The 72089-nt window shown below is 36.8% G+C and overlaps 4 protein-coding genes across 4 annotated transcripts; all 4 read left to right on the forward strand.

Moving 5' to 3' along the window:
- The first annotated feature begins 731 nt into the window (after nucleotides 1-731).
- On the forward strand, nucleotides 732-1997 carry LOC141587686 (F-box/kelch-repeat protein At3g06240-like). The gene has a single exon (XM_074409159.1). The coding sequence runs from the start codon at nucleotides 732-734 to the stop codon at nucleotides 1995-1997; it is 1266 nt and encodes a 421-aa protein (XP_074265260.1).
- Nucleotides 1998-9555: 7558 nt separating this feature from the next.
- On the forward strand, nucleotides 9556-10506 carry LOC141587687 (F-box/kelch-repeat protein At3g06240-like). The gene has a single exon (XM_074409160.1). It carries the CDS (start codon nucleotides 9556-9558, stop codon nucleotides 10504-10506), a length of 951 nt encoding a protein of 316 aa, XP_074265261.1.
- A 32718-nt stretch (nucleotides 10507-43224) lies between these two features.
- LOC141587688 (F-box/kelch-repeat protein At3g23880-like) lies at nucleotides 43225-44475 on the forward strand. The gene has a single exon (XM_074409161.1). It carries the CDS (start codon nucleotides 43225-43227, stop codon nucleotides 44473-44475), a length of 1251 nt encoding a protein of 416 aa, XP_074265262.1.
- Nucleotides 44476-59569: 15094 nt separating this feature from the next.
- Nucleotides 59570-60454, forward strand: LOC141587689 (heat shock cognate 70 kDa protein 1-like). The gene is made up of 2 exons (XM_074409163.1): nucleotides 59570-59630; nucleotides 60015-60454. Exons 1-2 carry the CDS (start codon nucleotides 59570-59572, stop codon nucleotides 60452-60454), a joined length of 501 nt encoding a protein of 166 aa, XP_074265264.1.
- Nucleotides 60455-72089: the final 11635 nt, after the last annotated feature.

Genomic DNA, 72089 nt, shown 5'->3' on the forward strand with positions numbered 1-72089 from the left:
AAAACAGTGTCGTAAGTAAAATGAATCCATTGACAATAATAAGGAGCTCAAAGCAAATAGGTAACTGAAAATTAATTAAATACAGTTTTCTTTTTGTCTCAAAAGAATGCTTTACTATTAAAAAAAAAAAAATAGAGAAATGGGATTACTTGAAACTAAAAACCAAAAATAGATCCACATAAGATCGGTTTGTTAAGCAGCTAATTTGCTAAGCGGTATCCGTCAAAAGTCATCGACCTTGCTATAATACCCTTTCATTTTACTAATACTAGTTTTAAACTTGTGTGTAGAATTAAGCAAAGCAGTTGAATCATTTATATATACAATATAAAGTAAAAGTGGTACAATAGGTAATAAACAGGTACAAATCAAAGTTGAATATAAAATAGGTACAAATATTTTAACAATAGGTTTTAACGTTTAAGTTCCTTGAAAATCAACGGTTTAAAAAAAAAAAAAAAAAAAAAAAAAAAAAAAAAACGAGTAAAATAAGTCAAACTGGGTTAAAGAAAAATATAATAGTCCGGTTATGGGCTAGCCTCATGGCAATTGACCCGTTTATATGATTGGAACAAGTTCGAATTTGGGCCGGTAATAATGAATCGTTTAAAATTGAGACGGGAACGAATCCAAGTTCCGGATATATTTACTGCAACCCCTTCTTTCAATCCCAGTGATCGCATATCAACAAATTCCTGCCGTTGACTCCAAAACTAAGTGTTGTGGAAACGATGAAGAGAAGGAAGAAGCGCAAAACTTCAACAAATTTGCGGCCTATACCAAAAACATCGTCGGAGATTCACGAAAATATGGCTCATATACCCGAATCCAAGCACTTACCACCCGAAGTTTGGACTCAGATTTTGGCAAAGTTGCCTGCTAAAACTGTATTAAGATTCAGGTGCGTATGTAAATCTTGGTGCTCCATTATTGATAGCCCTAATTTCGTTAACATACATCTTCAACTTTGCGAAATTAATGTTAACAATAAATTATTGCTAGCCCTAGAGGGGTTGCGAGGCGTTAGAGATAATGGCTGCTTTGTGACAGTTCGTGAGGCTGAAACTCTCCGAATTACCGGTCGCATTTTTAGGAAATCTGATTTTTGCTCGTACCATATTATAGGCAGCTGTAATGGGTTGTTCCTCGTTAATCGAAAGGATGGTCCTCCTCTACACCAGGAAGAATTGAGATTGTGGAATCCTTGTATTTGGAAATCATTGATACTTCTCGCTTGTCCGCTATCTCCTTCCTTGCTCAAGGATTCTGTATATTTGTTTGGGTTCGACCTTGTTAGTAAGGATTATAAAGTGGTTGCCATTGCATTCAAAGACATTCCCTCTGAAAAGACTCCTGAAGAGACTACAAAGACGCACGTTGCTGTTTATACACTCAGTGATCAAAAGTGGACCGTCAGAAAAGATTGCCTCAATATTAGATATCCGTATAGAACGGGTAGGCTTGGGCCATTTTATTCAATATCAACTTCTGTTTTCTTTCGAGGGTCCGCATACTGGCTTGGACAAATTGATATACATCGGAATGATTTAACTCATCTCGGTTGCTTCGACTTTGATAGTGAAAAAATCACCTTCTTGAAACTGCCATTTACTCACAGTGGCTCATTGCGATTCCTGTTTCTTCTTGGGGGGTCACTAGCGGTTTTCAGTATTTCTTTGGTAACTTCGAGCATATGGGTGCTACAACAAGACAACCAAAAATTAGGGCCATGGACTTTGTGGTTTTCGGGGAAATCAAGTTGGAATGGTTATCACGAATTATTCAAGATCTACCATAAACGTTCAAAGAAAAAGGTGTTCTATTGTGAGAGTGATGGCGGCTATTTCGTTTGGGGGAAAAAGTCGTATAATATAGTTACTTGCAATGTGGGGGCGTTCAAAAGATCTTTGAGCCCCTATATAGAGCTGCAAAGGTATTCAGAGAACTTGGTGTTGTTAAAAGGATACGGAGCCCGTGATTTGAGGTATTTTCCATGACACAAAGCCCCTACTTTGTTTGTCTTACACTCTTACAAATGGTTTTGGGAAGAACCTCTGGCTATTATTCAAACTACCATAGTTATGTCAATTGCTACTCATTCCTGTTGTTGTTTGATCAGCAAGAATTCGCATAGCATCAAATCATTAATCTACTCGTAACTATTAGTTGAAAGAATAACCCCCTCTGTTTTGTTTTAATATTTGTTGGAACATAAAGCAATAAAAAATGGTAACGTAAATGGAGCGCTCTATAATGGGTGATGCGAGTACGGACACGACCCGAAAAGAGCTATTACACGGTCCTTTGCAAGGTGCTACACGGTCCATCATTACAAATATTTTTATCTTATTTACTTGCTAATAATATGTTTAATTTATTTACCTAAAATTTGGTTGTGTAGTCAATAAACTCATTAGTGTTAGACCTTTTATTTTTATTTGCTTTTATGGTTGTAATTAGTGAAGGATTGATGGCAACCCTTCACTAGACTAGGAGTTTCAGTTATGGCTGCCTATATAAGGCCATGAGTTTTCATAATAATGATAATCAACCAGAAATATATGAAAGATTAAGAAAAGAAAACACTTTTGTTTTTGTTATTTTTGAGTATGTAGTTTACATGCCAAAAATCGTTAGAGTTTGACGCGATCAAGCTTTAACCCGAGTAATATTCAATAGGTCTTGAGTATTCTCACCCATTACTCGTGTTATAGGTCTAGCACCGAGTAAATATCCCATTGACTTGAATTTTACCCATGAATTCAAGGCAAATATCCATTTTCTTTTATTTTTCTGTTATTCCGCTTCCGCAAATCGCATCAATAGGCCTTCTAGATTTGTAGTATAAGGCGGTCTCATTTTAGAACTACACCTAATACTGAATAACAAATAGCAAGTGCAAGGAGTAGCATTGTTATTCATGGGAAAGATGTCAAATCCTTGGCACCGTATCCTCCGCACAACACCAAGTCTCGGAATATACTTCCAAATCCAAACAAAGTCTCATTTCTCTACCAATTACCTCGGCTTGACCACTATCGATGTTATACAATAACTTTTTAATGAGTAGACATCTACCAATATCGCTCTCATTATAGAACACTGGTTTGTTGCCACCGAATAAATGAAAAACTTTCTTACATGAAAGTCGGGAAAACCATTGAATCCACACGCCCTTTCCGCTCTCCTGTTTCATCACCCATATACTCGCATTTTCAGAACAAATGCTGAAAATCGCAAGTGAATCCTCAAGACAAAACACAAATCTCGATACCCATTCTTCCTCTAAACCAAAGGAAAATTGAAAGTAGTTGAATTTTTCCAAATCAAAGTCGAAAGAAAAGAGATGAGTCGGTTTATAGCCATAAGGATCATGTGGATCCGTTCCAACCCACTGTGCTGCCCCTCGAAAAGTTAAAGCTTGAGTTAACCTTCTTTGAAGATAACTTATCAGCAACCTATGAGTGAAGTAACAACAACTCATATTCATATCATGATTATCTCTGACACTCCATTGTTGGTCATTAAGTGTATAAACTGCAACACGCATATTTTGAACTGGCTTAATATCCCTGGCTCGATCTTGTATTGTGAATGATATAGCGATAATTTTGTAATCCTGACTGCAATTCGCGAATCCAAATAGATACCTAACAAGACGAGACCTGGAACTAGACAACGGGCAACGGGGAATTGCCTGTGACTTTCTAATAGAAGGATTCCACAGTCTCAATTGTTTGGAACGCTGCATTAAAAGCAGACCATTACACTCTCCTAAAAGATATGAACAGATTCTTCAAGTGTGTTACCCTCACGAACTGTTAACTGAAGGGACCGCGGTACATTACATGTAGCAGCGGAAGACGGAAAGCGCGGTCCTTCTAAGACCTATTGCATTTAAAAACTTGTAAAACTGAGTAAAGGGACACATACTTTATGTGTAGACAATAAATTGGTCTAACCCCGAAAATACGGAGTCTCTAGTGTATCCACACCGGTAGATAGACTAACGTTCTCAACCCTTGAGACGACCTCGGAATATAGAGAAATACTTTCTCACTTTTGTATTTATACGAGAGACTACGAGAGACAAGTTTCACAAACTTGTTTTGTATTTTCATCTTAGAAAAAACTCGTGGACTACCTTGCTATTTATAGCCAAAAAATTGCTTGTCCAACAAGGCACTTAAAGCTAATCTTACATAATGTATCCTTAACCATTAAGGAATAAACATGCAAAAAGAGGCACGTAACTTTTTAAGATAAACATGCCATGATTCATGCATATCAAACATATGTAACGCTTTATCATTTGACTTGTTTTGGTCCGATCTCTCGTACAAACGTTTTTCCGATATTAACTATATTTCCATGTTAGCGGACAATATAAAAATATGTCGTCGAGATTATTTAATTAATTATCTCATAATAAATTAAATAACCGTAAACGTTAAATATCACACCGTAAGTGTGTGACCACATAGGTTCATCGCTAAACCGGTAACAATTAATCTCATTAACTATTAATCGAGGTTGGCGTCTAACAACACTCCCCGACGGCCGGATAGCATGAATACCAATATTCACTGTACTTGAACCCGGTAAAGGATACTGTATTTATTTCCCTCCGTCGTTCCAACTCCGGATCGTCCTAGGGTATGGTTTGACTGTCAAACCCCACTAGACGACCTCTATGTTACATGTCTATCATTATTGGTCGGAAATGACTTTAAGAAACTCCTTTCTTAAATCATTCGTCTACCCTGGCCAAGGTTTTGATATGACCAATAAGATTAATGACAACATAGAGTTCAAACTCATTACCTTGAGCTGACGGATTTCATCTTGACTCACCACTAATTACATAGGTACTTAATTATACCCAATGACCATTCAACTACCATTTTTACACACTAGGTGTCCGGTATCTAAGTACAATAAGTAGTCTATTAACTACAATGATGATCTCAGGTCAAAGGATAAAATATACGACTACTCCTTAAGAGAATTTCCACATTGACAGTGCATAGGTAATAATAACCATTTGGAAAATCTCACTGTTGATCACGTTCAATAATCATATCTCCATATGCATTATCTATATTATAACTTAATGAATGAGATCCATTAATACTCATCTTATGAGTACCGTTATCAATATATTGGTCTATCCGGATTTTCATAATCCCGTTCTGATAATCTCACGACCAAGAACATTTTTAGACTAAACTCTATAATACTCGACTCTCATTATCATAATCTCCATTATGATGTCAAGTATACCAGTTTAATCAAGGATTTATCATCGAATTAACACCTTAATAAGATAATAAGAAAAATGCCATCTAATTATTAATTTCTATTAATAATTACACTGTATGAAATTTGTTCAAAACGTTTCATAACGATTGCTCTGGGGCATAGTTCCAACAATCTCCCACTTGACCTAGAGGCAATCGGTCATGAACCTTGATCCTTGATCCCACTTGCGCTTGTCAAACTCCTTTGATAAAAGCGCCTTAGTGAAAGGATCTGCATCATTTCTTTCCCTTACACCTGATTAATTTGAACATCTCCATGTTCGAACATTTCTCTTATCAGGTGAAATTTCCGAAGAGCATGTTTAGATCGTTGGTGGTCCACTTAGCTTTTTAGCTTGTACAATAACTCCTTATTGACACACAATAGAGGAATACCTTCCTCCACTGAAGGAACAACACCAAGTTCAGTTAAGAACTTTCTTATCCAAACGACTTCCTTAACAGCATCACATACGGCTAAGTACTTTACTTCGGTTAGTGAGTCAGCTACTTTAGCTTTTATGGAACTCTTCCAACTCACTGCTCACCATTTAAGGTGAAAGCATAACTAGAGGTAGACTTGCTATCATCCTTATCCAATGCGAAACTTGCATTAGTACAGCTAAACACTTTTAGCTTACAATCTCCAAAAATGAGGAATTGGTCCTTAGTCCTTCTCAAGTACTCAAGGATGGTTTTCACCACTTTCCAATATCCCTCAACCGGATTGCCTGATGCCTACTCGCTACTCCTAGCGGGTAAGCCACATCAGGCCTTGTACAACATCACAGCTGAGTGTACAAAGATTGGGAGTGCCCTAGCAGCTTCCTGAATCTATCTCCATAGATTCTTATTCCAAGAATATAAGCCGCTTCTCCCATATCCTTTATGGAGAACTGTTCAGATAGCCAAATCTTTGTCTCTTTCATGGCTAGCACATCATTTCCTATAGCAATATGTTAGCCACATATAGCACTAAGAAAATTACTGTACTCCCACTAGCCTCCTTTGAGAAATATTAATCGGAAATAAAACAATCCAATAAGAACATAATCATACATCATCATGATATGGACTTCCTCATAATGATATATAAGAATTTTAAAACATGCATGAGCCCCCTGGTTGTCAGGTCGTTTCCCATCATTATTAAAATTCATCTGATTTTATCTTATAAAATCATTTCAGGCTCTACACTACATAGTCCCCTGGTTGTCAGGTCGTACCTATCAGTGTAGTTGAGTTTATCCACTCTAGTGACAGAAAATTAATAAATGTCATACCCTCTGGGTTGTCCAGACTAAAAGTACAAGATTAGTTAACTTTTCTTCACCCCTGTATCAAATACAATAGACAATATTATTATATCTCCGAACTACAAGCTCCCTGGTTGTCAGGTCGTATCTTGTAAACGGAAATAAAATAATTTTATTGTCTACCTGAGTGGCAACCTTTGACAAAATATCTCATATTTTATCAATTAAAAACTCAATAATCTTTAATTGGTCAAGTTTTAATGTCATTCAAACAATTTGAATAACACACTTGGCTATATCTAATATAACCCAACTAATAAGACTAACCCTCATATCTCATACAAGAGTCGGCTCCTATCAGCATATACTTTGCATGCTAAATAGCAATCATAAGCTTTAAAACAGCTTACCCACTAATATGTTACTCAAACATTACAATGATATTATATTACCAATAAATGATCAAAACGTAATGCTTGAAACAATGATTAGCACTAAAGTGGAAACGCCTTTTATATCCACATAATAGACCAAAGCTAATTACGCATGCTTGTAATAGTTTTGTTACTCAACGAATTGCGAGAACAATTCTCGCGAGACCCAAATTTACAAAATGTAAATGCAAAATTGGCTCTGATACCAATTGTAAGGGACCGCGGCACATCACATGTAGCAGCGGAAGACGGAAAGCGCGGTCCTTCTAAGACCTATTGCATTTAAAAACTTGTAAAACTGAGTAAAGGGACACATACTTTATGTGTAGACAATAAATTGGTCTAACCCCGAAAATACGGAGTCTCTAGTGTATCCACACCGGTAGATAGACTAACGTTCTCAACCCTTGAGACGACCTCGGAATATAGAGAAATACTTTCTCACTTTTGTATTTATACGAGAGACTACGAGAGACAAGTTTCACAAACTTGTTTTGTATTTTCATCTTAGAAAAAACTCGTGGACTACCTTGCTATTTATAGCCAAAAAATTGCTTGTCCAACAAGGCACTTAAAGCTAATCTTACATAATGTATCCTTAACCATTAAGGAATAAACATGCAAAAAGAGGCACGTAACTTTTTAAGATAAACATGCCATGATTCATGCATATCAAACATATGTAACGCTTTATCATTTGACTTGTTTTGGTCCGATCTCTCGTACAAACGTTTTTCCGATATTAACTATATTTCCATGTTAGCGGACAATATAAAAATATGTCGTCGAGATTATTTAATTAATTATCTCATAATAAATTAAATAACCGTAAACGTTAAATATCACACCGTAAGTGTGTGACCACATAGGTTCATCGCTAAACCGGTAACAATTAATCTCATTAACTATTAATCGAGGTTGGCGTCTAACAACACTCCCCGACGGCCGGATAGCATGAATACCAATATTCACTGTACTTGAACCCGGTAAAGGATACTGTATTTATTTCCCTCCGTCGTTCCAACTCCGGATCGTCCTAGGGTATGGTTTTGTTGTCAAACCCCACTAGACGACCTCTATGTTACATGTCTATCATTATTGGTCGGAAATGACTTTAAGAAACTCCTTTCTTAAATCATTCGTCTACCCTAGCCAAGGTTTTGATATGACCAATAAGATTAATGACAACATAGAGTTCAAACTCATTACCTTGAGCTGACGGATTTCATCTTGACTCACCACTAATTACATAGGTACTTAATTATACCCAATGACCATTCAACTACCATTTTTACACACTAGGTGTCCGGTATCTAAGTACAATAAGTAGTCTATTAACTACAATGATGATCTCAGGTCAAAGGATAAAATATACGACTACTCCTTAAGAGAATTTCCACATTGATGATTGCATAGGTAATAATAACCATTTGGAAAATCTCACTGTTGATCACGTTCAATAATCATATCTCCATATGCATTATCTATATTATAACTTAATGAATGAGATCCATTAATACTCATCTTATGAGTACCGTTATCAATATATTGGTCTATCCGGATTTTCATAATCCCGTTCTGATAATCTCACGACCAAGAACATTTTTAGACTAAACTCTATAATACTCGACTCTCATTATCATAATCTCCATTATGATGTCAAGTATACCAGTTTAATCAAGGATTTATCATCGAATTAACACCTTAATAAGATAATAAGAAAAATGTCATCTAATTATTAATTTCCATTAATAATTACACTGTATGAAATTTGTTCAAAACGTTTCATAACGATTGCTCTGGGGCATAGTTCCAACATTAACAAGCATCCAGCAGTGCCAATTTTTCCCAACCCCTCGAGAGCTAATATCTTTTTACTGGCGGAATTAATTTTGTAGAGGTTAAGATGCTTTCAAATGAAGTCAGGATCATCAATAATGGAGCGCCAAGATTTACAAACGCTCCGAAATCTAACCCGTGTTTTCACCGACAATGCTACGAAAATCTGAGACAATAATTCAGGTGGCACGTACTTCAAATTCGGCAATGTTTTTGCCTTCTTCCTGTTCTTCATTGTCTCCCCTTAGATGAGATGCTAAATTGTTTATATACTAATATGTAGACGTGGTCCCAGGTTCGAATCCCCCTAAGCGCGCTTCCTTAGACCCAAAAAAAAAATCAATTGTATTGATGAATTGTATGTATTGTTATTTCTAATATGAATGAATGAATGAATACATGAATTCCTTACGTTTAATATTTATTTATAACAACACTCAAGCGATTAGTTTCCGTAAATTAAGAAATACAATCCTATCAAGTATCAAATATCGAATTAACTTGTTTATTAATTTCATTAGATGATCAAGTATCAAATATCTAATCGAAAAATAAACCTTGCGGTTGTATAGTTCCAGGGCCCAGGCCGGAATGAGTCATGTAAAATTGAGACGGGCACGAATCGGAGGTACTTGATATATTTACTGCAAGCCCTTCGAGCATTGCTCTTGATCGGTTATCATCAAATTCTTGCCGTTTATTCCAAAACTTAGGGTTGTGGAAACGATGAAGAGAAGGAAGAAGCGCAAAACATCAACCAATTTGCCCCATATACCAGAAACATCACCAGACACTCCCGAACATTTGCCTCATATACCCGAATTTAAGTACATTCCACCCGAAGTTTGGTCTCAGATTTTCGCAGCATTGCCAGCCAAAACCCTAGTAAGACTCAGGTGCGTATGTAAATCTTGGTGCTCCATTATCGATCACCCTACTTTTGTTTCATTGCATCTCCAAATTTTTAAACTTAATTCGGGCAATGATAAATTATTGCTATCCCTCGAGGATTTGCGAGGAGAAGATAAAGGGTGCTTGGTGACAGTTCGTGAGGCTGAAACTCTAAGAAATACCGGTCGTATTTTTAGGAAACCTGATTCATACTCATACCATATGATAGCTGGTTGTAATGGGTTGTTCCTTGTTAATCGAAAGTATAGTCCTCATCGTCCCTTTTATGGAAAGAACCGTCGTCGTCTTCAACGGGAAGAATTGAGATTGTGGAACCCATGTATTCGCAAATCTTTGGTACTTCCCACTCGCCCACGTTCTCCTTTGCTCAAGAATTCTGTGTATTTGCTTGGGTTCGACGCTGTTAGTAAGGATTATAAAGTGGTCGCAATTGCGATTGATTATTGTCAGGCTGAAGAGACTACAAAGACGGACGTTGCAGTTTATAGACTCAGTAATCAACAGTGGACCGTCAGAGATGACTACCTCAATATCAGTTACCCGTACAGATTAGGTAGGCTCGGGCCATTTCATTCGCTATCAATTTCTGTTTTCTTTCGAGGGTCCGCATACTGGCTTGGGCAAATTGATAAAAACAGGATTGATTTAACTCATCTTGGTTCCTTCAACTTTGATAGTAACCTTTTCGAAGCTACCATTTACTTGGGACGAAAGTGGCTCATTGCGATTCCTGTTTCTTCTTGGGGAGTCACTAGCGGTTTTTAGTATTTCTTTAGTAACTTCCAGCATATGGGTGCTACAACAGGACAACGAAAAGTTTGGGCCATGGACTCTGTGGTTTTCGGGAGAATCAAATTCGGCTGGTTATGAAATATTCAAGGGCATTGATCGTTCAAAGGAAAAGATATTCTATTGTGAGAGTGATGGTGGATACTTTGTTTTGGGGAAGCAAGCTTATAATATAGCTAGTTGTGAAGTAAAGGAGTTCAAAAGAGCTTTGCGTCCCTATATAGAACTAGAAACATATTCCGAGAGCTTGGCGTTGTCCAAAGAATATGGAACCCGTGACTTGAGGTCCTTCCCATGAACAAGCGAATACTACTCTATTTGTTTAATTCAACCTCCAATAATTATGTGAGTTGCTGCTCAATTCCTCTTGTTGTTTGATTAGCGAGAACTCATATTATCGTACCGTCTCTTTTTTCATCATTGGCAGTCCCTTAGCTTTGTATGCCTAGAACAATCAGGCAGAATGTCGTCTCTTCATTTTACAAAAGAAAAAGCAGTTGCAAGAAGCAACCTGATGCAGAACAATTGGATTGGATTAAGTCGACATTTTAAAGTCTTGGTATATTTTATACTCGGTCTTCTGGCGCTCTCAGTGACTACACTTGCTTGTTTAGAAGGGAGAATTCATGTTATTTCTAGCATATTGCATTAGCTTCTTTTTTATTGGCATTCCCTTGCTGTACTGTCTATGCCTTTAATTCTTCATATACAGTATAATACTATGTGTTTACATTTTGGTATGCCACGGTATTTCTATCTTTATTTCTCTCAATTATTATTTACAGATTTTACATGATTATTGATTTCTTATAGAATTCTTCTTTGTTGTGTTGTTTGGATGAAAACAATTATGTTGGCGGTATTGTTCAGAGCATTGAGTCTTGGTGTTTGAATACGTATTGATGTTATCCGTCTTTGTTGTGTTGTTTTTTTTCCTGTCTTTGTAACTTTGTGCGGGACTCTACTCGCTGTAGGTCTCTGAGTTTATCCTTCTTATTAATAATAAAAAAAAAAAGATAATTAAACAGAGTAATGTTTAGGCGAACAATTTGGTCAAAATCAACAACCGAAATTAGATTAATTAATGGGGCATGAAGCGACTCACTAGCCGAGGCTCAAACCCAATTAAGTCCACTTTAAGGCGATGTCTTGGTGCAATGGCCACAAGGGGTCTCACTCCGATAGGGATGGCTGGGGGAGTTAACCCAATCTTTTCAGGCCGTGGCCAGTAAAGTAATTCGGTTTTAGGCTCCTCACTCGACAGAAGTATCAAAGGCTGTCGAGACTTACACCTCTTACACCACCTTAAAAAAAGCTTTCAAGCCAATTGTCATGGTGTCAAAAGGATGCCGAGCGAGATCTATGAAAAGACTTGCCTCTTAACGGTGTAAACATGATTGCAACACAAGTTGTAATTTTGTGTATTGTTTGGACCCATGACATACTTGGGGAGTCGGGCCCATGTACCGAGCCAGAGAGGCAGGCTTGGAAGCAGAATCTATATATATATATATATATAAAAGAGAGTTTTTTCGAGCGATCTGAGAGCGTCCACATCATCAAAAATCAATTTAGGAAAGTATAATTTTTGATGTAAAAAATAAAGTGGAAAATCTTTTAATTATTATAATACTAGTTTGAATGCCCGTGCGTTGCAACGGGGTAATTAACTTATTTATAATGCAAAAAAAAAAACATAAGGGTTTAATGTTTACATTCTATGTCTAATGATTTGTTTACATATTATTAAAATATCTCTTTTAAAAAAAATAAAAGATTAATATATACGTGGGTTAACTCTTATTTATAATCATATAATCACCCTACCTTATACTAATCTTTCGATTTGGTACAATTCTACTATTTATAAGTAATATATTCACCAAACTTGGATTATTTTTCTGATGTGGGACAATTCTACTATTTACACGTAGTATATCATCAAACCCGCATTGTTTTTTTAATGTGGGACAAATAACATACTCAGAATTACACCATCTTTTTTGCACTTAGTTCGACATTCAACCAGGTCCCGAATACCGAATACGGTTAATTGTTACTCATTATATTTAATAGTTATATTTAAATTTAATAATATGATCAAGTACTCTCCATTAATATTTGTCGCTGTTTTTCTTCATTTTTTTTTTATCATAATTGATATACGGAAATTTCTCGTGGTACCCCTTAATTTTGTCAGATTTTTCATGTTACCCCTACTTTTAAGAATCTGTCTATGATATCCTTGAAGTTCCATTTTTTTGCCCATGGTACCCCCTAATGTAAAGGATGTTAAATAGACGTTAAGTTTGATGGCGTGGCAATAAAATAACAATTAAAAAATAATACCCCCTTTATTGTTTTATTGGTACGGATATCTCTCTCTTTTAAATGAAAATTTAATTAAGTATATCATTATAATATTGGAAATTTCTCATGGTAACCTTAAACTTTGATAGATTACACATGGTACCCCTAATTTTAAGTTTCTACAAATGGTACCCCCGTGTTCACCTTTTTCTTTCCCAAAATACCATTTAACAACTTCCGTCATAACGTCATTGCTCCTATGACTTTTGACCCCTTTTTCTTTTGTTATCTAGTACACAAACACTTCATCATCTAATTCTTAAATCCAAATTTTATTTAATAAACTAACATTTAATACCTAAATAACAAAACACAAATAGCATGGCATGCTCAATTACTCAAGTTACTCATAGGAGTAACGACGTTATAAAAAAAGTAAACACAAGGGTATTATATGTACAAACTTAAAATTAGGGGTATTATGTGTAATCTAACAAAATTCGAGGGTGCCATGAAAAATTTCTGTTATAATATTGACCATTTTATCGATCTTTCTCCCACCTAAAAAAATGTTACAACTTTAAAAATTTAACATTTAATTCAAGATTATGTTTAAACTCTCTTATATAATAAGTATACTTTGAGATATTCAATATATTTGGGGTGATACCTAAGTTCCAAGGATAAGTCCTATTTATAATCATGGGATCACCCCACCTTATGATAATCTTATGATGTGGGACAATTCAACTATTTATACGTAGTATATATTTATCACGCATACGTTATTTTTCAATGTAAGACGAATAACATATTTAAAAGTACACCATATTTTTTGAACCTAATTCGAAATCCAACCCGATTTAATAATAAGCAAATACTACATTATCTATTAATATTCATATGTTTGTTTTTTATTTATTTTTATCATAATTAAAATATGTGCAAATGATATGAACCTATACTCTAATGATAGAATTTTTTTTAACACACTTCTAATTATATTATTTAAACGTAGTACATTTACCACACCTATATTATTTTTCAATGTGGGACATATAAAATCTATAGGTAGAAAATATAATGATATAAACTTTTAAGAGCTCTCCAAGATAATACTTAAGAGACTCAAAAGATTTTGGGTTGATGCCTAAGTTCCAAGTATGCCTCCTATTTATAATTATAGAATCAGCCACCTTATACTAATCTTTCGATATGGGACAATTCTACTATTTATATGTAGTATGTTCACCACACCTACTTATTTTTCAATGTGGGATAAAACATACTAAAAAGTACACAATTTTTCATATTAAGAAGTACACCATCTTTAATATGTGCAAATAATATGAAATTTATACTCTAATGATAGCATTTTTACCACAAAGCTAATTATATTATTTTCATAATTTTTTTAACGATATTTTTTTGACAAATGAAATGTAAAAGTTTAATATTGACCGTTTTATCGATCTTTCTCCCACCTAAAAAAATGTTACAACTTTAAAAATTTAACATTTAATTCAAGATTATGTTTAAAGTCTCTTACATAATAAGTATACTTTGAGAGATTCAATATATTTGGGGTGATACCTAAGTTCCAAGGATAAATCCTATTTATAATCATGGGATCACCACACCTTATGATAATCTTATGATGTGGGACAATTCAACTATTTATACGTAGTATATATTTATCACACCTACATTATTTTTCTATGTGAGACGAATAACATATTTAAAAGTACACCATATTTTTTGAACCTAATTCGAAATCCAACCCGATTTAATAATGAGAAAATACTATATTATCTATTAATATTCATATGTTTGTTTTTTATTTATTTTTATCATAATTAAAATATGTGCAAATGATATGAACCTATACTCTAATGATAGAATTTTTTTTAACACAATTCTAATTATATTATTTAAACGTAGTACATTTACCACACCTATATTATTTTTCAATGTGGGACATATAAAATCTATAGGTAGAAAATATAATGATATAAACTTTTAAGAGCTCTCCAAGACAATACTTAAGAGACTCAAAAGATTTTGGGTTGATGCCTAAGTTCCAAGTATGCCTCCTATTTATAATTATAGAATCAGCAACCTTATACTAATCTTTCGATGTGGGACAATTCTACTATTTATATGTAGTATGTTCACTACACCTACTTATTTTCAATGTGGGACAAAACATACTAAAAAGTACACACTTTTTCATATTAAGAAGTACACCATCTTTAACATGTGCAAATAATATGAAATTTATACTCTAATGATAGCATTTTTTACCACAAAGCTAATTATATTATTTTCATAATTTTTTTAACGATATTTTTTTTTACAAATGAAATGTAAAAGTTTGATATAAAAATTGGAAATATCACTTGAGTATAATTTAGGAAATATGCATATTATAATAATTAAAAGATTCTCTACTTTATTTTTTACATCAAAAATTATACTTTCCTAATTTAATTTTTGATGATGTGGACGCTCTCAGATCGCTCGAAAAAACTCTCTTTTATATATATAGATAGATAGATGTATATTTCCTAAATTATATTCAAGTGATATTTTCAATTTTTATATCAAACTTTTACATTTCATTTGGCAAAAAAATATCGTTAAAAAAATTATGAAAATAATATAATTAGCTTTGTGTTAAAAAATGCTATCATTAGAGTATAAATTTCATATTATTTGCACATGTTAAAGATGGTGTACTTCTTAATACGTAAAATTGTATAATTTTTAGTATGTTTTGTCCCACATTGGAAAATAAGTAGGTGTGGTGAATATACTACATATAAATAGTAGAATTGTCCCACATCGAAAGATTAGTATAAGGTGATGTGATCCTATGATTATAAATAGGATGCATATTTGGAACTTATGTATCCACCAAAATTTTTTGAGTCTCATAAATATTGTTTTAAAGAGCTCTTAAGATTTTCTATCGTTATCTACGATATGATATAAAAATAAAGTAGAAATCGTTGGGAATTAGTCGGGAAAGAGTTAAGAATATGAACAAGAAAATAAAAAAATAAAAGGTTTTACTAATGGTAGTCTCCTGGCACAATACAAAACTAAAGATTTTATTAATGGTTGTCTTCTGAATGCAGTAATAGAGCTTTAATGAGTCGTTATATGTACGATGTAGAGATCCATATCTAATGATCGAGACTAAGTGGTTTTTACCTTCAAAGAAAAATAATATGTATACAATAGTGGTTTTTTAAGAAGATACATGTATTTCTTGGTATGTTATATCTTTCACATTGAAAATGTAGGCATTATGAACATACTACGTCTAAATAATTAAATTATGTATCTCACATTGAAATAATAGTATACGGTAGGGTGATTCTATAAATATAAATAGGAGGCATCCTTGAAACTTAGGTATTAATCCAAAAAATTTTTTATATAAAAGATATAGACTTTTTAGTATGTTATATGTCTTACATTGAAAAATAATGTAGGTGTTGTGAATATATTATGTATAAATAATAGAAATGTCCCATATATATACATTTTCTATATTATATTAAAGTGATGTTTATTATTTTGATATAAAAACTTTATATTTCATTTGAAAAAAAATATCGTATGAAAATTATATAATTAGATTGTGACAAAAAAATGCTATCATTAGAGTGTATATTGTATTGTATTGTATTTTCTCATTATTAAATCGGGTTGATCTCAAAGTTAGTATGTTATTTGTCCTACATTGAAAAGTAACGTAAGTGTGGTGAATATACTATGTATAAATATTAAAATTGTCCCACATCGGAAGATTACCGTAAGGCATGGTGATCTTATGATTATAAATAGAAGTCATAACCCAAAATCTTTTGATTCCCTTAAGTATTGTCAGAGATAACTCTTAAAAGAGTTTATATTACTGTTTCTACAATAATGATTTCTAACCTAAGTTAATGTTTGAAAAATCTTTTAGTTATTATAATATATACTATGTATTTCTTATTTTATATTCAATGATGTTTCTAATTTTCATTTAAAAACTTTTATATTCCATTTGACAAAATAATGTCGGTAAAAAAATTATGAAAATAATATTATTAGATTCATGGTAAGAAATGCTATCATTAAAGTATATATAGATTTTATATAATTTGCACATATTAAAGATGATGTATTTCATAATATGTTATATCTCCCACATTGAAAAATAATATAGGTGTGATAAATATACTACATATAAAAAATAGAATTTTCCCACATCAAAATATAGCATAAGGTGGGTGATTCTATGAGCATCCTTGGAACTTAGGCATCCACCCAAAATCTTTTGAGTCGCTTAAGTATTGTCTTGGAAAGCTCTTAAAAGTTTATATCATTATATTTTCTACCTATAGAATTTATATATCCCATATTGAAAAATAATGTAGGTGTGGTAAATCCGTAAATATACAATGTTTAAATTATATAATTAGAATTGTGTTAAAAAATATTCTATCATTAGAGTATAGGTTCTTATCATTTGCACGTATTTTAATTATGATAAAAAAAATAGAAAACAAATGTCAATGGTAGCATGTGTAATCTATCAAAGTTCAAGGTTACCATGAGAAATTTCCAATATTATAATGATATAGTTAATTAAATTTGCATCTAAAAGAGAGATATCCGTACCAATAAAATAATAAAGGGGGTATTATTTTTTAATTATTATTTTATTGTCACGCCATCAAACTTAACGTCCATTTAACAGCCTTTACATTAGAGGGTACCATGGGCAAAAAAATGGAACCTCAAGGGTACCATGGGCAGATTTTTAAAAGTAGGGGTAACATGGAAAATCTAACAAGAGTAAGGGGTACTACGGGAAATTTCCGTATCTCAATTATTTTAAATTTTTTTTTTGAAGAAAAACAACGTACAAATATTAATGGAGAGTACTTGATCATATTATTAAATTTAAATATAACTATTAGATATAATGAGTAGCAATTGTCTGTATTCGGTATTCGAGATCTGGTTGGATGTCGAACTAAGTGCAAAAAAGATGGTGTAATTCTGAGTATGTTATTTGTCACACATTGAAAAATAATGCAGGTTTGATAAATATATATTACGTATAAATATTAGAATTGTCCCACATCAGAAAAAAATCCAATTTTTGTGAATATATTACTTATAAATAGTAGAATTGTCCCACATCGAAAGATTAATATAAGGTAGGGTGATTATATAATTATAAATAAGAGTTAATCCACGTATATATTAATCTTTTTTTTTTGAAAGAGATATTTTAATAATATGTAAACAAATCATTAGACATATAATGTAAACATTAAACGCTTATAACGTTTTTTTTTTTGCATTATAAATAAGTTAATTACCCCATTGCAACGCACGGGCATTCAAACTAGTAATCTAGGGAAGGACAGTAGGTGAAGAAGAGTTCGGCTTGGACTAAGATATTAATAAGATCCCGGGTAAGACAAGGAAATCCTAATTATTGCCATATTCCGAATAAGTAAAGTCCAAGTTGTTACCAAACTCTACCTTGAGGAACAAGACAATTAAGTAAGGGAATCCTAATAAACCCACAAACCCACTAGTATTTATTCACTATAAATACAAGGAAGACAAACAAGAGAAATGATCCATATTCACACAAAAACACACACAACGGCGTACTGCAAAAGAGAAAGCTAGCAACCAAACAGCAGCATCTTAACCCTACGTACAAACCCCAAAACTATCCCATGAATACCATGAACACAACCTAATGATTACCTCCATCTTTAGATAATGATTGCCCTAATCATTATCACCATCTTACCACATGAAAACCACTACAGCCAAAGTCCCACGTAGTAATCCGTCAAATAGCCACTGACATACAATTAATATTCCGTATGTCTCGCTTACGTACAAGACGGGTTATTTGTCATCAGATCCGGACAGTTGTATATTGTACTTGTGCTCCGATTATCATATAGTGGAATATTGGCGGGATTCCGACTCCCCCAGCGGTTGTTTCCCACATCGGGTTTTCCGCGTCACCAAAATCTCTTGTGTCATTATTTCCTTATTTCGTCCTTTACTTTACTTACATCGTTATTTCGTCTTAATTACATACATATTCAGTGGCGAACCCAGAGATCTAAATATGGGGTAGCGAAAAAATATACATAATAATCGTAAAAAAAAAAAAAAAAAAAAAAAAAAAATCATACCACGAGGTAATAAATATAAGTCATATGTTTCAAATTACAAACTTAACGCGAAAATATTAATCTAGTCGTAACCTACGAGTTCTCATATTTTGAAAATTGTTTACGAGTTCTTCGCTAGTAACCTTACAAAATAAATCTCTTTCTATAAAGGTAACTAAATTATCATTCAGCAAATCGTCTAATGGACTTGAACTTTGGTGATTTTGTGCTTCATCAATACGATGTATTTTCGGGAAAAAATTCGTAATAGGTGTCGTTATAGTTCTCTTCATTCTGAAAATTTAATCATAAATTATTCAAGCAACCAAATACTAGAGTATATAGGAACATTATATACTAATGTTTTAAGTGTTAAAGTATATATCCAAGCTAAAAAAAAAAAAACAACAAAAAACGTCCCAGCTCCCAACTCCCTCAGTTGCCTTTAATTCCCAATAAAAGACTTTGCTTGAATTGCTTCTACTGTTCTACACACTACACGCACACCTACAATTCTACAAAGCTTTAGTTTTTTATCTTCTTCATCAATTTAGTTCACTCTTATCTCTCTCATTTAATTAAGATCTCAATTTATTCAATAATTTCAATTCACTATTTCACTATTCCGTCTTTCTCGATCTATTTTGCTATTAAACTCACCAAACTATTTCCCAAATTACCGATTAAATATTAATCATCCATCATAATTTACAAATTGGATATTTGGATCTAATTCATCATCCAAGAGTTCAATTACGGAGTATAAGAAATTATCACATTCATGATTCATCAATATCAATCAATAATTTTAATATTACTACTCAAATCACAAGATTATTAGCTTAAAAGAGTTTATGATTACCTTATAGAAAGGGAATAAGCTCAAGATCGATTGACAGTCCTTAATGGCAGAATACCAGTTTTCCAAATTATCGATTAGACGGCGCGATTCAAGAAGGACGCTGAAAAAGATCCGGCGGGCAAATATACAATTAGCAGTTTTTTTTTTTTTTTTTTTTTTTTTTGTGAGAACAACCCAGTACGTTTTTATAGGAATTAGGATTTGGAATTTTTTTCTATATGTACTGATATACTGTTACGTGGAATCGCACTCTTTTTTTTTGGTTTGCTTTTTGCGCGTGCTCTCTGTTTGTCTCTCTTTTCCAATTACTTTATTTTTGTCTCTGCAACTTTGTATATTATATTTAATGGGGTAGCAAAACTTACTTTTCTCAAAAAAAAATTGTTGAATGGGGTAGCAGCTGCTACCCCCTGCTACTACGTAGGTTCGCCACTGTACATATTCCGTCACAAATCACATATAATTTAACCCCCCCGATACGAGGCTAAAAAGGGCGGTCACTTTAACCCTAAATTGGTAGAAATTTACCAAAACAGTTTGGATGCATAATTGGAAACGAAAAGAATTACGGAGTATAAAACAATGCACAAGTCATCTGCTCCTCTTTGTCTTGCTCTACCTTTTTTCAGTATCATTCTATTGAATTTGTTACGGATTGTTGTTTAACCGTCTTTTATCCTACAGTTGTTTAGAAGACGAAGGAAGCATTATTAATTAGGCAATTAGTATATCATCTGTTGGGTTTGTTCCGGCTTGTTGTACGGTAATTAGTAAGCATGGATTGTTGGAAATTAGTGTATCATCTCTTACTTTGGCAGAGCATTATAGAGTATTTCTTCCTTGTACATGTCCATGGATCGACAAGAGCTTACATCTAGGACCAATATCCACACAAGATTCCCATGGCACCTCTTAGTTCCTGCCATTATTTTGATTCCCTTGGCTTATCTTGTACGTAATTTGTGAAACAAGTTTTTGGGTTTTTTTTTATGTAAGATGAAATTTGTGGTAAGCGAAATAATGGTGTGTTGTGTTGGTGTAATGATTCGAGTGTATTGTATATAAACTCCGTATATATCAAGTGATATGGGTTCGGTCAAAGGATAACCATTTGTAACGTGTTGGTTTTGTCTTTGATGAGTGATGACCGACCTAATTGTGTAGTCTTCGAGTCATTACAGACTAGAGGTGGTGGCAATTGGGCTCGGGTTGGTTATGGGTCGGGTTAAAGTGGGTTCGGGTATGCGACGGGTTCAAGTCTGTTCAGTACATGTCGGGTCATTTTCAGGTCGGTCATCAACGGGTGGCAAGTCGGGTTGAGTCATTAGCGGGTCAGTATCGGGTCAGGTATCAGCATAAATTTTATCTTATGTCAGATGTCGATGGTAATTTTTATGTTTAGACAAGGTGTAAGTGTATTAATTGTAATTTTAAATGAAAATAATCAAGATGAATGTCAATTTAATCTTATTTAAATCATTATTAAGCTAGTTTATTATCGGGTCATCTATCGGGTTAAGAAAATATCAGGTCACGGGCCGGGTTGGATCGGGTCGGTTTAGGTTGGGAAAAATTAAGGTTTTCATTATCGGTTATCGGTTCGGAGCAAGTGGGTTTCGGTTCAACCAACTTTCAGTTTATATCAGGTTCGATTTCGGGTGGGTCGGGTAGGGTTTGAAGGGATCGTGACACAATCTATATATCTATATCTATATATCTATATATCAACCAATCAATCAATCATCAATCAATCAATACTATATATTAATTCCAGAAACCAAGGGACTTTAATGTAATTAAAGAAAGTTATACAAATTAATTATACTATATAGTTTTAAATCACTAGCACCGTGTGATGGACTCGATTAAGGGATCTCAATGCAAATATTATATAGTTTGGGTTAAAATTAAATTATATAGAAGCTTGCTTGGTAACTTTCCTAAACATTTGTAAGAGGCTAAAACATGGTCAATTTCTTTAAAATAAAATAATTAATTAAGATGGTCAATTTCCTTCTTAAAATAAAATAATTAATTAAGATGGTCAATTTCAAGGAGAGACTAAAAGAAAGAAAATGCTTGATAATTTTTCTAAATATTTATAGAAGACTAGAAGATGGTCAATTTCCTTAAAATAAAATAATTAATTAGTATAAACATGCACACTTATGGTAATAATTATTAATATTATAAAATTATATTAAATTTAAAATCTATGCAATTTTATTAAATTTTATAGTTTATTAGATGTATAGAGATGTTAATTATTTAACATACAAAAATATAATATAAGTAGGTTATAAATAATTCAAGTTAGATTTCATAATACATAATATTGCATAATTCTTTCGATTTGATTTAATGCATATATTCATTATATTTATATAAATATATAATCCTCTTAAAATTGCATGTCTAAGTAGTAAAAGTAATTTCGTCAGCAAAAAAATTAATTGGAGTAACATTGGATATAGTTATATGATAATAATCACTCATTTGAATAGTTAAAGTAACAATATTATCAGCGAGATTAGTGAAAGTGGTAGAAACTACAATGGGAGTAGTAAAATAATCAATATTAACGCGGCAATAGTGAAAGTAACAATAATTACGACTGGAGTAGTGAAATTATCAATATTAATGCGGCAGTAATGACAGTAACAATAATTACGGCGGGAGTAGTTAAAGTAACCATGCTTACGGGCAAGTAGTGAAATGTTATTACTATTGTTTCATTAATAAGAGTAAAATATTAATAGGGGGAGTAATGAATTTGTCTCAAAGATATTAATGATAAATTTAAGGGTTATGCAACTTTAAGTAATTTTATTTAATGAAAAACATGGTCAATTTTTTTAAAATAAAATAATTAATTAACATGGTCAATTTCCTTAACATAAAATAATTAATTAAGATGGACAATTTCTAAAAGAAAGAAGATGCTTGGTAATTTTCCTAAATATTTATAGAAGACTAGAAGATGGTCAATTTCCTTAAAATAAAATAATTATTTAGTATAAACATGCACACTTATGGTATTAATTATTATAATCATAAAATTATATATTAAATTTAAAATTTATGCAATTTTATTAAACTTTATAGTTTATTAGATGTATATAAATGTTAATTATTTAACATACACAAATATAATATAAGTAGGTTATAAATAATTTAAGTTAGATTCCATAATATATAATATTGTATAATTCTTTCGATTTGATTTAATGCATATATGAAATATGATTATATAAATATATAATCCTCTTAAAATTGCATGCCTAAGTAGTAAAAGTAATTTCATCAATAAAGAAAAAAATTGTAGTAACATTGAATATAATTATATAATAGTAATCACTCATTTGAATAATAAAAGTAGCAATATTATCAGCGAGATTAATGAAAGTTGTAAAAACAACAACGGGAGTAGTGAAATAATCAATATTAATGCGGCAATAGTGAAAGTAACAATAATTACGACTGAAGTAGTGAAATTATCAATATTAATGCGGCAGTAACAATAATTACGACGGGAGTAGTGAAAGTAACAATGGTTACGGGCAAGTAGTGAAATGTTATTACTATTGTTTCATTAATAAGTTTAAAATATTAATGGCGGGAGTAATTAATTCGTCTCAAAATTTATTTCATCGTAATTTTAGGATATGTCATAGAAAAATATATTAGTGATAAATTTATAGGTTATGCAACTTTAAGTAATTTTATTTAACGGAAAAAAAATTAATGGTAAGTAGAGGTAGCCCTGGCGAAACCGGGCACAAATACTAGTAAAAGTATAACAGAGAAACCACTAAACATATATTGTACACGTGTCATCACCTCATTAAAACATTTCCCGCCCAACACCAAACCCTAATTCTCTTATGTGTCTATCATCAATAATCAATTCATCAACGTCTATCATTGCCTCTCAATTCACCTTTTTCCAAACCACTCTATAGGTAATCTTTTCCTTTAAATCGCTCATTCATCTCGGTTGATTATCTCCGAAATTCTAATCAGATTATCTTTTTGACATCCGCATTTCGATTACTCTCTGCATATTTCCTTATATAGTTGATAAGGTAGAGCTTCCTTAGGCCGGTGCATCCATACCCAGTTTTACTGGGGTGAGTGGTAGGTCTCCTTATGATGTGTGTTACATTAAGACGCACAAGTATGGTCATCTTTTCATCTCTTTTAAGCATTACTTTCATTTTGCTATGCATTTTTGAAGCCAAATTCACATTGATAAATTTGCCCATTTTCTAGCTCCCTTTCACATGTTCTTATTCCCTAGCTACATTAAAAATAGCCTACCCTTGTTAAGCTAGTAGCTATGTCTTTTGGTGATGGGATGCTCAAAATTGGGATGTTCTTTAAAATTTATGTCATTGTGAATTTGTTTGCCGGATGTCATTGTTTTCCGGTTGTGTTATGAAAGAAAGAATTAGAGTTGAAGAAAAAGAAAAAGAAAAAGAAAGAAAAAAATGAAAAAAATGAAAAAAAATGAAAAAAAAAAAAGATGAGGAAAAAAAGAAGAGAAAAATTTTGTTTGATGAAGTTGATGTTAATAATAAGTGGTAGAAGAAGAAGTTAAGATTTCTCATATGGTTAATTATATATTTTGGAGAAATTCTTAAGGTTTGTAATGTTAGAAGTCATTTGTCTTCTAATTGGGCTATTTTGGATTGGAATGAGCATTTTCACATGGTTTTGTTGCTAGCTTAACATTAGCTCCACATATTCATAATCATTTGTCCCCCTTATGTCCCATATCATAATAAAGCTTTCTTCTAACCCTTTGGCTTCATTATTTGCTTGCATTTGATTGTTTTGGCTTATGATTTGATTGTTTATCATATTAGATTGCGGGCACATTCTCACGAGTTGAGGATAGCTTGAGTGATTATTCACAAAAATGTCCTTTACACAAAATTGAGTTATGAGTGGATCGTGAGAGTCCAAAAGTCAAAAGATCATGCAAGCAAGAGCCGAAAAGTTTACTTGAAATCGATCACGCTACGCCGTCGTGTAAATCTCAACCATGACTTTGCTTATCCTTATGCCCATGTTGTTTAGGGATTTGAATCATTTTGCTTGTTAGCTATTTTGAGATTTGCAATGTTGGGATGATTTCTTGCTTGAGGACAAGCAAGAGCTTAGCTTGGGGGAGTTTGATAAGTGCATATTTTATACATTTTATCCTCATATTTTAGCTCCAATTTATATGTCATTATGCACTAACCTTAGTGATATTGAGCTAATATTTGTATTTCATACCATTTAAATTTTTATACTATATAATTTTCCTAAACATGATCAATTTTATACTATATAGTTCAGTTCAGCTCAATTATACATTTGTCATATTAATTGTTACTATGCCGAAAAATTGCTTTCCATTAACAAAGTTCAATTATAATTTTTTTGTCCATTTAAGTCGTAATCAGTAAATTTTCTATGCATTTGTTTGAGATTCAATTGTTTCTGTTTTAGAGAATTTGGTAATCCTAAATCATTGTGCCGTCCAGTTTCTATCTTGATCAACAGTTCAATCGGACGCGGTCTCCTCAGCATCCATATTCACCTTCTTACTTTTAGGTAAGACAACGTATTCACAGCGCAAATAATTTTCTATCTCTTATCTCAATATTGAAAAATCACTTAAATTTTTAATTAGAAGTTGTTTCCCAGAAAGTGTATGTCGATTTTGACGAGGTCAAATTGTCGTATTTGTGTGCCATCCATCTTCATTTGCACTTTATCAAATTGTTTGATTGTAATTGTTTTGCATTTATCCATGAATTTAAATTACTCCGTTGTTATATCAAATTGTCCGTTAATTGCACTTCCAATATCCAACAAGTCTTAACGTAAAACATTGTATTCGGTATTGTGGTTGGCTTGATGTTTAATTGAGGAAAATATTTGGTCCGAAAGCATAGATCCGATAATCAGGTGTTGTGCTTCGTCATTGTGTAGGACCTTGAGATATCCTATTAGCTCCAAATTTATTAATATACTTTCTTAAATGGACATTGTTGCAAGTAAGTAAAGCTAATGGAGGGGATTAGGTTGCCAAAGTAAATAAAAGAGGGAGATATGCATACAGGGATTGGGTTGTCAAAGCAAATAAAAGAGAGATTTTGGTAAATACTTTCATGCTTATTTGAAGAGTTTCATTGGCTATATGCTACTTCTATTTCATGTTACTTCCTATTTCGGAGTACTTTATAGGTAGTTGCGTGTAGTAAAGTTAGCATATTCTAATTTCACATTTTTTTATGGTTAAGTTGGCATGTTTTACATTTAATTTTACTTGGTCCCTATAATTAAATACTGTGTATATTATCTAATTTGCTGGCGTTATTTCTTCTTACCACATGCTCCTATCTGACATTCATACTTCGTATAATTTAGTCTCTTCGTTTCATTCTTTTTATCCGTTTCGATTAGATGGATTTCTAACTTATACAATAATGATGAAGTAGCATTATTAGCCGAAAGTGCATAACTCTAATAGCTATCAATGCAAGGTATATGTTAATAATAGAAGGGAGATTATAATTGAATGATGTGATCTTATTAATGAATATGTCACCATATTTATAGTACAATGACTTGGGTAATATGCCTAGAATATTCCGAGAAATTATGATACTCATAATATTTCGTAATCTATCCTTTCCTAATGACTTGGGTAATGAATATGTCACCATCTTATTAATGAATATGTCACAAAATTATTTGACAAGTCGTTTACCTCTTCGTGAGAGTACATGCGGCAAGGAAATTCATTGTTGTCGACGGTGGACACCTCAATTTACACACAAAAAAAAAGATCTTTGGTCGTTACCTTTGTCATTTGTAATTGCTAAACTCAGGTTCTTAGTGAGTTAACCCTATATTGCTTTATTGACAAAATTATACTCCTTCCACACTCATTTTCACCCCGTTTCATTAAAATACTCCTCTCATATATTAGAAAAATGGAGTAAAAATAAGTATGAAGGGAGTAAAATAGTTTAGGAACTGTTTAGTAGTAATAAAATACAAATAATAAAGGTAATTTCAGCAAAACACCTAATTTAAGCAGTTTTGGCAGAAAAATAAATAAAAATAAAACTTGGTGTTGAACTGATGTAGGGCTGAGCAATTTTAGGTCTGGACCAGACCGGACTGGACCATTTGGTTTGGACAAAAACCGGATCGAATTTTTTTAGGTTCGGTTAAGCTCAACTTACATTATTTTCAATTAAACTTACGTGTATTTTTTCTGAGCTTTTTTTATGTTTATAAGTTTAGTTTTAACTTTTTGCCATCAAAACTCAAATTTTACTGATCTTATGAGTAGTGTTTTTGAGTTGTATTTTAGTTTTTTTAGCTTAATGTTTAAATGAACAAACTCAAAAATTTTATAGCAAACTCATAATCTTTAAAATAAAACTCAAAAACTTTAATATAACACAAAATCTCATACTACATAGTTGGTGGCACTATATTAGATGTATAATCTACTCCCTGCCTAATTTAAGCGAGTTTTTGGTAGAGAAAAAATAAAAATAAAACTTGTTGAATCGTCGTAGTTTGACAACTTTTAATTTTCTCGTATGAAAAATTCAGGTCGTGTCACTTTCGAGTCGGTTTGGGATATTACACTTCTACTGTGTTTGAATAGGGTCGGGTAAAATCGAATCTCGAGTCAGATTGGGATCCTTAATTCGAATCGGTTTGAAATTTGTTGATAGTCGGCGGCGTCCGACGAGACTTCATTAAACAAACCTACGTCATTAAAATATGAACGTAGTCTTCCAATTTTATATTGCCTTTCATAAAGTGATTCAACTAAATCTTTAAAATTGTTAAAAACATCGTCTAATTAACAATGGTGAGACTACTAAGGAGCGAGACAGTATAAGAGAACGATGTAAAAAGAAGAAGAAGAAGAGGAGGAGATGTCCTAAAAAGTGGAAATCTAAGATGATTGGGGCTATGAACGAAGGCATGACTTCTTCTGAGGTTATCAACGTGAAACTTGATATTCCTAGCGCAAGCTTGAGCGCGTCATCTACCAAGGCCGTGACTTCAAGCGCGACTTCAATCTGTGACAATTTTTCTTCTCCTAGTACTCATATCCCCTAGAATAACACTAGGAGTGGTATTAATGATCCAAGCGTTCTTGCCTCTCCGCCGTTCATCTTTTCAGCTCGTCCTAAGATGTGTAAGATTCTCTCGTCTAAGAAGCCATCAGGCGTCCCTTTTACTCCTATCCTTTGCAGGTACCCCTCTGCTACTCATCATGTACACGAGAAGTGGAGAATGACCGCTCCCAAGAAGAATCAAAGCTAAGGGGATGAATCTCCAAGACACAGTTTATCTACTTTCTCAAAAAGTAGATCTCTCTCCCATAAATTTCTACGTCCTCGTGTCGTAAGTGTGTCTTGTTGCAGGTACTCCTCCGAAGCTCGGTTGATTAAGAAGAGAAAAGAAATGTTCGCTCAGTTGGTGAGCTCAGATCGTCCCACAAAGAAGCTTTTTCTGGAGAACAACTCCGTCTGTAGTTTAATTTCTTATCCTAATAATGTATTAATAAATTCCGACTCCGACAGTCGGGTAGGTACTGCGTAAGGAACCTTTCTTTTCTGCTGCCAAAAAAAAAAAAAAATTAACAAAAATCTCCTTAGTGATACTGAAAGTCCGAAAATGTGTAATATCTATTAACAATATTCCTGCAATATTATCAAATAAGGAAGAGATTACAAAATCCTCTAATCAATCAATTACACCCTAAAGTCAAGCAATCAAATAATTCTTTCACATTGTAAATATAGCAAAGATAATTGTATAGGCTCCTCTTATTTACCATACTTAGCTTTGTACTCAACTATAAAAAGCACAGCTGCATCAGTGTAAATTTATTCACAATCAATACCAATTCTCACTGTTTCACATGGTATCACGCAGCCACAAGAGATCCACATTCAACCCTCTCTCACCACGATCCGCCACCACCTTCAAACGCACTCACCAACAACCCTTCTCTGCCTCCATCCCACAACTCACCACCCCAATGGCCAACCAAGAAACAACGATCCCAAACCCACATGACACCACCTCACCTTTGATTTCAATCAACCTTAATCATTGTGTGAAACTAACCTCGCTTAATTACGTCTCATGGCGATTCCAATTAATGAATATTTTGTTCGGGTATAGCCTTTTTGGCTTTCTCGATGGCACCAACCAAGCACCATCACCAACCATTTCCAGTGACGATAAACAAGACAAACCGAATCCCGCTTACCTCACGTGGCTCAAGCAAGATGGCTTGATCCTAGGTGCCCTAATGGGTACCTTAAGTGACACGGTTCAGGCCCTGATCGTTCGCACCACAACCTCCAAAGAGGCGTGGGACATCTTGGCTAGCACATACGCAAACCCATCTCGCCCTCATATTTTACAATTGAAAGATCGACTCGATTCAATTGTCAAAAACAAATTGATCATCCATTGCGATTACATGAACACCTTTAAAATTTGCATAGACCAACTTGCTTTACTAGGCAAAACCATTGATCCTGATGACCTAATCTCGAAGGTCCTACGAGGCCTCGACTACAACCTTTATAAACCCGTCATGGATGCGGTCCGTGCACGCGATAACCCTATTTCTTTTGAACTGTTACATGAGAAATTGCTCCAACATGAGCTTCTTCTCAAACAACAACCGTCACCTGACCTCTTTCAACCCACGGCAAACTGTCCCTACCGCCAAAACCAAGCCTATCGCGGAACCAATCGTCCTAACTACACCAATCAAACCCCATCCTATAATCACCAACCCAACCCGTCTTCATCATCCACCAACCCAAACCCACGCCCTTTTAAAGGGCGTTGTCAATGGTGTAGACAAGTTGGCCATGTAATCGCCAACTGCCCCTTCTTTCGCAAGCAGTTCCCGAACATCACCTTTCCCGCACCGCCGACCCGTCACCATCAAAACCCACCCCAGGCCCACACGGCTACCACTGCCAACCCAAACCCCAACAACAATTACTTGTTAGACAGTGGAGCCTCTCACCATGTTACACATGACCTTGATACCCTTGCCCTACACTCGCCTTATTTCGGTCCTGACGATCTCACCATTGGCGATGGTTCCACTCTCGAGATTGCTAATATAGGTTCATTCCAACTTCCTTTTTCTACTCTTAAATTCAATAATGTATTACATGTACCGAAAATATCGCGCAATATACTGTCTATCTCGAAACTTTGCCATGACAATAATGCATATGTAATTTTCTCATCTTCTTCTTTTATTGTAAAGGAAATCTCGACGGGTGTGACGCTCCTCCAGGGCAAGGCTAAAGACGGAATTTACGAGTTGAGCAAGACCCAGCCGATGGCCTATCTCACCAAGAAAAGCTCAACTCACCTCTCATGGCATCATAGACTAGGGCATCCTACCTTTGATGTAATGAAAACAATTAATAAAATTGCATCGTTTCCCTTTTCGAATTTTTGACTTTGTGAATCTTGTGATATTAGCAAGAGCAAGAAAGCGCCCTTTGCAACGTCGACATTCCAAACCACCGAACCCCTTCAATTGATTTTTTCGACCTATGGACAAGCCCAATACCATCTCGGGAAAATTACAAATATTACGTAGTTTTTGTCGACCATTTTAGTAAATATACGTGGCTATTTCCGCTACGACAAAAATCCGAAACCACAATTTGTTTTTTAAGATTTAAAACACTTGTCGAAAAATATTTTAATAAACCCATTCGACAATTTTTCTCCGATAACGGTGGAGAATTTCAAAAACTAAATCGCCTTACTTGACAACGGCATTAGTCACTTCACCTCTCCGCCACACACCCCGGAACATAACGGGTATGCCGAAAGACGACACCGTCACATAGTTGAAACGGGCCTCGCCCTTTTGTCTCATGCCGGCCTCCCCACTAAACTTTGGCCCTTTGCATTTAGCACGGCTACGTACCTTATAAATCGGATGCCGACTAAAACCCTCAATGGCCATACACCATTCTTTAAATTAAATAATAAACATTCCGACTATACCAAATTACACAATTTTGGTTGCCTTTGTTACCCATGGTTAAGACCCTACACCAAGCATAAACTTGACTATCGATCTGTACCTTGCATCTTTGTTGGGTACTCATCGACCCAAAGTGCCTTTCATTGTCTTGATCCCAAGACAAATCGCATTTACACATCGAGACATGTCAAATTCATCGAAGATGAATTTGCCTACTCTCGCCTACTTCAAACAACACCAACCCCGTCTATACATTCCAACCCGGATGATTGGTGTCATCACATCATTCCCAACCCTATCAAACCAACCAACCCGTCACCTACACATGTAACTCGTCAATCCCGCCATCCCATAATCAACACCTACACTAGACGACCACCCACTTCTAATCACGAGACCACTAATCCTACACCTACCACCACCACGCCCCAATCTACATCCACTCACTCAACCCATCCTAATGACTCTACCCCCACGACGGATCACACGGCACCCCAACCCGAAACCAGCCAACGCATCACCACTAGACTCGCTAATAACATAAGAAAACCCAATCCTAAATATGCTAATCTCGCTCACACAACTACCACTAGTACTTCGCTTCCCAAAACCGTCAAACAAGCGCTTATTCTACCTCAATGGCGTCAAGCCATGGAGGTCGAATTTCAAGCTCTTATCAACAATAAAACATGGACATTAGTCCCTCGACAACCGTCTCATAATATCATCGGATGTAAATGGGTCTATCGAATAAAATATAACCCCGATGGGTCCCTAAAACAATACAAAGCACGTTTGGTCGCAAAAGGTTTCCATCAAAGACCTGGGATTGACTACAATGAAACATTTAGCCCAGTGATTAAACCAACGATAGTCCGTCTAATTCTCTCACTCGCCGTAACCAATAATTGGCCCTTACGACAACTTGATATTAACAATGCCTTCTTACAAGGCACGTTGACTGACAATGTCTATATGGCCCAACCCCAAGGCTTTGTTGATGCATCTAAACCCGAGTTTGTGTGCAAGCTGAACAAAGCGATTTATGGCTTAAAACAAGCTCCTCGAGCTTGGTACACCGAGTTAAAATCATATCTTATCACCTATGGATTCAAGCAATCCATTTCCGATTCATCACTATTTTTGCTCAAAACCAAAAACACATGTATTTATATGCTAGTTTATGTTGACGATATCATCATTACTGGCCCAAATTACAAACAAATACAACAATTTATTACGACCCTAGCCAACCGCTTCTCACTAAAAGACCTCGGACCACTCTCATACTTTCTTGGAATTGAAGTAACACCAAATAATCTCGGATTACATCTCAACCAATCAAAATACATACATGACTTATTAACAAAATACAAAATGTCGGAAGCAAAACCAAACACTACACCCATTGCCACTGACACTCACCTTGTTCGAGAAGACCACAAACCCATTCACGATCAAGCTGACTATCGTGCAATAGTAGGAAGCCTACAATATCTCTCTCTTACTCGCCCCGACATTGCATTTACAACCAACCGTCTAGCACAATTTCTACACCACCCTACTCGAATCATTGACAGCCTTGAAACGACTCCTTCGTTACCTACAAGGCACCCCTACCCACGGTCTTCAACTTCATCGAAACTCACCCCTCTGTCTCCATGCCTTTTGTGATGCAGATTTTGCAAAGCGATAAAGACACGTACATCTCCACCATCGGCTACCTCATTTACCTCGGCCGCAATCCAATTGCTTGGTCCTCCAAAAGCAGTGGACTAGCCCTATCTACAATCAAGCCGAATATCGAGCCCTAGCCCGTTACCACCGAGACATTATGGCTTCGCAACTTAATCACGTAACTCGGTATCACCATAACCAAACCGCCCGCTATCTATACCGTGACAATATGTCCGCCACTCTTTATGCTCGAAATCCAAGATTCCACTCAAGAATGAAACATATGGCTTTATCATCATTTCATTTTGTCCGTGAACAACTTCATCTTGGCCATATTCGTATCCAACACATAGCAGGCAAGGACCAACTCGCAGACGCACTTACCAAACCCCTCCACAAACTTCGCTTCCATGAACTACGAGACAAGATTGGCCTTCTTCCACCACAGTCCATCTTGAGGGGGCGTATTAACAATATTCCTGCAATATTATCAAATAAGGAAGAGATTACAAAATCCTCTAATCAATCAATTACACCCTAAAGTCAAGCAATCAAATAATTCTTTCACATTGTAAATATAGCAAAGATAATTGTATAGGCTCCTCTTATTTACCATACTTAGCTTTGTACTCAACTATAAAAAGCACAATTTTGCATCGGTGTAAATTTATTCACAATCAATACCAATTCTCACTGTTTCACATGGTATCACGCAGCCACAAGAGATCCACATTCAACCCTCTCTCACCACGATCCGCCACCACCTTCAAACGCACTCACCAACAACCCTTCTCTGCCTCCATCCCACAACCCACCACCCCAATGGCCAACCAAGAAACAACGATCCCAAACCCACATGACACCACCTCACCTTTGATTTCAATCAACGTTAATCATTGTGTGAAACTAACCTCGCTTAATTACGTCTCATGGCGATTCCAATTAATGAATATTTTGTTCGGGTATAGCCTTTTTGGCTTTCTCGATGGCACCAACCAAGCACCATCACCAACCATTTCCAGTGACGATAAACAAGACAAACCGAATCCCGCTTACCTCACGTGGCTCAAGCAAGATGGCTTGATCCTAGGTGCCCTAATGGGTACCTTAAGTGACACGGTTCAGGCCCTGATCGTTCGCGCCACAACCTCCAAAGAGGCGTGGGACATCTTGGCTAGCACATACGCAAACCCATCTCGCGCTCATATTTTACAATTGAAAGATCGACTCGATTCAATTGTCAAAACAGCTGATCAGTCCATTGCTGATTACATGAACACCTTTAAAATTTGCATAGACCAACTTGCTTTACTAGGCAAAACCATTGATCCTGATGACCTAATCTCGAAGGTCCTACGAGGCCTCGACTACAACCTTTATAAACCCGTCATGGATGCGGTCCGTGCACGCGATAACCCTATTTCTTTTGAACTGTTACATGAGAAATTGCTCCAACATGAGCTTCTTCTCAAACAACAACCGTCACCTGACCTCTTTCAACCCACGGCAAATCTGTCCTACCGCCAAAACCAAGCCTATCGCGGAACCAATCGTCCTAACTACACCAATCAAACCCCATCCTATAATCACCAACCCAACCCGTCTTCATCATCCACCAACCCAAACCCACGCCCTTTTAAAGGGCGTTGTCAATGGTGTAGACAAGTTGGCCATGTAATCGCCAACTGCCCCTTCTTTCGCAAGCAGTTCCCGAACATCACCTTTCCCGCACCGCCGACCCGTCACCATCAAAACCCACCCCAGGCCCACACGGCTACCACTGCCAACCCAAACCCCAACAACAATTACTTGTTAGACAGTGGAGCCTCTCACCATGTTACACATGACCTTGATACCCTTGCCCTACACTCGCCTTATTTCGGTCCTGACGATCTCACCATTGGCGATGGTTCCACTCTCGAGATTGCTAATATAGGTTCATTCCAACTTCCTTTTTCTACTCTTAAATTCAATAATGTATTACATGTACCGAAAATATCGCGCAATATACTGTCTATCTCGAAACTTTGCCATGACAATAATGCATATGTAATTTTCTCATCTTCTTCTTTTATTGTAAAGGAAATCTCGACGGGTGTGACGCTCCTCCAGGGCAAGGCTAAAGACGGAATTTACGAGTTGAGCAAGACCCAGCCGATGGCCTATCTCACCAAGAAAAGCTCAACTCACCTCTCATGGCATCATAGACTAGGGCATCCTACCTTTGATGTAATGAAAACAATTAATAAAATTGCATCGTTTCCCTTTTCTGAATTTTTGCACTGTGAATCTTGTGATATTAGCAAGAGCAAGAAACTGCCCTTTGCAACGTCGACATTCCAAACCACTGAACCCCTTCAATTGATTTTTTCTGACCTATGGACAAGCCCAATACCATCTCGGGAAAATTACAAATATTACGTAGTTTTTGTCGACCATTTTAGTAAATATACGTGGCTATTTCCGCTACGACAAAAATCCGAAACCACAACTGTTTTTTTAAGATTTAAAACACTTGTCGAAAAATATTTTAATAAACCCATTCGACAATTTTTCTCCGATAACGGTGGAGAATTTCAAAAACTAAATACTGCCTTACTTGACAACGGCATTAGTCACTTCACCTCTCCGCCACACACCCCGGAACATAACGGGTATGCCGAAAGACGACACCGTCACATAGTTGAAACGGGCCTCGCCCTTTTGTCTCATGCCGGCCTCCCCACTAAACTTTGGCCCTTTGCATTTAGCACGGCTACGTACCTTATAAATCGGATGCCGACTAAAACCCTCAATGGCCATACACCATTCTTTAAATTAAATAATAAACATTCCGACTATACCAAATTACACAATTTTGGTTGCCTTTGTTACCCATGGTTAAGACCCTACACCAAGCATAAACTTGACTATCGATCTGTACCTTGCATCTTTGTTGGGTACTCATCGACCCAAAGTGCCTTTCATTGTCTTGATCCCAAGACAAATCGCATTTACACATCGAGACATGTCAAATTCATCGAAGATGAATTTGCCTACTCTCGCCTACTTCAAACAACACCAACCCCGTCTATACATTCCAACCCGGATGATTGGTGTCATCACATCATTCCCAACCCTATCAAACCAACCAACCCGTCACCTACACATGTAACTCGTCAATCCCGCCATCCCATAATCAACACCTACACTAGACGACCACCCACTTCTAATCACGAGACCACTAATCCTACACCTACCACCACCACGCCCCAATCTACATCCACTCACTCAACCCATCCTAATGACTCTACCCCCACGACGGATCACACGGCACCCCAACCCGAAACCAGCCAACGCATCACCACTAGACTCGCTAATAACATAAGAAAACCCAATCCTAAATATGCTAATCTCGCTCACACAACTACCACTAGTACTTCGCTTCCCAAAACCGTCAAACAAGCGCTTATTCTACCTCAATGGCGTCAAGCCATGGAGGTCGAATTTCAAGCTCTTATCAACAATAAAACATGGACATTAGTCCCTCGACAACCGTCTCATAATATCATCGGATGTAAATGGGTCTATCGAATAAAATATAACCCCGATGGGTCCCTAAAACAATACAAAGCACGTTTGGTCGCAAAAGGTTTCCATCAAAGACCTGGGATTGACTACAATGAAACATTTAGCCCAGTGATTAAACCAACGACAGTCCGTCTAATTCTCTCACTCGCCGTAACCAATAATTGGCCCTTACGACAACTTGATATTAACAATGCCTTCTTACAAGGCACGTTGACTGACAATGTCTATATGGCCCAACCCCAAGGCTTTGTTGATGCATCTAAACCCGAGTTTGTGTGCAAGCTGAACAAAGCGATTTATGGCTTAAAACAAGCTCCTCGAGCTTGGTACACCGAGTTAAAATCATATCTTATCACCTATGGATTCAAGCAATCCATTTCCGATTCATCACTATTTTTGCTCAAAACCAAAAACACATGTATTTATATGCTAGTTTATGTTGACGATATCATCATTACTGGCCCAAATTACAAACAAATACAACAATTTATTACGACCCTAGCCAACCGCTTCTCACTAAAAGACCTCGGACCACTCTCATACTTTCTTGGAATTGAAGTAACACCAAATAATCTCGGATTACATCTCAACCAATCAAAATACATACATGACTTATTAACAAAATACAAAATGTCGGAAGCAAAACCAAACACTACACCCATTGCCACTGACACTCACCTTGTTCGAGAAGACCACAAACCCATTCACGATCAAGCTGACTATCGTGCAATAGTAGGAAGCCTACAATATCTCTCTCTTACTCGTCCTGACATTGCATTTACAGTCAACCGTCTAGCACAATTTCTACACCACCCTACTCTGAATCATTGGACAGCCTTGAAACGACTCCTTCGTTACCTACAAGGCACCCCTACCCACGGTCTTCAACTTCATCGAAACTCACCCCTCTGTCTCCATGCCTTTTGTGATGCAGATTTTGCAGGCGACAAAGACACGTACATCTCCACCACTGGCTACCACATTTACCTCGGCCGCAATCCAATTGCTTGGTCCTCCAAAAAGCAGCGTGGACTAGCCCTATCTACAACTGAAGCTGAATATCGAGCCCTAGCCGCTGTTACCACCGAGACATTATGGCTTCGCAACTTAATCACAGAACTCGGTATCACCATAACCAAACCGCCTGCCCTATACTGTGACAATATGTCCGCCACTCTTTATGCTCGAAATCCAGTATTCCACTCAAGAATGAAACATATGGCTTTATCATTTCATTTTGTCCGTGAACAACTTCATCTTGGCCATATTCGTATCCAACACATAGCAGGCAAGGACCAACTCGCAGACGCACTTACCAAACCCCTCCACAAACTTCGCTTCCATGAACTACGAGACAAGATTGGCCTTCTTCCACCACAGTCCATCTTGAGGGGGCGTATTAACAATATTCCTGCAATATTATCAAATAAGGAAGAGATTACAAAATCCTCTAATCAATCAATTACACCCTAAAGTCAAGCAATCAAATAATTCTTTCACATTGTAAATATAGCAAAGATAATTGTATAGGCTCCTCTTATTTACCATACTTAGCTTTGTACTCAACTATAAAAAGCACAGCTGCATCAGTGTAAATTTATTCACAATCAATACCAATTCTCACTGTTTCACAATATCGAGTGGCGCTATATCATTTTCCAATTGCTAAATGCCATATCTCAATAAGTTGACGTCTTTTTTATCGACAACAAGATTTACGGTCCGTTTTTCTTAAGACCATTACTTTTGGTCTGAAATAAGACGGGTAACATGTCATCATTTTACAATAAAATGTTATTTTTTTATAACATGTTACCATTATTGTTCACATCATTTTCAGGGTAAAAAATGGCACATCTAGTCATAACATTTTGTGAATTAATTGGTTACATTTTCTTAAAAAATGGCAATATTTTATCCGTCTGACAAATAAGACCAAAAGTGTTCGTCTGAAACAAGAATTTGTGCAAGATTTAAAGGTAATTTCGCAAGACTGTTGGCAGGGAAAAAAAATAGAAAAAAAATCGAAAAAACAAGTAGGTATTAAAAATCCGGAAGAGTAGGTCTCCTGAGAGATGATATCTTAATAAGCTTTATTGAGAGATCATTGTACAATTTTAAGAAAAAGTGGTACTATAGGTAATAAAATAGGTACAAATCATGATTAATGAAAAAATGGGTACATTTATTATGCAAATGGGTAAATTGCGAGGTCCTGGGTTCGATTCCCTAGATGAACACTTTCCTGGGGACCTGACGCCCGAGAGGGAATAATCCCCGCGGGAAAGAACTCACATGGTACAGGCGCCTAGCAGGGTGGGGTTCTGTATCCGGGGAGGATCCAACCTCCTCGTCATCAAAAAAAAAAAAAAAAAAAAAAAAAAAAAAAAAAAAAAAAAAAAAGGTATGAAGTTAATATGTCCCGATCAACAATAAAAAGGGTACGAAATATAAATAAAAGGGTATGAAAGATTGGTGAATCCGGAAAGTTGATGTCTTCTTTTTATCGACAACAAAAGAAAATAGTTCGAGAATTAAAAAAAAAAAAAAGTTAAAAATACAAGTTGGTATTGAAACGACATAGGCCTTGAACTTTTAATTTCCGGAGTGAAGAATCAATCAAGAACCCCTCATTTCTGCAATCACTGCTTGTTTGATTCTCCAAGAAAATGCAGAAAATGAAGAGCAGAAAGAAGACCAAATCTTCATCAAATCCGACCCGTATTTCCGAATTCAGGTACATACCAACTGAACTTTGTACCCAAATTCTGGCAAATTTACCAGCCAAAACCGTGTTAAGATTTAGGTGCGTATGTAAATCTTGGTGCGACATTATTGATAATCATGATTTCGTTACCCAGCATCGTAATCTTTGCAAAATCAATTCCATGAGTAGTAAATTGTTACTATCCTTCGAGTGGTTGGGTCGGTTTGGGCGGAAAGGATGCTTGTTGACAGTTCGTCACGCTGATGCTCTTCGTAAAACTGATCACATTTTAAAGACTTCGCAAAATTATAATCTAAATGGAAGCTGTAATGAGTTGGTGTTAATTCGCGGCTATAATGGTGTTGGAGATCAAGACCCGTTGATGCTGTGGAACCCTTGTATTAGAAAGTCGTTGTCAATTCCCCTTCCTCCATTAGTGTCGTCCTCTGGCGCCGGACTTAGGTATGCATTTGGGTTTGCACCTAACAGTAACGATTATAAAGTCGTTGCTATCTCATCTCAATGGAGTCTGGGTACAGATGATTGGAATGTGTGTTTTGCAGTTTATACGCTCAGTGATCAACAGTGGTCTCTCAGAAATGATGACTTCAATATGTCTTATCCGTACTATAGACGTATGTTATCGCAATATCGTTATCCCCAAACGGGTTTTAACTTTCAAGGAGCACTATATTGGATTAGTAATGACCCAAATCGGAATGATAACCCTGCTGATAATTCAACTCATCTCGTTATTCTTGACTTTGATTTGGAGAAATTCAACTACTTGGAACTGCCATTTGCTTCAGACGATAAGGGAACCGTAAGACTTCTTTTTCGTCTAAGAGAGTCACTAGCGGTTTTCTGTATTTCTTCTGTGAAATCCAGCATTTGGGCATTGGAAGGGGACAGCAGAAACGGGGTGTGGACCCAAAGGTTCTCAGGACTTTCAAGTTCTGATGGTTTTGATTTGTTCAGGAATGGCCCATTTTTGCGGCTATTCTACTATGAAAGTGATGATGGTGGCCGTTTTGTTTACGGGAAGGACTCCTATAACATTTCTAGCTGTCAAATACACGAGCTTGGAAAATCTATGAAGCATTATGTGGATTTGCGAATGTATATGGAGGGCTTGATGTTGTGCAGAGGTTACAGAGCTGAAGATCTTGGGACATGCTCATGAACAAGAGAATGCTACTGTCTTTTATCGCTGAGTTTGGGAAGTTGCTGCTCTTCTTGATTCTTAACATTCTGAATCGATCCTGGTAAATGTTTATACTTGAAATATTACGTGTTCTCAATCTTGTTAATACTGATCTGATGGATTGCTCTTAAATGTGGCTCTGCAGTTTGTGGATACGTATGTAGTAGTGTTCTGCCTTTTCTTTTGATTTTGTTTGTTCCGATATACTGTATAACTATGATGGACCAAAGTTTCTTTATTTAGCTTTGGTTATGATTCAATAAAATAAAAGGGTTCACGAAATTATTTGTTTACCTTATAATGTGAATTAGCAACCAAAGCAATGCAATTGAAAATGCATTTATTGTTTCATTTTAGATCTTCCAAAAATATATCTGACCAAATCCTTTTAGAAGACGGTGGGTGAAAATTGGTGTGATCGGGAATTAAAGGATGTTTCATCCCCAATTTTTTGATTATGTGCTTGCTTAGGATTACTGTTTTGTTTCAATTTGTGATGACTTACTGTATGAATGTATGATTACCCCCTCAACTCCGGTTTGTCTCGCCACCTTTAACCTGAAAAAGGCTGCTTTTGTTTCCACCAACTCCAAAGCCCAACAATGTCGCATCTGTGCCACTGCCCGTCCTACAACACCCGCCTCAATAGGCTTTATCGGAATTGCCATTTCAATAAGCATGGCACTCATCCTCAATAGCCATTTTGCACCTACAGCAAGTCGCATCGCTGTCCTGGACTATTTTTTGGATGTTAATTAACCCCATAGCTTCTAGCACAGTAAATCAGCCTTGCATATACTCCCTCAAGGCTTAAGTTTCATTTCCCATTAATCCCCCGTTTTTTGTCATCCCCACCGCTGATGCTAATAGGAATACTACATAGCACATTATCTACTTACAACCTTTCTTCAGCACCCATTTACCCTCTATTTAGCACCGTCAGACAAACGATGGATGGTAACCAATAGACGCCTCCAACAACCTATTATCGAGCTTGTATCTCGCCTTCAGTAGTGAGGTGAAATTAAAGGTCTCAAACATAGCATTATTAATTAGGAAATTAGTATATCTTCTGTTAGCTTGTTGTATGGTAATTAAAAGCATTGATTGATGGCTTAACAAAGAACTCGATGAGATTCAATTGAGACATCTAGGAAATTAGGATACTCGAGTTTGAATCAGATACGTGCTCGTCATCTTTGCTTTCCGAATCAATTACTCTGGTCTTGCGGAGAAGTTTCGTGCCTTAAATGCCTTTTCATTTAAATAAATTAGCGCTAACAAGTAATTTAATTGGTTTGGGTTTGTGTTAAGCTCTCTAAACATGAAACCGAAATAAATAACTTATTTATTAAATTATTTTAATCTTTTGACACATAGATATATTTACACTTCCAGTTTCCAAACATTGAAATGACATGAAGACGGGACAAGAAATTAAGGGCCGTAGGGTGAGCCTAGACGTACGGGTGAATCAAGTCAGGTCCGGGTCAGGTCGATTCGGGATTGCAAGATTTTGTGTTAGGTAGGGTCATTTCAGGTTCGAGTAATTTTTGGGTTGTTATTTTAAAGTTATTTAGGGATAGTGATCTATTAGCAACAATAAACGTTTGGGTAGCATCATAAGGTCAGGTGTATTCAAGTTCAGATCATGTTTGAGTTTTGGGTCGAGTGTTATTCGGGTTGGGTCAATTTTTTTCATATCAAGCCTTAATAACCTATTTATGTAATTGAGTTAATATACAAACGATACGAACTTTATTTGGATTGGGTTGGGTTAGGTTAAAGGATCGTGACCCGTTTACATATGACACGAACACAAACGCGACACGTATTAATATGCTGTTGAGTATGCAATAATAAGAAATTCTTATCGAACAAGCCGGGCTTGGATCTAGTCAGTTTACCAGGTCTAATGTCAATTAATCAGTAAGTGGATTATACATCTGATATATTACCACCAATTGCTTAGTTTTAAACATTAAAATAAAGTTTTCGAGTATTGTTTTAAAGTTTCTGAGTTTTATTAAAAAGTTTTTGAGTTCATTCAATCAGACATTAAGCTCAACAACATTACATATAAGTAGACCTGGCAAAATCAACCCGACTCGAAAAGGCTGACTCAAGACCCGAAATCGACCCGAATCGAAACACCCGAACGAAACTCGAAATCCAAATTGACCCGACCCAACCCAAAAATTACTCGAGCTTTCATAGACCCGTAACAGACCCGACCCGAAATGATCTGACCTAAAACTATTCAACCCGAAAATGACTCCGACAAAACATTTTAGTTGATACCAAAAGACTTGAAATGTCTTTTTCTCTCTTAATCATTGATCCGAAAATGACAAGACCCGAAGTAACACGACCCGCTTGACCCGAAACAGACCCGACCTCAAACCCGAAACACACCCATAAACCCAAAATGACCCGACTCTACACCTAAACTAACCCAAAAATTTGAGAAACCCGAAATGATCCGATCCGAATCGGCCCGACCCGAACCCGACCCGTTGACCCGATTTGTCAGGTCTACATATAAGCTCTGTTAAATTTGAGTTTTGACGGCAAAAAATTAAAATGTAACTTATAAACTTTAAAAAGCTCAGAAAAATACACATAAGCTCAAAAACTAATGAGATCTGAGATAGTGCATCCGATATATGTTCCTATTTCTCGTCAATTAATCTGAGCGTATGTTTGACTTTTGCCCTCTAATAAGTGATTTGACTAAATCTTTGAAACGATAAAACCATAGTCTAATTTACATAAATTTCTAAAACTAGTTTCCATCCCGATGACACTGTGTTATTTTCCTTTCAATCGCTAAAGATAAGATCTCTATAAGTTAACGTCCTTTTTTATCGACAATAAGAGAAAATAGTTGAATAACAATTAAAAAAAAAAAAAAAGATTTCAAGTTATTTTTCGCAAAAACGCCTAATTTAGGCAGTGTGTTGGGCTGTTGGCAGAAAAAACAAATTAAAAATAAAATAGGTATTGAACCGCCTTCAACGTTTAATTTCCAGTGTGAAGAATCAAGAACCCCTCTTTTCTCTTCTGATTTGATTCTCCAAGAAAATGCAGAAACTGAAGAGCAGAAAGAAGACGAAATCTTCATCAAATTCGACCCTTATTTCCGAATTCAGGTACATACCAACTGAACTTTGTACCCAAATTCTCGCAAATTTACCAGCCAAAACAGTGTTAAGATTTAGGTGCGTATGTAAATCTTGGTGCGACATTATTGAAAATCCTGATTTCGTTACCCAGCATCGTAATCTTTGCAAAATCAATTCCGTGAGTAGTAAACTATTACTAGCCCTCGAGGGGTCGGGTCGGAATGGGAAGAAAGGATGCTTATTAACAGTTCGTCACGCTGACGCTCTTCGAAAAACCCATCACATTTTTAAGAGTTCGCAAAGGTATTATCTACTTGGGAGCTGTAATGAGTTGCTGTTAACTTTCGACCATATTGATACTCCTTATCGACAAAATTTGATGCTATGGAACCCTTGTATTAGAAAGTCGTTGCGAATTCCCTTTTCTCCATTGTCCTCCTTTGGGTCGGTCGTGTATACATTTGGGTTTGCGCGTTGCAGTAATGATTATAAAGTCGTAGCTATGACTTTTCGACATTGTCAGAGTACAGGTGTTATGAATCCATGTGTTGCAGTTTATACACTCAGTGATCAACAATGGTCTCTCAGAAACGATGGCCTCAATATGTCTTATTCTTACTTTTGGCGTTTGTTTTGGCGATATTATCATTCCAAACCGGGTTTTTACTTTCAAGGAGCAGCACATTGGATTTGTAATGACCCAAACGGAGATGGTAACCCTGCTGATTGCTCAACACATTTAGTTTCTCTTGACTTTGATTCTGAAAAATTTACCTACTTGGAACTGCCTTTTGCTTCAGACGATAGGGGAGCCGTAAGATTTCCGTTTCTTCTTAGGGAGTCTCTAGCGGTCTTCAGTATTTCTTCTGTGAAATCCAGCATATGGTCGCTGGAAGGGGAGAGCGGGAACGGGGAGTGGACCCAACGTTATTCAGGACTTGCAAGTTCTGACAATTTTATATTGTTCAGTTCTAGCCCGCGCTTGCCGCTATTCTACTGTGAGAGTGATGATAGTAGCTGTTTTGTTTACGGGAAGAAGTCATATAAGATTGGTAGCTGTCAAGTGCACGAGCTTGGAAAATCAATGTCTCGTTATGTGGATATGCAAATGTATATGGAGGGCTTGGTGTTGTGCAATGGATACGGAGCTAAAGATCTACAGTCACTTGCTGAAGAACAAGAGAATGCTACTACTATCTCATCTGAATGATTTGGTAAACAATGGATATGCAAGTTGCTCGTTTCTGTTAATTTTGACTATTATTTCTACAATATTGTTGATTTTAATTACCTGGAAACTTTCGATGTGGATATCAGTTGCTGATCTTCTTCTCTCTGTCTAGATGCTTAGTTAGTAAATCTCAACAACAAATGACTGATAAATGATGTTCTCCATCTGGCTTAATGTGTATAATATCCGTAGTTCTGCAGTTTGTGATACCTTGTACTCCCTCCCAGTCGTTATAATGTTCCCCTTTGATATGGGCACGATACTTAAGGAAAAGTATTAAAATATTAGTTAAAGAGTTGTGTGGGGTTGGTGGTAGGAGAGAGGGATGAATTATTAGTAGTTAAATAAAGAATTGTGGGGCCAAAACATAAAGGAAAGTAATAAAATAGGAGTAAAAGAGTTGTGTGGGGTTTGGTGATAGGAGAGAGAAATGAATAAAATAAGAGTAAAAGTTTCTAAAAATAGAAAGGGGAACATTACTTGAATAATCCGTTTTGGGAAAGAGGGAACATTATAGTGACTGGGAGGGAGTATTTGTTATGCCTCTTGTTTTGATTTTGTTTGTTTCTACTGTTGATCACACTGGTAAATGATTTCCGAGGTTATAAACTATGATAAGAATATAGGATGTTGGATGCCCAATCTTTTGATTATGAGCTTGTTTAGCATCACTGTTCTGTTCAAAATAATGAAGACATATGTCACTCAAGACTTACTGTATGATTCCCCTCCGCCCCTATTTGTCTCGCCATCAATTGTTCTCCATTATCAACCTATTATCGAGGTAGTACCTCGCCTTCAGTATCTTTTGACACTAAGGACTCAGAGAGTGAGGTGAAATTAAAAATCACCATAATTGTTTCCCCAACATAGGAAGTTAGTTTATCATCTGTTGTATGGTATTTAGAAGCATAGATTTATGTAACAACGCTTTCTACAACAAATATCTCATCATGCTTTCAACAAATTCAATTTTACTGTGCAAGTGGTGTTAGTCCAGTGGTAGCCGGGTTAAACCTTGAAGCTTGCAGAAGTGCAGGAGTTGAGAGGTCCCGGGTTCGACTACCAGCTGGGGCGATGATCACTTGGCCACTGCAGCCCCCGAAAGGGGGTGGCTTATATGGTCCATGTGGTGGTGCGGGAATGCATGGGCCCGGGCCCCGGGGGGATTCAACCCCCTCGTCATCAAAAAAATAAAAATAAATAAATAAATAAATAAATTTACTGCAATATACTTGTGTAATTACAATTACTACATAATCTTAGCTTGAAATATTAAGCAAACAATTTGATAATTTGATTCATCACCTAATATTTAATAACCCATATACGGATAGGATGGTTGTGTCTAGCAAACAAACTGAGCAAAATCATCTTTAAAGAACAAACCAAGCTTCTCCATCCGTCTTCTGCCAACATAACCTAAACGAGACATTGAGCATCCCGCTAATACCTCCAGCTCCTTTGTAACTCCATAGCTGTCGTCAAATTCAACTGATTTCTTTACCTTCTCTAAGGCATGGCGAGCTGCCTGTCTCTCTTCTTGTCGTCGCCTTTGGTTCTCTGATAATCCTTTAGTTCTTGCTTTCTCTTCACTCTTTTTCAGCACTTCACATGACTTAGCGATGATCTTTGCATATCGAGCTCTCAACATTGTGGCTCGTAATTCCTTTGCATCTTCGTCCATCTTCAACTTCTTTGCCATCTCTTGTTTTTCATGTTCTTCAACTCCATGGCACCTCTTAGTTCCTGACATTATTGTTGTAGTTTGTAAAAGTAGATTTTAGGGTTTTTTTGTTAGATGAAATTTGTTGTAAGAGACTTGGAGTAATGGTAGATATATATCAAGTGATAAGGGTAAAAGTTTCCTAAAAAATGAACTTAAGTGGAAAGCGTGTGTAGTTATTACTAATCCTAATGTAAAAGGGATACGTAATCATCAAGGAAATTACGATACCCTACGGTAACTTAGTTTGGTAACAATTGGATACGGCAAAAAGCCTTTTGATTTTCAAGTTATAATCCCGTACCATTTATTACCAACTAAATTGGTCTAGTTATCCGAGTTTGAATCAGATTAGTGCTGGTCATTTTTGACTATGTAGTTGAGATTAAACTTAAGTGGGATATTGAAAATGTGTGCAGATTCTGTTTATTTCCTAAGAAAAAAAGGGTAGTACGTTTATTTTTTTAACTGTTTAGATCAATTTTTGGTAATATCTAATAGTTTTAAATTTATGCATATATACAAAGATATAATAGAGTTTGAGAAAGGAAATGGGTTTTCCATTTTCTAAAACAAATGGAAACGATCCTAGCTGATTGAAAATGTATTTTAGAAACAAAAAGAGTAACTTTCTTAATAACTTTCCAAATGTTCTCTTTTACCGCTTGCCTTTGTCATTCTCCTAATCTAGAGTTAAAATCTCATCAATAAGTTAAGGCTATGTTTGAATGTTTGATAAAACTAACTCAAAAGATAGCTGAAAATTGAAAAGGTAACTGAAACCTGGAAAAGTAACTGATAAGTTAGTTGAAAATTATGAACTGATAAGATAGCTGATTATATAAAAAAGTGTTTGACAAACTAACTGAAAAGATAACTGATTTTGATGAAATGACGTAAAAGGATATGATAATTATTTAATAGTATAAATTTAAGGGGTAAAAACGGAAAATTAAATTAAATCAGGTACCTGAAATCTCAAATGCTATTCTAGGTAGCATTTCATCCCAGATAACTTATTTGGTTAAATAAGCTGTTTGCCAAACACTTACAAAAAAATATGGTACCTGATATTTTGGTCAAATAAGCTAATTTGACCAAATGTGGTACCTGAAATGTCTTTCCAAACGGAGCCTAAGACTCTGTTTAACAATGCAACCCGATGATCAAATCCACTATAAATAGAGTGTCTTAGTCTCATTTATTTCTTAAGATTTTCTAAAGCATTTATTGTAAAACCTTACAAATCATTTGTGCATTTAAAGATTTGTTTTTCAAGTATTTGCAAAATGTTTTTCAGATTTTAAAGTCTTCATTTGTTTTCGAAAAGCTGTAAACCTCCAAGTATCAGTTCGCTGTACTGTGACATAATGAGTTTGTTTCATGATTCTCGTGTTAAGTCTTAATTGTAATCTTCATGTTCATCAAGTGAACTCTTGAGATTCAAAGATTCAATACACCTTGAGATAGAACACATAAACTCTTGAACCGGAGTATCTTTATGGTTGAGTGCAACCGGACTAGATTAGTTATTTTCATTATAGGGGTTTAAGTAAGTTTGAGTAAATTTCTAAACAAGCAATAAAATAACGGTTGGACGTAGGCCTCGGGGTAGAGGCTGAACTAATTTTTTAAATATTGTTTGTTTGTTCATTTACTTTTACGTTCTTACACTTTGCTATCTCTCGTTTATATCTAATCAAGTTTTGTGTCACAGTCAGCTATACTGTGACATAAAACGGTTGTACCATCTTGTGAACTTACATTTTATTAAGTTTCTCAAGATTTGTGCTTTCAGGCTCTTTACTTAAATTATCAATTAACTAAGTTAAGAAAAATTTTTTGAAAGGTACACCTAATTCACCCCCTCTCCCTCTTAGGTGTTTATCGTTCCTAACTCTTCAATTGGTATCAGAGCCTCGTGCTCTTGATATTGGTTAAAACCAAAGAGTTGATCATATAGTTATGGACGATTCAAAACACACTAAGTATCCCATCTTCAAGGGAGAAACCTATGCTTGGTGAAAACATCGCATGGAGCACTATGTCAAAAGTGCGGACTATGAATGTTGGTTGATCATTCAAAAGGGTCCCCTCAAAATCGAAGTGACTAATGTTGATGGCACTAGTACCTTAAAAAGTGCGTGAAGACAAATATGTTGAGGCCGATTGTAGGAAAATCGAGAAAAACTCTAAGGCCATGTCCATTCTTCAATATGGGATCGATGACCAAGAGACTAATCAAATATCCGGATGTACTTTGGCCAAAGAGATTTGGGACACTCTTAACCTCGCTTATGGGGGAACGTCACAAGTCAAAAAGTACCGTATTGATCTTCTCATTCAACAGTATGAGATGTTCAATATTGAAATAAATGAGTCAATTAATAGTTTGTCCTCACGTTTTTCTGATTTCCTTATCTTTTCATTGTTACTGCACTTTTTTTATAACAATAATAAACTGGGCGCATATACTCTGCAGTCATCAAACTGTTTTTTCATCTCTGTTACCTACTTTTTTTTTTTACTGTATTTTAGAGGTTGGTAAAACAAAGGATGGCAGAAAAAGGAGGAAAGTGGCCAGTGATAGGCATAAATATAATAGTTGGGCCTCAACCATCGCCTTAAGGTTTTTGTTGAGATGGTTCATATATCATGGTATCAGAGCAGAGGGACCAACAGGTCATGGGTTCAAATCCTGGCAGCCTCCAATAACTCACGAAGTGGAAATTCAGCATATGGTATGAGGAAGCATGTGCACTAACCACTCTTCGAGCCCAATGGGTACTCGCGTGAGGAGGCGTAATAGGCATGAATATAATAGTTGGGCTTCAACCATCACCTTAAGGTTTTGGTTGAGATGGTTCATATATCATCATGAGGCTAGAATCACCGTATAATTTCTTGTGGGTGGAGAGAAGACCTTCCCTCTGGAAGAGATAAGAGATATCTGCCATGATCTTATCGAAAATGAAAGATGTCGCTGATGTGACACCCTCATTCATTGCGGAAAAGTAAACACGTAATTCTAGAATAAAACTGCATTGATATGTTTGTAATAGGTTTATTTGGGTAAAAACCTGTAATTTTTAAAACCTGAACCTATTATAAAGATATCCAAATTGAAAGGTGTCAAAACATACAAGGTCTAAATAGAAGTTTCATAGAATAACCATCGCTAAAGTCGCGAATAGCAAAGTTATACAACCAAATGTTAAGAGGGAGACATATGTCCCTAAAATGTATGTGACATAAAAACCTATAAGAGTCTCTACAAATAAAACCAAATCTAAGTAAGTCCCAAGGTTACTTTGCTCACTAGCTCGTCCATGAACCCCATATAAGCATCACCATACCCGTCGATCGCATTTTATACAAATACGAAAACCACAGTCAGTGGGGAGTAACTCCGAGTTCTCCCAGCCACGAAATGTCATAATTAATATAACATGTAAACATAAGAATATGAATATGAATAACACATAGCCTTAGCATATAGATGCTAGACAATCGTGCTTATCATGTGAACAACAATATAACAACACATAGTCCTAGCATGTGAATACTAGGCTGACTCATACTACACTATCATGCGAATCACATAACATCTAGGAATTCAAACTCTATCAACCATAGCCGGCTTGCATCTCACCTTCTATGATTCATAGAATCATCAAATAAGAAAGGACAATATATCTAGAGACAGGCATAAGTTCCTAGTATAGTCAATAGTCACTCTGTAACTCGAGTCTATACCACGAGGTAAGGTAAACACCCTAGTCCTAAACCTGCGCAGACCTAGCGACATGCGGAAAACTACCGCATCCAAGACCCATGATAACAACACATGAGTACCCCTAAGGAGTCCGCCAAAGGGTTGGCTAGTACTTAAGCTGACTACATACTTCTAAGAGTACGTCAGGAAGTCATACCCTAACTTGGATATAAACCCACCAAGCTAAGACACAAAGGCTATTAAGCGGTGAACATACACTCGTCAAAGACTATAAGGGCCTATCTATGACGATGGTCTAAGATACCAACAACACACAAGACAAGTAGGACACCCACTTAACCATAAGAGGGGCAAAGAGTCCAAACTTGCAACATAAATACTTATACTCAAATCAAGGACTGTAGGATAACATCCTTCCTTGTGAAAGACTACAAAAATGTAAATTCAGCTGACAATCCAACAATATCCAAAATCTCATTAGTAATCCAAAACTCAGCGAACCGTTAATCTCATAATTCATGAGAACAAGCTAAAATGGCAACAAGGCAAGAAGACTCAAGTATAAGGCAACCAATTCATCGAACAACCAACATATGAAAAGACTATCATACTCAAAGACAAATCCTCGACCCTAGTCCCGCGACGGGTCATCGGTCAAATCGAGGCTGACCGGTTTAAACCTAGCTTGACCAAACTCATTTGGTCAAATTGGCCCAGCTCAGAGTCTTGGCCCATTTTGGCCCACATCACGGAATTTACCACAATGTCATGCTCTTGCCATTTTTAATTTCTATCATGTGAAAAACTATCAACATAAGGAAATATATTCCAACTTACAAAATATCCAATTCAATTAAATTCTCGCATAATAATGATTACCCACATGCCAAAAATACCAAAATACATAAATACGCAAACAAAAGACCCAAAACATCAAACAATAGACCCAAGACCCGACCCACACAACGGGCCATGAACCGGGTCAGACCGGGCCTGAACCGGGCTGTTTTGGTTCGGTTCTCTCGTTCAACACAAGTTTCCATTTGCAATTTGTTCCAACATCAATACAACATCTCTTTCAAGCAACATTCAACAATATTCATTCCGTTTCAACACTTAAACATGTGAAAAACAACATATTTAACAAACTTTAACAACAACAATTCATGTGAAAATTAAAGTTAACATGTTATTAATCACATAAGCATCCAACACATCATAAACAACACTAATGTGACATTAAATCGTCGAGTAACTCGGAATAGTTACTTTAAGCTAGCAAAGAGACATGTAATAACTTGAGAAAGCTTCTAAAACCCAAAATTACTCTTCATCCTCAACCACATATGAGTCACCTAACTCATCTTCAAATTCTTCACTTATAAGAACAACAAAAACACAATTATTAAGCTTAAATTCGAAACCCTAAAAAGATAAGACCCAAAACGAAATTGGGGGAAATGAAAATAAAGCTTACTAGTAGATGAGGATTGAAGAGAGGATTCCAAATATATAAGTTTTATGCAAATTAGTGGAGAAATGAAGGATTTATGGTGGTTTTAGGGATTGTAAGGAGGATTTTTGATAGGTTTTTGGTGTTTGAGAGAAGGAGGAGATAGATTGAGAATGGAGGAAATGAAAATTGAAAGAGGAGACAAATAGAGGGTGATTTTTCGGTCCAAATGGCATGGGGAGGGTGGTCAATTGTTTACGTTTTGGGTTTGCTTCAATGGTAATTAGAAATATTCGTCGAACGCGATTTTCGAGAATATTAAAGTTCTTAAACACGATTTTACTAAAAGATTAAGTACTCATGTGCCCAATATCCAAACTCGTTTACCCAACGACCGTAAGAAATGGGAAAATCCCAATATTACGACTTTTATCAGAAATCTATTTTATCAAAGTAAAAGGTTTAAATATAGTTTAAATTACTTTTAAACATTTCTAAACTATCAAAAGTGATTACATTACTTCAAACTAAAATTTTATTTTATTTTATCAAATTATTATTATTTCAAATAAATTAATATTAAATTAAAATTGATTAAAATATTACTTTTAAAATATAATAAAGGTCTTCAAATTTACGGGGTGTTACAATCATCCCTCCTTTTAAGAAGTTTCGTCCCCGAAACTTAGAAGAAGGAACATTGTATATATGTAGGTCTTTCTCTTTAAATCAATTAATCAACATCTTCAAAACATGAACTTATGAAAATATACGTGTCCTTTCAATGGAACGGAAATATCCTCGTCGGTCGCCCGAGAACACCAACATTCCAAATCAGAACAAAAATACATTTTTACGCCAACAACTGAGAAAACTAATTATCGGACGTCTCCAATAACGAGCCTTAACACTCATTGACGTTAAAACCAGTGGGAAAACATTAAAACATTTTCAAAAACCTTTAGTTCGAAACTCTTCAATAAGGATAATGACTCCACTAATCATGAATAAACTCTAACTACGGCTCTTATACAACTAAGCAATGACTACTAACACGGAGAATATTCCAGGGAAAGAGAGGAACACTCGAAAGGATAGCTAAAACTCACAAGGATTAGATAAAGGAACGAAAAGTACCTCACGAGAAGAGTTCGGGATATTTAGCTAACATAGAAGATTCAGGCTCCCAAGTTTCTTCTTCGACATTTCCACAACGCCAAAGGATACGAACTAGGGGTACCACTTTGTTTCTAAGTTGCTTGTTTGCCCTTTCGAGGATTCGGATCGGCCTTTCTTCCAAAGCCAAGTTAGATTCCAAATCTGGGATTTCTTCTTGAATAACATGGCTCGGATCACTAACGTACTTCCTCAACTGAGATACATGGAAGACATTATGAACCTTGCTCAAATTCGGGGGCAACTCTAAACGGTAAGCAATGGGACCAATCTTCTCAAGCACACGGAAAAGTCCAATGTATTTGGGACTCAGCTTTCCTTTCACACCAAAACGTTTCACCCCTTTCATAGGTGACACCTTAAGGAATACTCGATCATCAACCTCAAAGGCAAGTGGTCGACGACGGGCATCGACATACGATTTCGCTTCGGTCTTGAGCGGCTTTCATACGCTCTCGAATGATCTCGAACTCGATTGATGGTCTCGGTCACCAAATCGGGTCCCAACACATGAGCATCCTGGACTTGATCCCAACAGACCGGACTACGGCACTTCCTACCATACAAAGCTTCATAACGTGACATCTTGATAGAAGTATGATAGCTATTGTTGTAGGAGAATTCAACAAGAGGTAAGCACTTCTCCCAAGAAGTGTGGAAGTCTAAAGCACAAGCACGGAGGAGGTCCTCTAAAGTCTGGATAGTCCTCTCAGTCTGTCCATCTGTAGCGGCATGAAAAGCGGTACTCATCAGCAGCTTACTACCCATGGCTTCTTGCAAAGCAGTCCGTAAACGGGAAAGAATCTCGGGTCACGATCTGAAACTATATCCTTAGGCACTCCATGGTAGTGTACTATCTCCTTCACGTAGGCACCAGCTAGGACATCTAATCTCCATGTCTCCTTGATAGGTATAAACCTAGCACATTTGGTCAATCGATCTACAACCACCCAAACCGCATCCTTTCCGCTAGCAGTCTTAGGTAAAGCCATCACAAAGTCCATGGAGATGGACTCCCATTTTCAAAGGGGAACATCAAAGGTTGTAGCAAACCCCCGGGTTTCTGATGCTCAATCTTCACTTTCTGACAGGTAAGACACTTGCTAACATACTCTAAGACATCAATCTTCATCCTAGGCCACCAAAACTGTAATCTCAAGTCTTTATACATCTTGTCACCACCAGGATGAATAGAGTAAGGAGAAAGGTGAGCTTCATCAAGGATCTTCTTCCTCAACTCGGCTACTCTCGGAACATACATCCTACCTTGGTAACGAAGGTATCCATCACTATCCACCACACAATCCTTAGCTTGCCCAAGTTGGATTTTTGCTTGAATGGACTTGAAAGTAGCATCCTCAGGTAGGCAAGTACGGATCTCACGGTAAAAGTCGGGTTCTGCACTCAAGGCACTAAGATAGTCAAAGCCCTTCCCAACAAGGCTTATCCCTAACTTTTGAAATTCCGTGGTAAGTTCATCAGGTAACACACGGATAGTGCTCAAAGAGTGACTAGTCTTCCTACTCAAAGCATCGGCCACCACATTTGCTTTCCCTTCATGATAAATCAACTCGGCATCATAATCATTCACCAACTCTAGCCATCTTCTTTGCCTCATATTCAATTCTTTCTGGGTAAAGATACACCTCAAACTCTTATGATCGGTATAAATGCGGCAATGAACTCCAATAAGGTAATGCCTCCATGTCTTCAAGGCATGTACCACGGCGGCTAATTCAAGATCATGAGTCGGATAGTCCACCTCATGAACCCTCAGTTGTCGAGAAGCATAAGCAATAACCCTTCGGTTTTGCATCAAGACACAACCTAGGCCATGCTTTGAAGCATCACAATAAACATCGTAGTCCACACCATCCTCAGGTAAGGTCAACACCGGAGCGGTAGTCAACCTAGTCTTCAACTCTAAGAAGGCATTCTCACACTCATTGGTCCACGCATACTTAGACTCCTTCTTCAACAATTGAGTCATCGGTCTAGCTAACTTAGAGAAATCTTTCACGAATCGACGGTAATAACCCACCAAACCTAGAAAGCTTCGAATCTCAGTCACATTTTTCGGACTCTTCCAATCAACAACGGCCTCAATCTTAGAAGGATCTACCATAACACCATCTTTGGATATGACATGTCCAAGAAAAGTTACTTGATGCAACCAAAATTCACATTTTGAGAACTTAGCATACCACTTTTGACGATGTAGAATGTCTAAGATGATACGGAGGTGTAGGGCATGTTCTTCATCATTCTTTGAGAAAATCAAGATATCATCAATGAACACCACCACACACTTATCGAGGTACTCACTAAAGGTACGATTCATTTGATCCATGAAGATAGCCGGAGCATTAGTCAATCCGAAAGGCATCACTTTAAATTCGAAATGACCATATCTTGTGCTGAAAGCAGTCTTAGGAATATCGGACTCACGCACCGGAATTTGATGATAACCCGATCGGAGGTCAATCTTGGAAAAAGTAGAAGCACCACGTAATTGGTCAAAGAGATCATCAATTCGTGGAAGAGGATACTTGTTCTTGATTGTCACACGATTGAGTTCACGATAATCAATGCAAAGTCGCATAGATCCATCCTTTTTCTTCACAAAGAGGATGGGGGAACCCCAAGGAGAAGCACTAGGCCTAATAAAGCCTTTCTCAATCAAGTCATCAAGTTGAACTCTCAACTCCTTCAATTCGGAAGGTGCCATACGATAAGGAGCTTTAGCAATAGGACCGGTTCCGGGAACTAGGTCAATAGAAAATTCAACATCTCTTTCAGGAGGAATCCCAGGCAATTCATCGGGAAATACATCCGGAAATTCACAAACAATGGGAACATCCTTCAAGGGAGGGAGAGAAGGAGAATTAGAAGTAGTCACTACATATAGGAATGCTTGATGACCCTTCTTCAAAGCATTCACCATCTTCATAGCTGAGATCAACTTCACACCTGTTTGCTTTCTAACCCCTTGATAAGATACGCGAGTACCCAAAGGGCTTTTAAGAACAATCTTTTGATCTCGACATTCAAATCGAGCATGATAAGTAGATAACCAATCCATGCCCAAAACAACATCAAACTCCTCAAGTGGAAATCGAAGGAGATTAGCCGGGAAAATAGATTCCGTTATCGATATAGGGACATCCGAATAAAAATAAGAACAAGAGAAGATGTCGCCGGAGTGTAAAGATATTGATGTACTATCTCCAAGTGAAGGTTCAAGAGGTAACTTGTCGGAGAATTTCATCGATATAAATGACAAAGAAGCACCGGTATCAAATAAAACCAAACAAGGGACATCAAATATTAAGAACGTACCAGTGACTATGTCTGGGTGTGCCTTAGCCTCAGCACGGCTCATCACAAAGATGCGACCTCTCGGCCTCTCAGGAACAGCAGGAGTAGTAGTAGTCTTCCTCTCAGGACACTCATTAGCCTTGTGTTCAGGCTTGTTGCAGGAGAAACACACAAATTGCTTATCAAAGCAACCAATTTCGGGATGGAAAGGCTTCTTATAATGATAGCACATACGACCCTTAGGATTTTTGTCGTTGCTAGGAGATAGAACACGAGCACCTTGATTTACTTGTCCACTCGAAACAAACCTCTTCTTGTTAGGATAAGAGGGGGAAGAAGTAGGCACAAAGGGTCTAGAAGGAGCAACATAAGGCCTAGAAGTGGAGTAGAGTGGCCTCTTGTCAAGGGAAGTACGAGAAGCACGAGCCTCTTCATCAATAGCCCGAATAGAGCTCTCGGCCCATAATGCATCATCATAGATTGAGACAAAGGAAGTAGAATCCCTACGGATCAAGCTCTTAAGCTTTGGAGTAAGCTTGTCAAGGTAAAAGAAAGCCTTTTATTCTTCATTCTTGACAAGTCTAGAAGCATAGTGAGCAAGTTCATTGAACTTGTCGGTAAAGGCTTGGACAGAAAGACTTCCTTGCTTCAAATTCATAAACTCTTTAAGCCTTTGTTGTTTCAGCTCTTTTGGATAGAACCTAGTCTCAACTAGATCCTTAAAGCGATCCCAACCAAAACCAGGCTCAAGAGTGGAAGTAGGACTAGTCATGGTCCACCATCTATCAGCTTCTTTCACAAGGAAGTGAGAAGCCAATTTCACCTTGTCCTCTTCACGAACATCATACAAGACAAAGCTCTTCTCCAATTCCCGAAACCATTCGGTGAGTGCCACCGGGTCTACTTCACCACCATAAGTTTGAGTCTTGTTTCGAGTCAATTGACTTGCCACCCAAGTATAAGAACCGGGTCTATCACCTTCTGGAAACTGAGGAGGGGGAGGAGGAGCTGGTTGGTTTTGCTGATTCTGAAGAATCTGAGTAAGAGCTAGCAAGATTGCATTATCTACGGATCTTGGAGGAGCCATCTTATAAAAGAGAACATTGGTTAGCACCTAACGAATAACAATCACAAAGAGACTACAACATAAGGTCCTAAGTCTACCCATCCTACCCATCTCTCAAGTTTATTATTTTAAGGTCAAGTTATTTATATTGGGGGTGCACAAACGTGCGTCGGGAGCAAATATGCTCTGATACCAACTGTGACACCTTCATTCATTGCGGAAAAGTAAACACGTAATTCTAGAATAAAACTGCATGGATATGTTTGTAATAGGTTCATTTGGGTAAAAACCTGTAATTTTTAAAACGTGAACCTGTTATAAAGATATCCAAATTGAAAGGTGTCAAAACATACAAGGTCTAAATAGAAGTTTCATAGCATAACCATCGCTAAAGTCGCGAATAGTAAAGTTATACAACCAAATGTAAAGAGGAGACATATGTCCCTAAAATGTATGTGACATAAAAACTCGTATAAGAGTCTCTACAAATAAAACCAAATCTAAGTAAGTCCCAAGGTTACTTTGCTCGCTAGCTTGTCCATGAACCCCATATAAGCATCACCATACCTGTCGATAGCATTTTATACAAATACGAAAGCCACAGTCAGTGGGGAGTAACTCCGAGTTCTCCCAGCCAAGAAATGTCATAATTAATATAACATGTAAACATAAGAATATGAATATGAATAACACATAGCCTTAGCATATAGATGCTAGACAATCGTGCTTATTATGTGAACAACAATATAACAACACATAGTCCTAGCATGTGAATACTAGGCCGACTCATACTACACTATCATGTGAATCACATAACATCCAGGAATCCAAACTCTATCAACCATAGCCGGCTTGCATCTCACCTTCTATGATTCATAGAATCATCAAACAAGAAAGGACAATATATCTAGAGACAGGCATAAGTTGCTAGTACAGTCAATAGTCACTCTGTAACTCGAGTCTATACCACGAGGGAAGGTAAACATCCTAGTCCTAAACTTGCGCAGACCTAGCGACATGCGGAAACTACCGCATCCAAGACTCATGATAACAACACATGAGTACCCCCTAAGGAGTCCACCAAAGGGTTGGTTAGTACTTAAGCTGACTACATACTTCTAAGAGTACGTCAGGAAGTCATACCCTAACTTGGATATAAACCCACCAAGCTAAGACACAAAGGCTATTAAGCGGTGAACATACACTCGTCAAAGACTATAAGGGCCTATCTATGACGATGGTCTAAGATACCAACACTACATAAGACAAGTAGGACACCCACTTAACCATAAGAGGGGCAAAGAGTCCAAACTGGCAACATAAATACTCAAATCAAGGACTCTAGGATAACATCCTTCCTTGTGAAAGACTACAAAAATGTAAATTCGGCTGACAATGCAACAATATCCACAATCTCATTAGTAATCCAAAACTCAGCGAACCGTTAATCTCATAATTCATGAGAACAAGCTAAAATGGCAACAAGGCAAGAAGACTCAAGTATAAGGCAACCAATTCATCGAACAACCAACATATGAAAAGACAATCATACTCAAAGACAAATCCTCGACCCTAGTCCCGCGACGGGTCATCGGTCAAATCGAGGCTGACCGGTTTAAACCTAGCTTGACCAAACTCATTTGGTCAAATTGGCCCAGCTCAGAGTCTTGGCCCATTTTGGCCCACATCACGGAATTAACCACAATGTCATGCTCTTGCCATTTTTAATTTCTATCATGTGAAAAATTATCAACATAAGGAAATATATTCCAATTTACAAAATATCCAATTCAATTAAATTCTCGCATAATAATGATTACCCACATGCCAAAAATACCAAAATACATAAATACGCAAACAAAAGACCCAAAACATCAAACAATTGACCCAAGACCCGACCCACACAACGGGTCATGAACCGGGTCAGACCGGGCCTGAACCGGGCTGTTTTGGTTCGGTTCTCTCGGTCAACACAAGTCTCTATTTGCAATTTGTTCCAACATCAATACAACATCCCTTTCAAGCAACATTCAACAATATTCATTCCGTTTCAACACTTAAACATGTGAAAAACAACATATTTAACAAACTTTAACAACAACAATTCATGTGAAAATTAAAGTTAACATGTTATTAATCACATAAGCATCCAACACATCATAAACAACACTAATGTGACATTAAATCATCGAGTAACTCGGAATAGTTACTTTAAGCTAGCAAAGAGACAAGTAATAACTTGAGAAAGTTTCTAAAACCTAAAATTACTTTTCATCCTTAACCACATATGAGTCACCTAACTCATCTTCAAATCTTCACCTATAAGAACAACAAAAACACAATTATTAAGCTTAAATCCAAAACCCTAAAAAGATAAGACCCGAAACTAAATTGGGGGAAATGAAAATAAAGCTTACTAGTAGATGAGGATTGAAGAGAGGATTCCAAATATATAAGTTTTATGCAAATTGGTGGAGAAATGAAGGATTTATGGTGGTTTTAGGGATTGTAAGGAGGATTTTTGGTAGGTTTTTGGTGTTTGAGAGAAGGAGGAGATAGATTGAGAATGGAGGAAATGAAAATTGAAAGAGGAGACAAATGGAGGGTGATTTTTCGGTCCAAATGGCATGGGGAGGGTGGTCAATTGTTTACGTTTTGGGTTTGCTTCGACGGTAATTAGAAATATTCGTCGAACGCGATTTCCGAGAATATTAAAGTTCTTAAACACGATTTTACTTAAAGATTAAGTACTCATGTGCCCAATATCCAAACTCGTTAACCCAACGACCGTAAGAAATGAGAAAATCCCAATATTACGACTTTTATCAGAAATCTATTTTATCAAAGTAAAAGGTTTAAATATAGTTTAAATTACTTTTAAATATTTCTAAACTATCAAAAGTGATTACATTACTTCAAACTAAAATAAAATTATATTTTATCAAATTATTATTATTTCAAATAAATTAATATTAAATGAAAATTGATTAAAATATTACTTTTAAAATATAATAAAGGTCTTCAAATTTACGGGGTGTTACAGCTGAGGCTTTCCTTGGCAGCGTAGTGAAGAACGCTATTGTCACTGTGCCAGCATACTTCAATGATTCACAGCGTCGAGTAACGAAAGGTGCTGGAATAATTGCAGGCCTCAATGTGATCCATATCATTAATAAGCCGACAGCTGCTGCCATGGCTTATAGGTTGGACACGAAGATTAATCAAAACAATGATGATAAAAAGAAAGTGTTGGTGTTTGACCTTGGAGGGGGTACAGTTGATGTGTCTTTGGTGGCAATAGAGAAGGGTGAGATAAAAGTTAAAGCTGTAAGCGGAGACACCCACCTTGGTGGCGTAGACTTTGACAACAAAATGGTGACGGAGTTTGTTAGGGAGTTTAAGACGAAGCACAAACATGATATTAGCAAGAATCCGAAAGCCCTTAGAAGACTGACAAATGCTTTGGAGAATGATAGAAGATGATAAAAGAAGCTGAAATATACAAGACTCAAGATGAAAAGTGTCGCTATGATGAAAGACTGCGCTAGTGTGCGTTCTTGACAAATTGAATTTCCTGATTATGTCATTTCTTCAAATGGATCAAATATCGTCGAATAAGAAGGATGTTGGAATGGAGGTCTCATTTGAATGACAACGAAATTAAATGTCGGGATGAGAAACACAGACAATAGATGTGCGCTGTGATTGATGATTGCTCTTTTAAAAACAAGATATTGAATGAGTTTGCTGCTATAACATTTTAGTTGAAATGTAATTCTAATACGAATTTCAGATTATCCTAAGATTCCTAATAGACCCCTTTAAAAGCAAATCACCTTTATTAATCATTGAGGTGCGCTTTCAAAGTTTCCATCACCATATAGTGTCGCACTGGCGTGCATCTACGAAATTCTTCAAGGCTGAGGATGTTAGAATAATTAATAATATTCGTATGGCCTATGTGTTTCAGGAGCCATTTAAAAACAAGTATGAAAACTGAGGTCAAGGAGCCAATCTGAGGCAAACATGGACTATATATTCAAAGTGAAGCAAGCTAAATGTACCTCAAATTGTGTTAGTGTCTTTAGGAAACTGGACCCTTCCTCAGAAATAATCTTCAACTAGAAGATTTATTATAGATAAAGATTGATGATTTATTGGTTTCAGCTAAGTCATACACAAACACTACACATGATACTATTGTTACTCCCGATTAATGTAATTAAAGTCCGGGAATTATTATTCCCTCTTACCTTACCCTAATAAGTCGTCTTTCACGAAAAGGTACGAACGATTTTGTTTTTGCGAAAAGGTACGTAACCCATCATATATATATATGATAGGATACAGTAAGAAATAATTACAATCATAATTCATCCTGACAAAAATAAAAGGAACATACGTACATTAAAGAAGTGAAAGGGGAAAGTCGGTTTCTTCCTCCATCAACAAAGAACATAAAGGAAAGGGTTAAGGAGGAGAATCAATCGTCTTATACTTCTTATTGTATTGATTGCGTCTGTAAGACATGGACCAAAGTTAGTCCTTTATTTCGTCTATTGATTGTATTAGGGTTGAATTAATTCAAGTCTATATTGATTCTTGGGACTGATTTCATTATCGAAATCATAAAGTTTATCTTACAGTTCACAAATAACATTATACCTCCAGTGGTACAATAGCATCATACAACTAAGTTATATCATATCGAGCTTATGTGTAATTTTATTGAGCTTTTTTAAAGTTAATTTTTTTTATGTTTAAGTGAGTGAATTCAGAAATTTTATGGTATAACTCGACTTCTTTAAAACAAAACTCGAAAACTTTATTATATAGCTCGGATTTTAGAGCATACAACTGGGTACAACTGTTTGTAGGATCTATTAATTACTTACAGTTGGTATCAGAGCAACTATAGATTTGATTAATTTACCCATTAAAGATACATTTAATTGATTCACTGTTTTTATTTGATATGTTTATCAATTGTCCGTGAAAGTGTTTCATTGCAATTTATAGTTGATTAATTTATACATGTTCGATGATGACGGCCGAAATCAGTGTTCCGTTGTATATGGTGCCTTTTTTTGGCTTATATGTATAAATCAAGTTAACGTAATAGCAATGCAAATTTTTGTTTAATCATAATATATTCCTTCCGCTGTTTATAGTCCTTTTACATGAATAGATGACACCATCATGAATAGATGACACCATCAGCATGTTAATCCGCTTGTTTTTGTCGCTGCATTTTTTTATCTATCATTATGTTCTGATGAAGTGCATGCAATGTTTGGAATTTTGCATTTATTTCTATATTGTGTATGTATGCAATTATTCCTTATGCAATAATCATAATTGTGTATGTATGCAATTATTCCTTATCCGTATGAATTGTTTCATTTTGACTTCCTTTTGTTTACTGGTTTGTCGACATATAGCCTAGATTTGCAATATTGAAAGATTGAAACTGAAAGTTTTATGTTTGTCCGCTGCATCTCATTGGCATGTACTTTTAATGAGTTCAAGTGTTCAACCATGTATTATTATCTCTAAAACATACATGCATTATTTGTATTTACATTCATGTATGGTTATATGTTTGGGCATTGAATTTTATAGAGAAATTCCTGAAAATAAAAGGCATGGTTTTATTATCATTTGAACGATAAGATGGTAACATTTATATATATGTGTAGTAAAATTCAAACACATTTTTTTTTTGGTACATAAGAGGGTAAACACCCGAAAACTAATGTACTAAACGAGGGGTAGTAACCCCTAGAAGATCTTCGCGCAAAATTGATCTGAGTGCATCCGGGGGATCCTCAAGAAAGCTTGGACGAGTAGAGGAATGAACACCTTGATTTGCTAACCAATCGCTTGCTCGATTTGCCTCTCTAAAGACGTGTTGGATGTGTACCTTCCAACCGGGTAAACGGATAAGTTCTTTGCATCGAAGAACAAGGGGTCGGAGGCTATTGCTCACCAATTGATCCTCCAAGACTAACTTAACACATGTTTCATTATCCATATGGACTAGAAGTTTATCGATATGAAGAATCCTCGCTCTTTCCAGCCCGGTTACGAGAGCTAACATCTCCGCTCTCATAGAAGTACATATCCCACCTGAGAACATAAAGGCTGAAATAAAATTACCTGTGTCATCACGAAGGATACCTCCGCACCCTGCCGGACCCGGGCTACCCTTCGAAGCACCATCCGTGTTCAAGAAGCACAAACTATAAGGAGGTGGATGCCATCGAATCAACACTTCCCGAGTTCTATGACCGGGATTCGGTATGAATAAAGAATATTTATCAAAAGCACTCTTCGAGGACTCAAACTGCTGATGAAGAAACGAGATGGGGTCTAACGGATTATCTTGCGCACGACCAAAGGCTACATTATTTCGCCAACGCCAAATCCACCAACAAGTGATGGCGAATTTCATAGACCAGTCGGCCAACCCCACGTCAATACTGTTGCTAGCATTGAACGAAATCCAGTCACAATAAGAAATGTTATAAAAGGAGGACATAGAGGGAGGAATACCGAGGAGGCTCCAAATATGACGGGAGAAAGGGCAGAGACGAAGAACGTGGTCCATGTTTTCTTCTTTAGCGAGGCATCTGGGACAGCTTGGGTCATCAGAAAGATTGCGACGGACCCTTGCGACATTACACATAGCTCTTTTATGAGCTGATAACCAAATAAAAAACTTGATTCTTTGTTGGACGGGTAATTTCCAAATAGCATGCCATCGAACTTGATTAACTTCGGGCACCAGGTCCATAGCTTTTATAATATTTAACGCGGATTTGATCGTGAATTTCCCGTGTGAAGTTCCATTCCAGTACAAGGAATCCACCAGATTAGGGTCGGGTGAGAGTGAAAAAGACGTAATTTTTAGAAGGCTTTCGCGCGGGAGGAAATTAGCAAATTCATCCCACTTCCATCCCGATTCTTCATCCCACATGTCACTAACTGCTGCCCCCAATAAGGTTTCCGGAATAGGAAGAATAGCAACATCCGATAGGGTACCTTCTTCCACCCAAGAATGATCCCAGAAGAGGGTACGTTGTCCATTTCCTACAGCCGAAGTAGTGCCTTTAACTATATTCGCTGCCTGTGACGATATTCCTGCCCAAACAATAGACATATTCGGTTTGGGTTTGAACATATCAATATCGCATCTTCCACTGCAATACTTAGCGCGCAACACCCGAGCCCAAAGGCTATTTGGTGTCGACAGAACGCGCCAACCTAGCTTCGTCAAAAAAACCGCATTAGCTTGCCTTGATGAAGTGATTCCGAGCCCGCCATTAATTTTGGGTTTCTGTATAGTCTCCCAAGATAAAAGATGAATCTTCCTTTTGTTCTCATCACCTCCCCAAAGAAACCTTCGAGTCTTACTATCAATAGCATCACATGTCGTTTTGGGAATTTTAGCCGTCTGCATGCTATAATTAGCCATGGAGGATAAAGTGGATTGAATGAGAGTGGCTCTACCTGCCAACGATAAGTTTTTAGTACTCCGGCCAACAAGTCGAGTATTAAATTTGTCAAGAATGCGATTGAATGTATGCTTGGTAACCCGGCCGTTGATAGTTGGCATACCCAAATAAGTTCCCAAATCATCAGTTATATCAAAACCCAATTCGCTGGCAACTTGATTTTGAACGACCGTGTTTGTATTTGACGAGAAGAAGACTCGCGATTTAGACACACTAACCTTTTCCCCGGAAGCTCGATAGAAAGTATTTAGAACATTTGAAATAACTGAAGCTTGCTCGATAGTTGCTTCCGCAAAAAGAACCATATCGTCTTCGAAAAATAAATTTGAAATAATAGGACCATTAGAGCAAACTCGAATAGGTTTCCATCTATGACACCAAACCTCTTCATCAATTAATTGTTGTAATTTCTCAAGGCACATAACGAAGAGGTACGAAGATAGGGGGTTTCCTTGTCTCACCCCTCTTGACGGCTTAAACATTTCAGTCGACTCTCCATTCCATAGGATTTGCATTCGAGCAGTTGTGATGCATTCCATAATGACATCGACTAAATAAGCAGGAATACACATATCGTTAAGAGTGTCTCGAATAAAGTCCCAACACAGTCGATCATAAGCTTTTTCGAGATCGATTTTTATGGCCATAAACCCTTTATTGCCCTTTTTCCTACGCATGGTATGAATAATTTCTTGAAATACCACAATATTATCGAAAATTTGACGACCTGGGACAAATCCGCTTTGTGTTTCTGATATGAGATGAGGTAGGACTTTTTTAATTTTGTTAGCGAGAACTTTGCTAACGATTTTATAAGAAACATTGCATAGCCCTATAGGACGGAATTGTGTAATATAATCGGGACCGATGACCTTAGGAATTAGAACAATGTGCGTATCGTTGAAATTCTCCGGGAAACCTTTGCCTTGCAAAGCTTTTATCACCGTTTCACAAACTGACTGACGGACAACCGACCAATTTTTTTGATAGAAAAGAGCTTGAAAACCATCCGGTCTGGGCGCTTTAAGGGCTCCCATATTAAAAATAACCTTCTCAATTTCAGCTATAGTATAAGGACGGGTTAACGAATCGAAATATTCTCGACTAAGCTCAGGAAATAGATCATATAAAACTCCTGCCCCCACATCATATTCTCCTTCCTGCGTATAAAGGTGTTTATAAAAACCGAGCACAAGCTTTTGGAGATCGCTCTTATCTTCGACCCATACATCGTCATGGTTCTTTAAGGAGCTGATACGATTTCTCCATCTTCTAACTAAAGTGCTTACGTGGAAATAAGAGGTATTTCTATCCCCGTCTTTTATGAATTCCACCCGAGACTTTTGGTACCAAAGAATCTCCTCCCTCTCTAGAACTTCATCGAATTCCTTGCGAAGTTTGGCTTCCAAAATCATGGTACCCCTATCCTTGCACACTTATAATTTCCTCTGACATCCTTCGATTCTTGCCTTTAAATGACGTTTTTGCTTAAAAATATTACCAAACACCTCTTCATTCCAAGTTTGTAGCTTGCTCGATAAGTGGTTGAGTTGAGTAATCAAGCTCCCATCCGGCTGCCAATTCTAAGTTACAAAATTTGTGAAGTTCTCATGGGTGAGCCAAGCTGCCTGAAAACGAAAAGGCCGCTGTATAGAGTTAAGGGGAGCAAAGCCGTTTGGAGAGATTAACAGAGGACAATGATCTGATTGTATAGCGGGTAGGTGTCTCACGCTAGCATCTCCAAACAACATACTTCACTCGCTATTGCACATCGCTCTATCCAGCCGTGCACTTTGTCTTGTTTCTGGTGTATTTCCCCTAGCCCAGGTGTGAGACGGGCCAGAAAACTCCAATTCGACAAGAGCGCAATTTTCAATCCAAGCGTTGAAGAGATCACACCGCCTAGCCATATTACTATCTCCCCCGTGTCTCTCCGTTAAACTTCTAGTCTCGTTAAATTCGTCTGCCAGCATCCAAGGAATATTGTTCCTTCGAGCAAAGTCTTCCAAATTCGCCCAAAGTTCTCTTCTATTATGCGGATCAGGGCTCGCATAGACAGCAGTGAAAAGCCATGGTGTTTCATTAACCCTAGAGATTTCCATAGTAATATATTGGGAGTGGGATGTAATGGGTGTAATCCGAACTAAATCAGACTTCTAGTATAACCAAATCCCACCACGAAACCCTACTGCATCCACACGGGCATGACTATCGTAACCAACAATTTTCTTAACCTCAGCATGTTCCCCTCCCATATGAGTTTCTATGAGAGCAAACACAGTGGGTTTATAGGTTCGAATAATTTCTTTTAGAGCAGAAGTTTTAGCTCTACTAGCTGACCCTTGGAAATTCTATACCATACACGTGATGTGAGGTGAGTTCGGAGATAAGTTAGGTATTCTATCCGACATAAGATGTGGTAAAAACTGTAACTGAGACACGTATGATCGACTAATCAAGGAGAGTACCTTGTTAACATTCCATGGAATCGACATCTCGACCCAAAGGCACGTTGGATTTTCTTGAACTTGTTCGAACCTCAGGTTCATCATATGTGACTCCCTTACCATCACCCCCATAAAGGGTACGGCCATCCCCTCCCAAGTCGTGAACATGAACCGTCGATATGGTGGTATCATTAGGACTTGCGCCAGGCTCAGGATTGAATGTTCCTGAGAGGGAAGAAGATCGAATATTGTGGAGTAATTCATCTCCATGCTTGCTCGTTGTCTGCACAGTTTGGATAGGTAAGTTTTCTTGGTTGGAAAGAATAATAGGAGCTGCAATGGTATTTGGGATATTGCTTAAGGTTGGAATATTGTGTGAATCTTTTTTCCTTGAATTGAGGAGGGATTGGTGCTAGATTTTTGGTTATTAGTAATATTACGTAGTACATCTGTATTATTATGAGATGGAGGGATAGCTGGAGATGTTTTCAAAATATTATTGTTGGATTTCTTAAGGGGAGTATATTTAGAAGATATGGTTTTCTTATTTTTTGGTAAATTTGAAATATTCTGCTCCTTATTTTGGAAATTCGGGGTCGTGACGGATTGTGAAAAAATACCCGTAGACTTACTCGGGTTACTAGAACCATCTTTTACCGAATTAAGCGCATCGAACCTCGAACTCGTGTAGTCCTTTGAAGTACTACCAAATTCGAAAGGTTTCGCTGCTGGTTTTCGCCTCGGAGGTTTCCTGACCATCATCCAATCTCCAAAATCCGATTCCTCCTCGAGACGTAAGCCTGCCTCTAGGGAATTTTCAACAGGGATATCCATAGCTGCCAAAGTTGTATCTTGACCTTCATTTGGTATAAGGACGTTTGCTGGGTTAGTGACGACGGTGTGTGTATTACAGGCCCCGGATTGATGACCCATTTTACCACACTTAAAACAAATCATCTTTAGACCCTCGTACTGGATGCAATAAACTTTGCCGTATAAACGGAATTTCGATAGCAAAGGTTTAGTTATGTCCACCTCAATACTTAATCTCGTGAATTGGCCGCGCTCCGCAGAGGCCTTATTTTAATCGATTCTAATTACTTTCCCTATTTTTTACCCTACCTTTTTGAGAAAGGTCTCATTAAAGTATTCCACTGGCAAATTAGGGATGCGAACCCAGGCGGTTAGGAACTCAATACTATCCTCTGATGGAACGAAATTGGGGATCCATCTCCGGATTGATAAGTAGCATTTTAGTCGTATTTTACCCCGTATTTATACCTTATTCCGACTCGATTTTGTGTGCTTAATTGTCTAATAAGCTCATTTAATTACTAATTTATAATAATTAGTCGTATTAGTCGTATTAGTTTATAATTAATAATTAATTGTATTTATGTATAATATTAGTATTATTATTATATCATTTTAATGTGAAGGCAAGACGGGAAAGTGAGGCGGAAGAGCAAGACGGGATTATGAGAAGAAATGGCGGAGGTGAAAATAGGCCAAATGATGGAAAAATAAACTAAGGAGTAGCTGCTAATTTCAGACGGTCTTTGCTGAGCTTTTACTACCACCTCCGGCCACCTTGGCAGCCACCACTCACCACCACTGACCACCCTACACTTCCAACATCACATCCAACCCATCCACTACCACCATGGACCACCAAAACAGCCACCACGAACTCTCCTTCCACCCCTGTCCATAAACAACACAAACAACACCCATCTCATCCACTCATATTTCAACCATCACCAAAGCTACCACCAGCCACCATAACAACCTCCCACGACCACAAACGACCTCCTCCCACTTCCACCCCCACCACCGACCACCAAGGTGGCAGACACGACTCAGTTTTCGACCCCCGCGCGCGCTGCTTTTCCCCTGTTTTCGCACTCCCTTCTTCCATGAGCCCGCACCCCGGCTGCCGCCCTCACCACCGGCTGGGAATACATACAAAACACCCTTCATTTTCCAGAGAACTCCCAGCCGGCCTTGTCACCGGCGGCCGGCCTACCGTCTCGCAACAACACAACAGTACATCTCACCTCAATGATGTGCACTCAGCCGGTCCACCGTCCGTCGGCCTCCTCACCGGCTCCCACTACAAATTAATCCATCATCAAGTTTCCAGGAGATCCCCAGCCGGTCATGACCCCGGCGGCCGGTTGGCCGACTGCCACCCTCCTTCATGCGTTTTCAGCCTTTGTTTCCCATGTCTTTGCTGTTGAGCACGATTAGTAATCCCTTTCCCCATTTTGCTTTTTTTTATCAATCGTGTGTTTGTGTAGAGGATTTAGGGGGTGTATTAGTGTTAGGATTATTATTATTATTATTATTATTATTATTATTATTATTAATTGTATTATTGAAGAGTAGTATAAAAGACCACATTACATTACACATTACACACACCTACCTTAGACATTAGAATAGAAATTAGACTAGCTTAGATTATTCTCTCTCAATATTGTAAAATCCTCATATTTCCTCTCTCATTTTCATTCAATAAAAAGTTGTTATCTTTCTTTAATTATTAGTTTAATTCTTCTTTTGTTCATTCAAATTCTTCTCTTTTCATTAGTTTACAATTAGTAATTTTGGGTTGTATTTGGAGAATTGAAGAATCCTTCCATATTTCAATCCAAGTTCCTTTCTTTGCTATTGAGTTGGTATAATTTCTCTTCTTAATTTCATTTGTTTACATTTTGCTTTTCTTTCAAGTTTTATCTTAATTGTTTATGTTAGAATTCTATCTTTGTTGTTAGGTTGTTGTTATTCTCTCTCTTGTTCATCTCTTCCTTACTCCTCCTTGTTGTTTACAAGATTGAATCTTTGATTTCTCATGTTAAAGATTGAGTCTTTGTGTTTATTGAGTTAAAGCTTGTGCCTTTAAGTTTAATCTTCATTGTTTCTTGAATTAAATTGTCTTTCCTTGTAATTTGAGTTGGGTATTTGCATGATTAGTAATAGAATTTCCATTTTCACATCATGTTCATGATTAAAGAATCCATCTTTACTAATTATCTTGTCTTAGTAGAAATGATTAGCGAGTAGTCTTTTACTAGGACTCGGTTTGACCCAACATGAGTAATTTCACTAATTGATTCTCATAAAGGCTAATTGTTTGGGGAAATTGGTGAGGGTAGTTTAGAGGAATGATATGGTTTACGGATTTATTTTGGGTAGTGTCGATTTGTGACCCTTGTCCACCAACGAGAGTTGGTTAGGTTGTAAATTGGATACCCGGAATTTGACCCTATTGCTAACCTAGGTTGAGACCGAAAGGGAGAACCAAGGGAGAGTACCTCTAGACTAGCGTTTGAAATCGACCTCCAAGAGGAGGAGTGGGATGACCCGGATTACGATGAGTACTTAATGACCTTGACCAAATTCTTGAACTCCTTGGAAATGTGCACGTTTTTGGGGTTGTTGAGTATTCAGTTAGGGATTCCGACCTTCGAACCCGAGAGGGGGGTTGGTGGGTAGTGCTAGTGTCCTATTTCGAACCCGAGAGGGGGGTCTTAGGCGAATTAGAGTCATCTCCTCCTCACCTTGCTACCCTTATGATTAGCCTAGGGAATTAATTGTGTGAAGTTATGAATTGTTGAGGGAGAACCGAGTCTTAGGCTTTTTAATCATTTGATTACAACTTATCCTTCCTTCATGCTCATTTACCTATTTCTTGTTTTGTTTGTATTTCATTTTGTCTTAGGTAGATTTAGTATAACAATCACATCCTTTATGGTCGACTTAGCTAAGCCTAAGAATTAGAACGATTAATACTCTCACTAGCTCCTCGTGGGATCGACCCTCAATAGTGTACAACGACAATCGTGCACTTGCGAGGTATAATTTGATAACCATCAAGTTTTTGGCGCCGTTGCCGGGGAGCAAAGGATAGATATTTATTGTTTTGTTCTAGTTTAGACTAAGTCATTGTTGTTTTTGCACACATTGGTGTGCCGTTTGTCTTGCTAACTCTCTCCTTCAAGTGTGTAAGCTTATTTCATGAGAAGATTGAGTTTGAAATCAACAAGTCCATGAAGTTTCCCTCTATGAGTGACTCTTATTATAGAGTGGATGTGTTGGAAGTTGATATGAAAGGAGATTTGAATGAAGATGGTTTGAGGAAAAGTGAGTTTGAACCTCAAATTATGAAGGAAATTGAATTGTATTTGAACTTCCCAAAATCATTACTTGATGTTGGGTCTTGGTTAGATGACTCTTCAAATGATTCTTGGGAAGCTCAAGTTGATGCCTTAGAGATGGATCTTAATGGAGGTGGAATGGAGTATACTAAGAGTTGTGAGGAAGATGAACTTGGCCCTCCCATATGGGACACTTATGAAGACTCCTTGCAAAATGATAAGTGTGGGAAGGGAAGTTATGAAGAGCTTGGTGCCCCTATTTGGGATGTTTATGATAATGAGGAAGACTCTCCACTACCATCTCCTTTTGAAATCTTTGAAGAAGAAGTGCTTGTCAATGACAAGTGTGGGAAAAAGGTTAAGAGTTCGGAAATGGAAGTAGATGAATTCGAACTTGCCATATTGGGAGAATTGAGAAGCCATGAGAAAAACTACGACATTTATAGTTTTGACTCTAGCTTGGAAGAAATTGAAACTCTCATCTTTGGTAGTGATTCGGTTCAATTGAAGAGTCAAGAGAAATTGGACAAAGATGATGATATTATGAACCTCAATGTTGAGAGGTTGACTCCTCCACCTCTTATTCTTCACCACTCTCTTTGTCTTGATGACCATGAGGATGTTTCCTTATTCTATGAGGTTTATGAGATTCCGTTTGTCTCTCCTTCTAGCTACTACATTGAAATGGAGGATCCTAAACACCAAGAGGATCCTAGAAACAATACCGAGAGAAGCAAGAGGAAGAATGGGAAAAAGCGTTGGAAGAAAGGTCGGGTGCGGTTTGCTATAATTTGGCACTACTTGTGTCTAGTTGAAGGTTTTGATAGAGCATTTGACCATCTCCTCCGTGCCTTGAGTGACATGGATCATGCTACTTGGAGTTTCAAACAACAAAATTTTGCATGAGAGGTTTGGTGGAGTACCTCAAGAACCACTAAATTGTATATATTCTCTTCCCTTACTTATACTTTACTTGCATTTTATTTCATTATAT

Source organism: Silene latifolia, chromosome 6 (assembly GCF_048544455.1).
Source record: "Silene latifolia isolate original U9 population chromosome 6, ASM4854445v1, whole genome shotgun sequence".
Classification (NCBI taxonomy): Eukaryota; Viridiplantae; Streptophyta; class Magnoliopsida; order Caryophyllales; family Caryophyllaceae; genus Silene; species Silene latifolia.

What these genes read in the sequence shown, in the direction of transcription:
- LOC141587687 (XM_074409160.1), top strand. Translation starts at nt 9,556, where the DNA reads ATGAAGAGAAGGAAGAAGCGCAAAACATCAACCAATTTGCCCCATATA.
- LOC141587686 (XM_074409159.1), top strand. Translation starts at nt 732, where the DNA reads ATGAAGAGAAGGAAGAAGCGCAAAACTTCAACAAATTTGCGGCCTATA.
- LOC141587688 (XM_074409161.1), top strand. Translation starts at nt 43,225, where the DNA reads ATGCAGAAACTGAAGAGCAGAAAGAAGACGAAATCTTCATCAAATTCG.
- LOC141587689 (XM_074409163.1), top strand. Translation starts at nt 59,570, where the DNA reads ATGGAGGGTGATTTTTCGGTCCAAATGGCATGGGGAGGGTGGTCAATT. An exon ending in GTCAATTGTTTACGTTTTGG is followed by an intron (nt 59,631 to 60,014) that starts GTTTGCTTCGAC and finishes GGGGTGTTACAG; the next exon opens with CTGAGGCTTTCCTTGGCAGC.